The 69,368-nt window shown below is 35.3% G+C and overlaps 9 protein-coding genes across 23 annotated transcripts in view; 7 read left to right on the top strand and 2 right to left on the bottom strand.

Annotated features, from left to right (window-relative positions):
* Nucleotides 1-4,810, top strand: part of LOC110862908 — a 5,257-nt gene extending 447 nt beyond the window's left edge. Inside the window, exons 1-3 of the mRNA XM_022112118.2 lie at nt 1-104; nt 1,628-1,972; nt 2,788-4,810. The exon at nt 1-104 is cut by the window's left edge and continues 447 nt beyond it. Of these exons, the coding sequence (XP_021967810.1) occupies nt 1-104; nt 1,628-1,972; nt 2,788-3,206 (868 nt within the window). The 3' untranslated portion in view covers nt 3,207-4,810. The remainder of the gene's footprint in view (nt 105-1,627; nt 1,973-2,787) is intronic.
* A 3,786-nt stretch (nt 4,811-8,596) lies between these two features.
* On the top strand, nt 8,597-10,701 carry LOC118433718. 2 transcript variants are annotated; one of them, XM_035845939.1, is made up of 5 exons: nt 8,597-8,911; nt 9,206-9,349; nt 9,572-10,185; nt 10,261-10,486; nt 10,572-10,701. In XM_035845939.1, the coding sequence occupies exons 1-5, from the start codon at nt 8,674-8,676 to the stop codon at nt 10,583-10,585; spliced, it is 1,236 nt and encodes a 411-aa protein (XP_035701832.1). In that variant the 5' UTR covers nt 8,597-8,673; the 3' UTR covers nt 10,586-10,701. The 2 variants fall into 2 exon arrangements, with proteins under 2 accessions (XP_035701832.1, XP_035701831.1); XM_035845938.1 differs by having other exon boundaries at nt 10,261-10,687.
* Nucleotides 10,702-22,992: 12,291 nt separating this feature from the next.
* On the bottom strand, nt 22,993-34,749 carry LOC110862904. Of its 3 annotated transcripts, XM_022112115.2 has the most exons (6): nt 33,906-34,749; nt 26,627-26,680; nt 26,443-26,547; nt 25,868-26,243; nt 24,662-25,145; nt 22,993-23,801 (listed from the first exon to the last, which is right to left on the bottom strand). In XM_022112115.2, exons 2-5 carry the CDS (start codon nt 26,660-26,662, stop codon nt 24,691-24,693), a joined length of 972 nt encoding a protein of 323 aa, XP_021967807.1. In that variant the 5' UTR covers nt 26,663-26,680; nt 33,906-34,749; the 3' UTR covers nt 22,993-23,801; nt 24,662-24,690. The 3 variants fall into 3 exon arrangements, with proteins under 3 accessions (XP_021967807.1, XP_035701829.1, XP_021967808.1); XM_035845936.1 differs by having other exon boundaries at nt 22,993-25,145; XM_022112116.2 differs by lacking the exons at nt 22,993-23,801; nt 24,662-25,145 and adding an exon at nt 25,198-25,678.
* On the top strand, nt 27,958-30,086 carry LOC110862896. Of its 2 annotated transcripts, none has more exons than XM_022112104.2 (6): nt 27,958-28,135; nt 28,212-28,417; nt 28,496-28,634; nt 28,702-28,860; nt 28,942-29,372; nt 29,441-30,086. In XM_022112104.2, the coding sequence occupies exons 1-6, from the start codon at nt 28,094-28,096 to the stop codon at nt 29,559-29,561; spliced, it is 1,098 nt and encodes a 365-aa protein (XP_021967796.1). In that variant the 5' UTR covers nt 27,958-28,093; the 3' UTR covers nt 29,562-30,086. The 2 variants fall into 2 exon arrangements, with proteins under 2 accessions (XP_021967796.1, XP_035701828.1); XM_035845935.1 differs by having other exon boundaries at nt 27,978-28,135; nt 28,192-28,417.
* A 157-nt stretch (nt 34,750-34,906) lies between the features above and the next one.
* On the top strand, nt 34,907-35,839 carry LOC110862897. The gene is made up of 3 exons (XM_035845937.1): nt 34,907-35,048; nt 35,149-35,328; nt 35,506-35,839. Exons 1-3 carry the CDS (start codon nt 34,988-34,990, stop codon nt 35,724-35,726), a joined length of 462 nt encoding a protein of 153 aa, XP_035701830.1. The 5' UTR covers nt 34,907-34,987; the 3' UTR covers nt 35,727-35,839.
* An 851-nt stretch (nt 35,840-36,690) lies between these two features.
* Nucleotides 36,691-48,793, top strand: LOC110862907. Of its 9 annotated transcripts, none has more exons than XM_035845930.1 (13): nt 36,691-38,835; nt 38,939-38,956; nt 39,041-39,212; nt 39,306-43,581; nt 43,664-44,352; nt 44,551-44,683; nt 44,758-45,262; nt 45,336-45,353; nt 45,497-45,624; nt 45,747-47,525; nt 47,603-47,680; nt 47,741-47,914; nt 48,254-48,793. In XM_035845930.1, exons 4-10 carry the CDS (start codon nt 43,525-43,527, stop codon nt 45,846-45,848), a joined length of 1,632 nt encoding a protein of 543 aa, XP_035701823.1. In that variant the 5' UTR covers nt 36,691-38,835; nt 38,939-38,956; nt 39,041-39,212; nt 39,306-43,524; the 3' UTR covers nt 45,849-47,525; nt 47,603-47,680; nt 47,741-47,914; nt 48,254-48,793. The 9 variants fall into 9 exon arrangements, with proteins under 9 accessions (XP_035701823.1, XP_035701818.1, XP_035701820.1 ...); XM_035845926.1 differs by lacking the exon at nt 38,939-38,956 and having other exon boundaries at nt 36,694-38,927; nt 48,254-48,335; nt 48,527-48,793; XM_035845929.1 differs by lacking the exon at nt 38,939-38,956 and having other exon boundaries at nt 36,694-38,927; nt 48,254-48,363; nt 48,527-48,793.
* A 668-nt stretch (nt 48,794-49,461) lies between these two features.
* Nucleotides 49,462-53,664, top strand: LOC110862894. Of its 2 annotated transcripts, none has more exons than XM_035845933.1 (5): nt 49,462-49,832; nt 51,723-51,801; nt 52,151-52,394; nt 53,133-53,320; nt 53,412-53,664. In XM_035845933.1, exons 1-5 carry the CDS (start codon nt 49,826-49,828, stop codon nt 53,530-53,532), a joined length of 639 nt encoding a protein of 212 aa, XP_035701826.1. In that variant the 5' UTR covers nt 49,462-49,825; the 3' UTR covers nt 53,533-53,664. The 2 variants fall into 2 exon arrangements, with proteins under 2 accessions (XP_035701826.1, XP_021967795.1); XM_022112103.2 differs by lacking the exon at nt 49,462-49,832 and adding an exon at nt 51,442-51,624.
* A 411-nt stretch (nt 53,665-54,075) lies between these two features.
* LOC110862910 lies at nt 54,076-56,096 on the bottom strand. Of its 2 annotated transcripts, XM_035845934.1 has the most exons (4): nt 55,605-56,096; nt 55,255-55,487; nt 54,796-54,972; nt 54,076-54,720 (listed from the first exon to the last, which is right to left on the bottom strand). In XM_035845934.1, the coding sequence occupies exons 1-4, from the start codon at nt 55,705-55,707 to the stop codon at nt 54,679-54,681; spliced, it is 555 nt and encodes a 184-aa protein (XP_035701827.1). In that variant the 5' UTR covers nt 55,708-56,096; the 3' UTR covers nt 54,076-54,678. The 2 variants fall into 2 exon arrangements, with proteins under 2 accessions (XP_035701827.1, XP_021967812.1); XM_022112120.2 differs by having other exon boundaries at nt 55,255-56,096.
* A 9,579-nt stretch (nt 56,097-65,675) lies between these two features.
* LOC118433720 lies at nt 65,676-68,013 on the top strand. Its single transcript, XM_035845940.1, has 3 exons — nt 65,676-65,909; nt 66,012-66,221; nt 66,901-68,013. Exons 1-3 carry the CDS (start codon nt 65,853-65,855, stop codon nt 67,123-67,125), a joined length of 492 nt encoding a protein of 163 aa, XP_035701833.1. The 5' UTR covers nt 65,676-65,852; the 3' UTR covers nt 67,126-68,013.
* The last annotated feature ends 1,355 nt before the right edge of the window (nt 68,014-69,368 follow it).

Raw genomic sequence — 69,368 nt, 5'->3', positions numbered from 1 at the left:
TGCCTCTGTTGGACCTTGCTTTGATAAATGTGACGCCCGAAATTGGCAGGACGATCGGAGAGAAGCGGTCAAGGTCACGTTATATGATGACTATGGATTCCAAGGTGAGCAGAAAGTGTGTAAAGTTATATTAATAACGAAGCCATTACTAGACGGTTGATTATGTAATAACTGGAGAAAATCATTGCTTCAATTTATATTACCCGGGTTTATAACAATTTCCTTTCAAAATTCGAATAGATCAAAATTGTCCTAATTTAAATATTGATAAATATTTTGATAGTAGTCCTTATTTGGTAGTCCTATAAACAGCCAATTTATGTATGCATCACTCTGTTCCTCGCCAAATCCGGAATCTAACCTCATTTTACGAAATTATGTATTATGGTATATTTTTTTTTAATTACACCTTTTTTAACCTGCTGAAAATTCAAATTACCAGTGCTCCGTCTGTTTTCGAAAGATTTCAAAATTTTTAATGGTTCTGAAAACCATAAACAATGTCCCACATAAGGTTCGGAGGTGTTTAGCATAGTGTAGTGGGTCAATGTGGCGGTATATTTAAAAATGAGATAATTTTTTTGAAAGCCTGTCCAATTCCAGTCAAAATAAGCTCAAGTCAAAAATTGCGAAAAAAATGGTGCCAAAATGCCAGCACGTTTACCAAAGCATGTCAGAAACGAGTTAGTACAGTACTATTTTTTTGATGCAAAAATGACCAAAAGTGCAATGGTTGAATGTTTCAAAAACAAAAAAATTTCTAAAGCTTGCATATATAGACTTTTAGAACATTAGGACGATCATAAAATTTTTGAATTTCATCCAAATTATGGTAAGGTGTTCGCAAAATTTCAAAAAAAGAAAGTATATAAAATCAGAAAAGTTCATGAAGGTTCGTGAGGCTAAACTAATCAAAATTTCAAAATCAAGTGGGTCAAAAATAAAACTTCAATACCTACGGTGAAGATCTTTACGAAGAAGAAAGTCTCCAAATATAGAAACGGTCAAGGTTTCAGGGCTACGAATAACTGCCTCAGAAACTTGGAATTTTGGAATTTTTGGAGTTTTCCCAAAAGAAAGACAATGATCCTAATGTAACACAAGCTCGTGGGATCGGAAAATTTTGGGCTATTATGAAAAGTAGATATTTAAAGATTACTCATCAACCGCAAGATTTGGGTCAATTCAAACGTGGGTATAAAAAATTTTTAAGATCAATTCCAAAAGAAACTGTAGTGGCTCGTTTCTGACATGCTTTGGTAAAGGAACTGGCATTTTGGTGCAAATTTTTTGTCAATTTTTGGCTTAGGATAATTTTTACTGAAATTGGACAGGCTTTCAGAAAATCTTATATTTTTTACATATACCGGCACACTGACGCACTACAGTATGCTAAACAACTCCGAACCTTATGGGTGACATAGTTTACATAGACGACTATGTAGAAAAAGTTTCAGATTTTAAAAATACGACCACACTCCCTAGAAAATATTTAATGAATTCTGACAAAACATTAAAAAAATTATCTAAATTTAAAAAAGTCTACTATACTCGAGCCCTTTGAATAAGACAACTTTTACGAACATATTCATTGAGGTCTGCCCTCCAATAATTCTCACCTTTCCAGGTAACGCCACCAATATCAATGTAGACAGCGACGAGTGTATCTTAATCCCACCACCGAGCGGCCGCTTGCTCTCCATGAAGATAAGTGGAGATCGCAATTGTTGTATCGAACTCCATTCTGCGCCCAACTGTGGCGAAGAGTTCACCCAGTTTCGCCCAGATTATCCGGAACTGCGCACAATGTACTTTTGGAATTTGGGTGCCAAGGATACCTACGCCGCACATGCAAGAGCGGTATCAAGGTGTGGACAATTCTGTGATAAATCTGTTCCTGAAATCAACCCAGAGAGTGGAACGAGTCCTGGAAAAAAAGTTGTAACATTTTATTCTCATCCCGGATATTACGGTATTTTTTAAATAAATGCTATACATGAATGATTCCCACAAATTGAAATTGATTACACTTTAATATGTAATTAGTTCTGTGACACAAAAAGTTTAGGTTTTCAAATTGAACATTTTTTACTCGTCTAAAATGACGGGTAAGATAACCTGTGGTGGAAGACTTACTTCCAAAAATTGTTACTTAGGTATCAGGAGGAAATACGTTCGTAACAGCTTAGGTTAGTGATATCTTTAACTCTTAAGGGGGCAGTTTAAGTAAGATTTCCCCCCGTCTCATTTTATCCCTACGGTCATGTTCTCTTATGGCAAACTTATAATGAATAGGGCGTCCTGAATCTTTAACGAAATTTAAATGTTATTTTTTTTTTAAATTCTATATTTTTAACTCTACAACTCTATGGGACCAGAATTTCGAAAAAAAATTTCTTCTTGTAAAATTTAACGCTCATTTGAGGAAGGATTTTTTTTCGAAATTCTGGTCCCATAGAGTTGTAGAGTTAAAAATATAGAATTAAAAAAAAATAACATTTAAATTTCGTCAAGGATTCAGAGCGAACTATTTATTTTAAGTTTGTCATAAGAGAACATGACAGTAGGGGTAAAATGAGACGGGGGGAATCGTCACGTATGTACTCCCTTGACCCGCAACTCACTCTTGTTAGGACAAGCGAGACATTACATTTACTTGACGTTAGGTACACAATGATTACCGGGAATTTTTTAATCATATTTTTATCCTATAATTTCTTTCTTTTTAGACATAATAATAAACCCTTCGAAAAGACTGCATAAACTAAAACATTTTATTTTTTTCAGGCCACTCCCTAAATCTAGATGTCACCAATGGCTGCGTAACATTTGAAAACGAGAAGACCTACCTGTCAGTCCGAACCTATGGACAGTGCGTCATTCTCTACGAAGAAGAGAATTGTAAAGAAAAACAGGGTTCTTATTCCCTACAATCGGAAGGAAAACCAAGGGAATATTTTATCCAAAAACTTCTCTCTCAGACGGTTCCAATCTATCCGAAATCCATCCAACTATGTCCTGAGGGGACCGGCCTTGGCGACATTTCCTTCACGATACCTATATTGACCTTAATTTTGTTATGTATCGTGGCCTTCTTGCTTCTCGTTTTTACCGCAATCCTGGCAGCGTTTGTTTCTAAACGGTGTCAAAGTAGTGGATATAGAAGAAATGAAGCGCTTAGTGTAGCGTGTAAATCGGAATCTTGAGATTTGCTGTATTTTGACTTAACAATTAATTAATTAAAGCATTTCCCTGCCTAGTATGTACAAATAATTCGTAAATATAAATTTATCCCTCAGGGGTGCAATCCACCCTTGAGATAATTCATTAAGAATGCAATTATTAGTGGAAGATTTGTAGTTCTACCTGGAGTTAGATATGTAAGTTTATTATTCACAGATAGTAAACTAAATTTTCAACTAAAATTAGTACGTAAGTAAAGTTAGTAAATTTTGACTTTCGAAAGGTTACGGAAACAGAACTGAAGCAGATATTTCATTTTACATGTCATTTGCTGGTATGAAACTTGAGTTGAAAAATAACCATTAATGACCTGTCGTGGGCAGAGCAAGGCTACACTGAACTTTTTTTGCATACATTGATCTTCATTATTCACATATTTGTAATACACAATTTATTATGTGCACTCAATTCTGTAAGTATTTATTTATTTATAAGTAATCTCTTACTGCTACATACACCCTCTTTAACTACTCACTTCTCCAAATCTCACTCCCGCTACAAAACTCATCCACGCCGGGTAAACTGCCTCCCAAAAAAGGTGGAAGATTTCAAACATCAAACCTCTCCCGAAATATCGCCATCCATTCTGTAGAATCCGTTCCAAATACAAACATATTTTCCAACGTCTCCTTTTCGCAGAATGCTTTGTACAGCTTCACCAACAATTCATAACTCCTCGAGGCATTAATTACAAAAACTTTTCCTTGTCCAGGATAATTCGCCTCTGTAAGTTTCCCTTGCCTGTTTATGAATCGATGCAGGCTTCGAGATAATAATTATCGGTAGGAATAACTGCAAAAAAATTCATAATGTACACCCTTAAAAATAAAATATTAGTGTCCCATTTCAAGTTTATGGTAAGCAGAAGCAGACAGGGGCGAAGGATAGAAGGGTCCAATAATCAAGAATGTCAAAAAATTTAAACTTCGGCATAATTTAGGAAATATTATTAGAAAATTGTTCTTCCTATAAAATTTTTCGACATCTTACCAAAACATTTTGAAAATTTTGAAATCGAAAAAAATCATAGGAAAAACAATTTTCTAAATTATGCACTCTAAAAAGACCTGTAGAAAACTTACTCAGGGTTGGGTAAAATTGTGATGGAAACAACAGTTGGGCAAAATTTACTCAACATTTAGTAAAATTTAAACAACGTTTCGTATTAATTGGGCAACTTTTGGCAAATTTTAACCAACTGTTGTTTCCATCACCAACTTACCCAACCTTGAGTAAATTTGTAAATTAATAAAGTTTTTCAGAGTGTGCCGAAGTTTCCATTTTTTTACTTTCTTCATAATTCTACACACAAAAAAAGAGTAATAATCATTACTATTTGGAATGACTATGGTGCTCTACAACGTCGGGTAAAGTTTATCACAAAAATTGTAATAATAAATTCTACGAAATTCAAAAAGATTTCAAAATTTTAAACGGCTCTGAAAAGCTTAGACGAGGGTGAAAATTTTATAATTTCCGGATTTTAAAATTTGACCTCACCCCCAACACAATGTGTGGTATGAATAAAGTATACGAAAATGAATTCTGACAAAAACATTAAAAAGAGTCCAATTTTTAAAAGTCTATCATAAATATTCCTCTAGTGAAATGCATTTAAATACATACGGAGATCAGGCGAATTTCCTAAAGTTAAGATGTGGTTACTGAGCTGATTCATAATGCACATGTATGTATCTGTAGAACATGAAGAAGGTGAAAATGAATCTATGTGGTGGGCAATTCTGATTAATGCACCATCCAAACCAGTCCATGCGACGAGTTGCTAACAAAATCAGACACACAATTTCCTTCAGATTGTACACATGTGGAAAAAATTGTGCTATGGGATGGTAGACCTGCAACTAGATGTACCTAATCCAGATAGAATTTAGTTCCTATAAAAATTTGCCAATATTGTTTTTACTGTAAATGTATTGCATAAAATTGACCAAACATTTTCTGCATAACGTATCTTCCCTTGATTTATATTTCTGTACGGATACAAGTGATTTATTTTAGCCCAGATATTAGTAAAATTATAATCTTTAAACAACTTACTTAATTAAATAAACATTATATTAAATATATATTTGTGCTACGCAGGGCCAACCATTTATCAGCGTTACTTCCGCAAACTGGAGTTAATAAAGAATTGCTCTTAAACCACTTCAAAATTATCCTAATTTGTATTTTAACTCCAGTTCGGTAACTGCTATTAATTGTATAGAATCATTTTTATAATTAGTCGTCTTTTGTTTATGTTAATCTCATGACCTAAAAAATTACAAGAGGATCTTCTAAATAATTCCTATCTCCAAATCTCACTGTCATTACAATAAGCGTCACAGCCTTCCAAAATTCCTCCCAAACAGGGAGGAAGTAAGCCATCACGAAACCTATCTTTAAAAACGGGCCTCCATTTTTCACTATTCGTCCCAAATAGTGACACCTTTTCCATCGTCTCGGTTGGAAAGATTGCTCTAAATATTGCAAACAGCCACTCACACCCTCTCGTCGCGTTTATAACGTAAACATGGCATTTCGGGATAGTTGGCCACCAAAATTTTCCCATAGTTGGTAAGACAGCGGTAATAAGTGGGAGAGAGAAGCTGCATGTATTTAAACCTGGAAATAAAAGATACACCATGATCAAATTAACCAACATTTGTGGATCCTAATCTACACCGGGGTTGCAGGAATCTCATCTCATTGAGAAATAATAAGATTGATGAGTAATATGAGAAATAGTGAGATTTATGGGCGCCATCTAGCGGACAACGTAATGCACTACTAATAAAACTTTACCACTAGATGGCGCCACAAATCTCACTATTTCTCATTTATCTCACTAAGGCCCAAATGAGATGATTGATATAAATCATTAAATCTGCTTATATCTCACTTGGTGATATATATCACTGGCAACCCTGAATTACATAAACGCACTCATCCATGTCTGCAATGTATACCGCCATTTTCCTCGAATTTGTGCAATCCTCTCTTATCTTTGATAAGGCACGTTCCACTTGAAACACTAAATATTGTATCATCAATTTCTCCCCGAACTGTTCAACACACTTGGTCACATCTCCTTTTCCAGGGATAGAAAAAAATGTCGGGTATCCATCCTTATCAAGGCCGAGATAAGCTTCGGGACACGTTTCGAAAAATAGATTAGGGAAATCGTCACTCTTAAGGGAACCAGGGTGATATTCTTTTCGCCATTTGAGACAATTTATCAGCATTTGAGATGCTTCGACCGGGTTGAAATTCCTGGCGTGTAGAAATTTTAACAAATACCAATCCTCTTTTTGCCAATCTGACTCGGTAAGCCGACATAAATCTGGGTTCACCAGGGTTCTAAATTCCTGTAATATCTTGGTATGGTTTTCTTTAGAGATTTGGAGCGACATGTTAATTCTACCAGAGATGTGTGAAAATATACGCGTAAGAAAGAGCTAACTCAAATTTTAAGACGATTATAATTTTTTTGCCAGCAATAAGATCATTTACCATGCAAGAGCATACCATGAATTAACTAGGTCTGGGAAGTAATAACGAGTTCAGGAGAATCTAACTTAGGCCTTTCTATTTTTATGTAGCATCATTTTATCTATTCCAGTATCAAGAACTTTACATTCTTTCGAAGGCCAAAATCCATTTCGCATGAACATGATAGTACCTAGACGTCAACAATCTGTACAGCCTTGGAAAATCTGTAAAATAAAATCTAGACATGTCTGGAGAAGTGACACACCATTTCTTAGCATAAACTTAGCGTAAAAACCAACTTTATAATTAAACTACTCTCAGGTACATACTGGTCTACATATTGGCATATCTAATTATTGATTGAATTACTGGCCCCAGTGTGATCGTTAACCTAAACTTAAGCATAAACCGTCGCCCAGCCCTCCGCACCCAATGAGATTGAGATAGTTAAACCCAAAAACGTAATCTAGCGGCAGTTTGGTTTGTATAAAATTTTACTCAACAGTTGTGTCATCCCCTTTTTTGTCCAACCTTTATGAATTTTGTCTTTTCTTTCTCAGAGTGAATTTATTAAAATTAAGGTAATTAAAGTTTAAGTTATACTTATTTTTGTTGCATGCCGGCCGTCCATTAATGGAGGAAACTTTTATCTCGTTGTACGGTAGCAGAAAACAATTTTTTTATAAATTTGCAGAGAAGTTGCAACCTTCACTCTATACATATCTTTCTCCATATCCATACTGTTTCGGTACAATTCACGGAAAAGTCCCAGCAAAACATTTATATTCTTGCACAGTAAGAACTGCTAAGACTAAGATTGCCATAATGTTTGGCAAAAAGTTGATTAAGTAATGATGTGAACATCTTATATTAGATATATTCTAGGATATCAAGGTATTTTACGACTTAGTTATTAAGAGTTCACCATGGAGTTATTGAGACGTAAATTATTGCTTAATAAATCCTGTCCTAGGGATAAGATAATGCCGCAAGCTGAGACAACATATTTTTCGCTAAACTTACTTTCACCTTCTGCTAAATTTCTCAAGCAATTCATATATTTTTAATGCAATGTAAACTTTGCATCCCATTAATGGGGAGATCCATTAATGATGTCGCGCAAAAAATGGGATTTTTACACCCCTCCTCCTCTTGTCACAACCTTGTCACCATATATCCATAAACCCCCACACCCCTCTTGTCACGTCGCGAAATTAAATGTTAAACAATATTAATTAATGAGACCGATGAACAAAAAATCAGCATATTTTTTTCACTTGCAATAAAATTACTGAAAGGATTATGTTATGAATTCGTATCATACAAAATAAAATATTCCTCCCATAGAACCTAACGGCTTCAGGAATTAAGTATAATTCACAATTTGATGAAAGTGACGGACAACAGCAACTCTATCTAGCCTATGACATCATTAATGGACCTCTCCTAAGCAGTAGAATGTGAATGTACTTCCATTAATGTTGCTATTATGAACCACGTTGTTGTATTAGATTGGAGACTAGGACTTTACCGTTCAATTACAACTTAACAAATCGAAACACTTTACCCGCTTGATTATCCTTTTATTCTTTAAAGTTGACAAAAATAGAAACTAAGGTCGCCTAAGAAAACAAGTCGAAAATGTGTTAAAAGACAAATTTTCTGTCTCCCCTGCTTACTCGTATTCATATTAATTTATATACTTCTACACAAAATTTCCTGCTCAAACCCGGGTTTCCAAGTGATAGCTTACTCACCTGGGTATGCGTGGTACGCATTGCGTTAAGTAACCAGTCTGTTTACTTAGGCTTCCCCATAAACCTGAACACATTGATTTCTTACTCATATGAGAAAACCAGATGTTCAATTCTCACCAGGATAGAGAATCTATCAGGATTTTAACTTGTGCAAAAATACATACCCCTAAAACTAATAATAATGGAGTGTGGCGTTACCGACGGAGTTCCTGTTGCTGGCTCATCTAGTGGGACACATAGAAATATCGCAAACTCACCTGATAGCAAGACTACGAATGGGCTGCATTGTATTTTTTCGCACATTTCCTTACCGTACGGTCCAGGAGAAAATGGGATTTGCGGAAAATTACATATCACTCATCAACTTGGGGATTCTGTCCATAAAATTGGACGAAAATCAGATAATTGGCCAGATTACGGTAAACTATTCATTAAATTTGGTACAAGGAGAACTTTTTTGCTTAAAATTTATTAAGATTATAGTCAGAAATCTTGTGTAATTCCTCTATTTCGGTATATTATTCCCATTAAATCTGCTAGGGTAATATGTAGAAATAACTTTTATTCAGGGAATTCAGGAAACTCAAAAATATTATTAATATGTGTTCTGAATTCCGGGGGATAAGCAGTGTCTTGCGTTCTAATGTGTAATAAATTCTCTACGTATCCATCCAATATTTGGGAATTAACTGTGAAAATATTTTCAAATTTAGCACTCATAGTTGAACTTCATGGATACTTGAAAAAAGGATACGGACAAAGTTGTCGCACCTTTTTGAGGGAACTTGTCCCAGATGAAGATTCCGAATTTATTTGTCACTCGAAAATTTTTGTCTTGCTTTCTGGAGAAGAAAAAGGTAAGATTCAGCTGCAATGGGGATCCTTATGGTGGCTCCGTATTGTTGTCATTGAGTGTAGTAAAAAATCATGTGGTAATTATTGTGTTAATTTTTGATTGTAATTTTGATAATTGATTTTTCATTTGGAATATTTTGATTACACGGATAAGTCATTAATACCCCTAATAATACTACTATCCTTACAAAATTTGTTTGATCAACACCAAATTACATTTACAGGAATCAAAAAGGGAGCTAATTTAAAAGAATGTCAATCCTCAGTTCTGCCCCGAAATTCAGTATCATTCAAACTTAAACTTCCGGAAAATCATGACCAGCTACCATCTAGTATTGGCTTTTGGTTTCGGGTGGAATATTTTTTAGTTGCATACCTCCGAACGAATGACGGCTATGTACAAGTCGACACCAAACCATTACCCGGGTATCACGGGCATAATTTGGTATCGATTCAAAATGAGTGCGAGACAATTATTTGGACCTCGGTTACCAAAGAATTTACTCTAGTTTTCACCTCGCCTCGGAAATATTACCTGATTGGTAGTAAACAAGGACTACCTTTCAATGTGACCCTTACATTTGCGCGCCAAGTCGGACCGGAAATCTCCATCCAATGTTGGGTCGCTCTGATCGAAAAAATCTCCATAGGAGAAGCGAAACCAATAGAAAGGGTGCTTGACACGAAAACTCAATCAAAACACGTTCCTGGATTAAGTTTGACATTTCGCGGAAAATTCCTCGACCCCGAGAACAAGGTTGGGTGTGAAGATAAATGGTTGTCGGCTTCGTTCAATCCGTCTGGAGATGGCCAACTGAAAATCCAGCATTACTTAAGAGTATGGATTACAGATATAACTTCCGGTTTAATTATTGCGGAAGTTGAAATATTTTTGTAAATATTTTGTTTACAGTTCAGGATCTTCTTTGGCGAGGGGTGTTTTGACTTAGGAAAAGTTCGAGGAGAAGTGGAAATATTTATCGGGACTGGAAGAGTTGTGGGTGGTCAAGGGAGGGTCATATCACGAGGTTTTCTTTCCAGAATGCGGTCACAGTCCGTGTCATCCCTCCTGTCACTCTTTCCACCGTCATACTCTCGAACTGGGAGTCGCCGAGGTTCCGTAATGTCGCTAGAAACATGTCAGTTGACAAAGAATCTTAATACTTTAGATATACATTATGAAAGCGTTTTGGTGGAGAATTAATACAGATTTTGTTTGTCCAGTGCCTCCACATTAGGAGGATTTGCGTATTAAAGATAAAGTGGGGGATGCGATTTAATTTGGGTGAAGAGTTTAGGTTAAGTTTAGAACCTACCAATCGTAACGACATTTGACCCATCATTTTGTACAAATGTCTGCATTATTAAGTTATAATTTTACTTTCATGTGGTAGTACAAAATTTGTTGTCAGAAAGTCTGAAAAACTGTTTGTACAAATTCTTAATGTATCTTCTACAATTTTTATATAAAAAATAAATCATTCAACCAAATATTTGTTTAAAAGTTGTTGATTTTTTGACATACATATTGAAATTTTTGACAGGACTTGAATGCTTTGCAACATAGAGGATACTCCATGCCGAAAAATTGCTACAATAACATAGAGCCTGCTTCGGAATAAATATACACAAATGAGAATTAAGAATATGGTTGGAAAATATTTTTTATTGAAATATGTAAATAAACCAAAAATATTCGCTTACCGTAAGCCTTTATAGTGTTTAGTGGGTACAGCGTCCAATTATTTGTATTTGGAGGCTCTCCTTTGATAACAGCCTGGCTTAACTTCCTATTATCCTTCCAGTACGGTGGCCAGTAAGAGTAGTTCTTCTCGTTAAAATTTTGAATCCATTCTTTGCTTACTATTGCAACACTCAGATCATGAACAAAGTCAACTGGAACAAATCGTAATAAGTACTCCCCCGAAGAATTCATTTTTCATTAAGTGTTAATAATGTCGCGGCGGGATAAAAACAGTTTTATCACCAACTGGAAAACTCACGCACTTTCTCTTTATTGCATCTACACGCACGCTGATTATTTCCTTGCATTTGGTGGCGAGACTGATTCCCACGCAGTTTCAGTTCTCCAGGATAGAGTAAAAAGGCTGGGTTAATGTGAGAATTTTTCCCTTACACCACATTTCACTTAGTTCAACATAAAATGAGTCTATGATTATAGTTTGACCAGTTTTCAGTTGGCAAACATTATTGGGTAGAGAAAGACAAAATTATCACAAATAAGTCGTTGCCTTTTATCTTCCAATAATTTATATTGCACTGGCTTTGAGTGAAATTTCCATTCACGAATAGAATTTCGCTCTTGAATTCGATTAAAAACTTGTTCTAGGGGTTTATTTCTTCCATGAAGAAGAGATTTTAAATATCCTACACGGTGGGCTTAAAGTTCTTGACACCCATGCAAAACGCTGTTTTTATTTTCGAAAAACATTTTTTTATCGCGAACTATTCATGATAAAACAGTAATTTTTTTTGCGTTGTGTAGCACAATAATATAAGAGCCTGTGGGGAAAAAAAGATTGCAAATCCAAATACTATTTGGTGAGTGGTGGAGCTTCTCCCAAATTTCCTGAAAAGTAGGAGTTGCCTTGAACACGCTCAAGTTGTCGTGTCGCCGAGCGACTGTGAAAGACAAACCAAGGACAGAAAGATCTGGAGTAGTGTCCCCAACAAAAAAATCGCAAATAACAAGAAATTTAAAATCGAATACTGGTGCATCAGTGCGAAAAACAGTTAAACGACTAAATCGAACCAAACGGCATTATCAGAAGGCAAAGGTTTTAAGCACATTGGCGGCTCGGACCTAGGTTAAACAACATTCATGGGGACAAACTGGCTATAGGAGACATGCGAAATCACCTTTCCGCCAAAAGCGTATTGAAAATCGGACGAAATTTGAAGAACTTGTTAAGGAAACAGGGTTTTTGGCGTGCGGGAAACGAGGTCAGCACAAACGGTCCCACATTTTTTCCACTGGCACGACTTGGATGGAGGTCATCCCATCTGATAACAGATAAAATGATACATACTAAACCGAAGACCAGAAGTCGGTCCCTCAAAAACTACGACCAGAATATAGCCTTAAAATTAGGGTACCCGGCGCGTTCGGTGCATGTGGGATCACCAAACTCTACTTTTTGGAAGGATGTGCCGTCAGGGCTAAATATTGCAACGACAAAATACTGTCTATGTGTATTGAGAACTTCAATAGTCAGGGATTATTTCCCAATATAAGAGAGGCAGCATTTCATAAAGATGGTGCCCCACCATACATCGCAAAACTTGTCAGTACCGTTTTGGAGGTGCTAGCTTCCGATGTCCGTGGAAAAGGTATTTGGCCGGGGAATTCACCAGATTTGAATCCAATCGAGAGCACGGGTTCTATTCTAAAGAATTCTGCCTATAAACCTCCCAATCATACAGCAAAAGCAGATTTATTCAAAAAAATTCGATCTGAATGAGAAAACATTTCAGCGACCATCTTGGAAAATTTAGCCCAATATTTTAAAAAACGAGTGGAGGCCATGATTGACATATCAGGTGGATACACTACATATTGGTACATATCTGTACCAAACACGATTAAATTTGAACCACTCAATAAAAAATTATCCACTTTGATATTTTGTCATGAATTTTCTGTCAACAACTTTAAGCCCACCCTGTAAGTAGATAGGTTTTTATGAATCTATACGATGATGTCATAATAATTTATCCAAAAAACACTTTAAACTGTTGAATGAAGATCACTTTATTCACCATTGTGACCGGTTTCGAATAACTTCATCAGGCTCTGGTATAAAATAAATATGTATGTACATATCCTCTTATATGAAATGATCCGTCCATTTAATAACTCCACCTAACCCCACCACTTTGTTACAAGTAATTAAAAATTATTTAAGTTAGCATAGAAAATAATTGCAAGTTTTCCAAAATATTATACAAGTGTGGAAAGGAAGTAGTAATAGTTGTGTATTGTATTATTATTAGTATAGTAGTATTATTAGTATAGTAGTATTATTAGTATAGTATTATTATTCTTCCCGGAAAAATGAGTAAAATTTCCTTTATTTTTTTAGGTCAAACTTTTAAAATCATAAATGTCCACTTTTCATTCAAAAAAACTGAATCAAACGACGCACTGGCCATAATAAGGCGTGAAATCACTACAGCGCCCACGAATGACGCTACCTGGACTGGAATTTTGTAGAGGACTCTCCAAGGGATAGATCTGGTAATAGTGAAAGTAGTAAAATCACCATTAAAAGATTATTCATTTAACGTATCAAAAATTTATCCAGCCAAATAATAATGTTAATTACAAAATTTTTCAAAGTTTTATTGACACCTTGGAGGGTGACATTCGAGGTGAGGGTGTCGGCAGTGACCTTCCCGATAGAAAAGTGATGACCACGCGCGATGGAATCATTGTAGATGAGGCGCTGGATGCGTTGACATCGAGTGAAAAATTAGAAATGGTACGAGATTTTTTTGCAGAAAATTTTTTCCCAACCTCTGCAAGTTTGTCAAATCAAGATAAATTTATGAATGGGATGCCAACAATTAATAACCCAGAAATTTTTGAGCATGATTTATCCTCCGATGAGATTTTAGAAGCAATTAACAAATCTCCAAACAATAAAGCCCCAGGCTTAGACCGATTAAGTTTTGAATTTTATAAGAAATTTTCAGTACAATTGAGCAAAATTTTGAGTAAATTAGTCAAATTTTCATGTGAAGAAGGATTTCTGCTCAAATCGTGCAGGAGTTCTGTCGCCACGTTAATTTTTAAATCCAGTGACCCAAAAATCCTAAAAAATTATCGTACAATTTCACTAACAAATTCTTATTACAAAATCATCTCCCTTTGCATCAAATCCCGTCTTAATTCCGTCCTACCTTCCATCATAGACTTGTGGGGTAAACGGGGGGTCAATTTTTGATAATTTATCCTTTTTGCGCAACGGTGAGATGGATGGCGTGCTTTTCAGTCTCGATCAGGATTAAGCTTATGATCGAGTTGGTCATGAATATTTATTTAAAGTATTAGATAACTTTGGTTTTCCGGAAAAATTTGTAAATTTTGTGAGATTACTTCACACTGACATTTCTCTTGTGATTTCGGTGGGAAGTAGTCTCACCGCCCCTGTTTATTTCGGAACCGGGATCAAACAGGGTGACCCCAGTGTCGCTACTTTATACTGCTTGGGTATCGAATCCTTGCTTTTTAGCCTTCATAAAAAAATGTTACTTTCTGGTCTCAGTGCTTGGCCAAGACATCCTACGAAATATTTATCGGCCTATGCTCTTCTGGGTCATCAGGGTCAAATTGCTATTGTAGAGAAACAATATGCCAAATATTCCCAGTTTTCCTCTACTAAATTAAATGAACAGAAGTCTGTAATATTAATATTAGGTGCTCAAACACCACCCCTCACTAGATTCCCAATAGTTGCAGATAGTTTGAAAATATCATGAATTTATTTTGGAAATAATAAGTATATGTCACAGAATTTTACAGTTTTAATGAATAAATTTAATGCTAAATTAGAATTTTACACTAAAAAGTGCGCTCCCGTGAGTCATTTTTCGAGAAGTAAAATTGCGAATACTTTTCTTCTCTCGATTTTTTGGTATATTTTCAAAATTTTAGACCCACCTTCCGAAATGTTAGATCAAATTTGCAGAAAAGTTGAAAATTACATCTGGTCGGGGTTGAAACGTTGGGTGCCGAGTCCTTTTGTTTACTTACCGCAAGTAAAATATGGAGTGCGAAATCAAGCAGCACAAATCGCAACTTTTCGACTGACATTTTTTAATAAAATTTTATCTTTATGTGGGGACAATTATTTTCTATCTGAATCAATCAAATTGACCATTTAATTAATTATGATACAAATAATTTATTGCCATTTTATAAACAAGTAATAGATTTGACCCAGGTGCTTGATGTGTGGGCTTACTGCATGTAACAGAGATTTTTTAAAGGAGATGTCAATTAAAAGCAAATTTATATTTAGTGATTTAAGTGACAATTACATATATCGTTGTAGAATTTTAAAAATTGAGGATTTATATAGTTTGGAGTATACAAAATTATTACAATTATTATCTGCAGCAAGTAAAAGATATATGCATTTTCGGAACACAAAAAGTATACAGATCTAGTTGCCAACTCACCTGTAGTTAAATTAGATATGTGTTCACTCTTCACTAAGTTTTAGGCGAAAAGCAGTAATATCTTGTTAATCTCAATTAAGTTATGAACTCAGTTTACATGTTATGAAATATGGAGTTTTGGATATTTTCAACTTTAAAGGCACCCACAAAAATGCTCGGAAGTTGAAGCCGGAAGTTTTTGTTTAGGACATACTTATAACAATGAATTTTAACCGCCCTACCGATTTTGACGACAGACCCTTCAAAATGGTCGTAATTTTAGTAGATTAAGAATCTGCAATAATATGAAGCTGACGCTTATTAAATTTTGCAGCTACAGGTAAATATGTGCAAATTTAATGCCAACTTACTAGGGGTACTTGGCATCTGTTACCTGGACCTAGCTAGCTCACTATGTGCATTCGACGCATTTTTTAATTGTAGTCAGACAATGTAACAAAATTTCCGTGTAAAAATGACATTTGGTCACCCTGTGACGATTTTGGTGACGACGAACGGGCACGTTTTCCCATGTTGAGAGAAAGGGAGACGAAAACAAGTGGGGAGAAAATTGAAAGCGGGGCAGGGAGTGATCCCTACGTTCAAATTTGGGATAATATCCCTCTCCAACGTTCACTCGCACTTATGTAGTTCGGTGAATTTTTATCCAAAAAATTTGAAACTTGGCACGAATGTACATCAATGTATGGTGCGTTTGAATATGTAATCAGTTCCCGTTTCACCCACTGAAAATTTTAAATGAAAAACTAAAAACTGCCCATTTATTTATAATTTTGATATTTCCTCACAAATTGGGAGTTTTTAGTTTTTCATTTAAAATTTTCAGTGGGTCTGACTACAATCCAACAAATACACTGATGGTACACAGACATCGTGTGAAAATAAGCACACTGAAATGTATCCAAGAATTTAAAGAATTTGGGTGGATATGTATTAACCAGGATAACCATAAACCGTAGGAACTTATACTTCGGTGCAAACGCCACATTAGAAGCCGGTAAAAATTTGAGCTAAATCATAAAACAACAATTTTTGTAAATTTAGTGTATATTTTGTTAATTAAAATATTCTGGTAGATCAAACTACAACATTCATTTTGAAAAAATAAGTTTATAACCGACCATATTTTCATGTTTTTATAATTCCAGGTAAATATCTTCCTACCGTCAAAAAAACTCTTCCCCTGTGACAGGACAGAAATTACGACCAAACTTGAATAATAAGTAATAGTGACGGGTGTTACTGCTTCTGTTAAAAAAAGGTTTGTCTTGCCACGTCTGGAAAAGGCTGTTAAAAAATAAACCCTAATTTTTATAGATTTACTCTAAATATGCGGTAGAAAAGGTCAGGTATGGATTTAACCATAATTTTCTTACAAAACCGTTTCGCTTGGAAGGCATATTTTCCAAGGGTGAAAAGGCTTACTGAAAAATTCTACAAGTGCACTTCTAGCCACGCGATAGTGAGATTTGAATAGATGGAAATGTAACCAAGTAAAGGATTTGCCAGGAATATAAGCGGCCAAATTATAGGAAATCTAACCAGTAGAAACGAAACTAAGGATTTCCACGTGACTCTGTATATTACAAAAATCACTCACTTTCCCCATCTCACCTTGTTTATATGTGAAAAAGTTAACCTCAAAAAACAAATCCTTACCAAACTTCGAGATTCAATTTTCTACCAGAAAATTAATAATACCATACGACGCTAAAAACTTGCAATGATTACGTCCCATCACATTCTAGTAATTCTTTTAAGATTCCGGTACTCCCTAGGATCTGAAGCAGAATACAAATATATCGGTCGTGTTGATTGTGCTTCGTGGAAAAAAAATTTGGCGAGATTCACCAGATTACGAATAACTACCGGTGGCCAGGTTAAGGGGAATTTATAACGGATCGGCAAGTGAAAATCGTCTCTTTTGGTTAGATTTTAGTGTCCCCTTGGTCAAGATTAATGATTCGTACGGACCCCTCTTTCCCCGAAATTTGCTCAGCAAACCGTGCAAAGATTGCGAAAGGTGTGAACTTCTTGTCGCAGCAACGTATCAATTTCCCTGCATGGGTTCGACTCCCGTACCCGAACCCCCGAGGTGGGGATGGTGGGGGGAGCTTTCCTTCGGAGGGGTGAATGCTTCTGCTGTCCACATATTAGTGAACGATGGGGGACAGGTGGCCACGTTTTTTGAGGTGGGTTATTCATCGAAAAATTTTGATTAAAGTATCAAATGTCATTTACTTTAAATTAAGTTAAGGACTAAATATCCTTATCTTATTAAATTGGGGTGCGAAATAAGTTTAAAATCCGATCTGAAAAATACATAAATCTTGGGTGACACCTTACTACACTCTTAAACCCACGGTATAGATATATGACTCTACCTTCTGGTATTGATATGGTACTAGATCAATACTACATGGTTTAAAAACTAATACCAGGCAGTATGAAAATCAATGCTGTAGAGTATTATTGTAATACCAAATTTATACCAGTATGGTATAACGGGTCAATACCGGGGTGGTAGAGTCATATGTGACTACAACTCGTATTGAATTAATATCCAGTTTCTAAGAGTGTACTAAATTTTCCTAATCTTGCATTTAATTACCGAATTGATCTACTAAATTAGCTTGCTACATCAAAGTAAATTTGTTTTCGTACTAAGGAATTTATTACGACGGTGGTATTAGGTGAACGACAAAGTAAAAAATATTACCAGCCTGGTAATAAATTGGAGTTGTATTTAAATAGTTATAAAAAATTGGGCTATCAAGAATTCAAAATTACTGGTGCGGTTATAAATCCTTCATTATAAAGATCAATTCTAAACATACATAACTTTAATTATTTGCTTACCTCATCTCATTTGAGCCTGGGTGAGATAAATGAGAAATATTGAGATTTGTGGCGCCACCTAGTGGTAATAGTAAAGTACTATTAGTAGTGCATTACGATTTCCGCTAGATGGCGCCCATAAATCTCACTATTTCTCATACTTCTCATTAATCTCATTATTTCTCAGTAATCTCACTATTTGTCACTGAGATGAGATTTGTGAATGTGAGATGAGATTTTTGCAACCTTGATACGAAGCCTTAATTATTTGTGTTTTGTTTACCACAGACTAACATGACTCTCCAGAATAACACTCATCCCTCAACTGCTTCAATTGCCACTTCTATCCCACTTCCGAACACGATTTGCGCAGTGTTCCAGGCCTGGGGTCCCGACTACAGATCTGCCTCACTCCCATTGTGGAAGGTGGACGCGGTCGTGGTAAATTGTGACATAATCAGCGGCTCCGGAACCCCGACCAACTTTTGGGATGGACCGCCACATTTCTGCGCCGAGTTGGAAGTTCGGGACCACGCCTTCCCTCATGGTGTCTTCGATATGGGGATCGACACCACATGTCTAGTTTTTGAGCCACCCTTGGAAATTGAGTGGACGACGAAACCTACTTTTTGATATCGACTAGGTACCCAATGGCCCGTCATTTGTCCCCAACTTACTGGCAATGAGATCGATTCAGAAGTTGGGTATGAATGGGCGGGTAATATAAAATTTCGAAAAATGATTGGAGGCAAACCATTCGTTGTTGTGGCATTTTAGCCCGAGTGGGATTCGTGTAAGTTTAACGATGGCTTTGGAATAATAATACTGAAATATTATAGGATGCAGTGTTATAAATATACATAATAACTTAATAACTTTATTTATGGAAGGATTACCTAGAAAATCTAATCTAGAAAGTTGTAAATCCACACTCTCAATAATTTTTGGAACAGATTGTCTCAGACGGAGGTACTATATGACTCTACCGTGCTGGTGATAATTTATCACCCAGAGGTAGTAAAACTTCAGAGGCTAAATCCTGCCTTATACCTATTGTATACACTATGGAAGTAAAAATGCTACCGACCCAGTAGATAATTTGTTACTCTCCGTTGGTAAATTGTACTATAAATATTACCTGCGGTAGAGTCATATAGTATCTACATGGGAAGTAATATTGTCACCCAGTTGTTAAGAGTGCACTCAATAGGGGCACCGGGATGAATCTGAATCCCATATGGACAGCATTTATGCTACGATTATTACGTTGCCCACAGTGATCACTTATGTATGTACCACTCTTAGAAAATATGTCAACCCTAAAATTTTAATTTTAATTCGCTTGTATTCTCCTGATGAAGAGAACACATTGTTATTGAAAGTTTGAGTAATAAATCTTCGTTACAATGTCATCCTTGAATTCCACCGAAAATCCTAACAATAACTTTATATTCATAATCGGTAATGAAAGGTGATACAGGTTGCGGGATATTTTTAAATAATTTTATACTCTGTCTCAAATGTAAGAGATAATAAATGTACATGCTCTGTAATGCATGTGTGTTGAGTTCTTAAATTTTAGTGTATTATCACTAATTTATTACTATATGTTTGTACAAAGTTTCGTTGAATTCCGGCTTAAACTACCTGTGATTTCATCATTCTCCAAAAATTAGCCAAATCTGCCTATCTCAAGAGTAAAAGAAACGCCTCTGTGAAGAAAAGCGTTAAACACGAAAAATGGTTACATACTATCCTCTCGAATGACCTAAATGGTGTACATAAGTGAATACTACATAAATAAATATGCAAGTCGGTTTATATTTACATAGATATTTACATACTTATTTTTTTGGAAAGGCCGTTGTTTCCTGGTTTCAACCATGCACTTTCCAGTGCTAGCTCTCCTCAGGTAAAAAGTAGGGTGAATTTAACTATATATGTCCCTTATCCTTAAGTTCTCTTAAATTCATCAACATTTAACAAGTCCTAAAAATAGTTTACCTAGTAAACTTCTATTGTTTCACACCCTACATATTTTTAGTAGTTTTTATACAACTTAGAACCAACCACCCAAAGTATCAACCCTCTTCAGTAAATATTCTGTTAAAATAGGTATCGTTTCCCCAAATACCTAAGATTGTGATTGTCTTAAGAAATACGTCTGAAAACATGGAATATTTTTTTAAATAACCACAGTCCCTTAATAACCTTTCCGTCGATACGATCCGAGCACGGAAATATCTCGAGAAAACGTTTATAAATCTGACAAATGATTTTACCCCAGAAATAAGTAAATAATTACAATTTCTTAACATATCTAAAATGTTGGTCACAAATTACTTCCTCTTTTCGATATTTATTCTACCCCAAACTGCGGCCACCGACTACAAATACGTCTCCACCTATGATTGCGCTCCATGGAGAGAAATTTGGCGCTTATCTCCAAATTACGAGTCATTTCCGGTGGCCAGATTAACCGCGAAATATCGTGAGCTGAAAGAGATTCCGGATTATTTTTGGACTTTACACTTTAGTGCGGCCGTCGTCGAGATAAACGACACCTTTGGGGCGATCTTCTTAAACAATATTTTATCCAAGCCTCGCCCTAACTGTGGCGGGTGTGATACAATTCAGCGCGCGAATTATAGGGTTCCTTCCCTGGATAAAATATCCCCGCGTGAATTGTGGCCTTTCGGAGTCGTGAATGTTTCCGCGGTTCACCTCCTGGTTAATGAAGAAGGGCAAGAGGCAACGTTCTTTGAGGTAAGGATTATTTTAAAAGTTCACAAATCGCGCCTTTCCAAAATTTGTGTATTGCCTGTTAAACTAAAAAATCATGGAATTAACCCTTCGGAATCACAATGCGATTCTACCACAAGGGCTATAATTCGACGCAAAGTTGACCATAAATTTGGCCAAATTACAATTTATTGCTTTTTGGCACGCATTCTGTTACAGAATTGTAAAAAAATTTCACAGAATTTATTTTATACTTATTATGGTCGTCAAATTGTAGCAAGTACGGTATAAGTTAACAGTATTATTCCAATTGGTAAGAATTTATGACTACTTTTTTCTCGGGTCTATTAAAATATCTAAAAATATCGAGATACCCGTCAACCTGACCGGAGTTGATACGAAAACACTGCAGACATTTCTTCAGTCTTGGCTAACTTTTTCTATTTTTTTCCCGCCACAGAGTGACACATCGATCCCCGATTTCACCCGCCTTCCTCAAACAGCCACCCTCGCGTCGGCCATCCCCGCACCGAACACTGCGTGCAAAGTCTTCCAGGCCTATGACCTCATGTACAATCCAACCTCCCTTGTACTGTGGGAAGTGGGTGCGGTCGTTGTCAACTGTGACATTCTCATCGGCTCCGGAACCCCGACAAACTTTTCGGATGGACCGCTACATTTCTGCGCCGAGTTGGAGGTTCTGGACCACGTGCAACCTGAAACTGTTTTAGATGCCCAAATCAGCCGGACCTGTGACCTTTACCAGCCTCCACTGGAGGTTGACTAGTTTACCGTACCGACCCATCGTTGGGCTATGGGCGAACAGTGGCCCGTGCTTTGTCCGCAAATTGGTAGTAATGGGATCGGGGAAACGAGAGACTTGTATGGGTGGGCGGGGAATATAAAATTTCGTAAAATGATAGCTGGTAAACCGTTCGTGGTAGTTGAGTATTTCAGTATGCGGGGAATGGCGGTGAATTTAACGGTAGTAATGACATAATGAAGGAATTTTAGATTTTGTTAGTTTACATTGAAAGCAGGGTTCGCCACGGGTTTTTGTGGGTTGGGATTATTGTGGGTTGGGGTTTTTGTGGATATCAAACCTAGGAAAAACCCCTCCATAATGTCCATGTTAAATTGGTGTTTTTGTGGGTTTCTGTGAGTTTTTGTTTGGTTTTTCTATGATTTTCAGACAATAAATAAAAAAAAATACATATTAAAATTACATAGTTTAAAATTCTGAGAATTTTCATGTGTGACATGAAATTTTAAATACCAGTAGCATGTTTGGTCTAGTTTTCTATGTTAAACGTGTTAAAGATGGATTACTGACATGGAAGTTCAAGTCACACAAAAATAATATGGTAGAAATTTTAAAATTAATCGCTTTTTTAAAAAAGTGGTCGATGTTCACAATTACCACTAATCGGTTAGTTTTTGCGCGATTTTAAAAATGAAAACGGCTTTGCAAACCTTGGACCATAGCGTAAATACTAATAAACTATTTAAATATTTTTTTTATTACTCGACCAAAGTATCCTGGGCCAGCCCAGGATTATCTGTAGGATAATATATTGTGAGGCCATTAGCCATCGGCCTCCCAGACAGACAGAGAGACATGACGGGTACATAAGCCCTGGGTCTGCTAAAAAATCAAAATTAATGCAGCTAGACAAACGCGTAGCTGAATTTAATGTGTAATTATGTATACTTGTGTAGTTATCTGATTTACATAATAGTTACCATTATTACTGTTGAGTCCTTACTTACGATGTAACTGTTATAAATTTACCAAATTGCATTGTCTGTCGGCTTTAAATCAATAAATTGATAAATATATTGTAGCTATTTGAAGCATAAATTTGTAAATAATGCATACCAAACTGGCATTGATTTATTAGTATACATTTCGTGCAACATTTATTGTGTCAGATTTACATATGAAGTTTGCACAAGTTTAGTTAATACAATTAGCTGTGTTGGTACAGATTTAGTGCATTATTATACGTACAAATTCTGTATTAGTTATTTATACAAACAATACAATTAAAAGCGATCAAACTTGCATCAAACTTGTACAGATTTTTTGTACTAATCATGTATGTACAACACTTGCCTGACTCTGCTGCTCAAGAGACTTGGGTCTTAATGTGGCTTGTAATAGATTATAATTAATTACTACCATCCAACGCTACCTAATTTCATTAGATATATTAACTATTTGACTTATTGACAAGTAATACATTACTTACAAAACAAAAATTTTGACTGTTTCCTTTATTTCACAATAAATGTTTTTCACTTTTTGGAAAATCTTTCTCTCATGTGGTAGCAACTGTTTTTTCTTAGCTCGCATAATCTTTCTTAAACACTTAAATTTTATTTTATTTTATTTTATTTTATTTATAAATAAAAAAGGTCTCAAAACTGGACGATAAATATCCGTAAGGTTGTTTTTTTTTCAATCTAAAGAAGCCATGCCTACAGAGTTTATTTCGCTCGCCAGTGTATATGTATGTATGCATCTCTCATGAGACTTTTTTAATAATCTTTGCCTGATTTTATTGCATGTGTGTTTCAGCACAATGAATTTGTTAGGGCTGCTGACATAAACAAAGATTTGACGCTTTATACGATCTCCAAACCTTTCTTTTTCCCGATGATGAGCAACTAAGGAGCGAGTCATAAGTTTCGCAACCACTGTTTGTTGATCTTACGGTAAGCAAAAACAAATTGAAAGTTTTTTTTTATTATTTTGTAGAAAAAGCGATTTGTCACGAAAATTCTGTTTCAATTAGGATGGTACACTCTTATAAACTGGGTATTGATTCTATGCCGATGGTATAGATATATGACTCTACCGCGTCGGTATTGATCCGTTATACCATACCGGTATAAACTCGGTATTAAAATAATACTCTACCGTATTAATTTTAATACTACCTGGTATTGATTTATAAACCATGTAGTATTGATCTAATACCATATCAATACCACGCGGTAGAGTCATATATCTATACCGTGGGGAATTGATTTTGTTTAGAGTGTATTCCTAACGCTAAGAAAATGCGATGGGTACAACGACAAGTCCTCGCAAAACGTGTTGTGCACTTTGGCAAAAAAGCGGCCAGATAAGGCATCGTGTAATTATGATCCAATTGTCACGAGCTACCTGAGTGAGAAAAAAAATCGATTTTGTAGCTAAATCGGATAATGTTCCTAATGTCCCACAAACCATAGGTATTGAAAGGTTTTGAGTATTGTGCAAGACAGAGTATGCTAGACGACCAAAAGCACCAAAAAACCTGCGAGGATTTCGACACTTAATTGGTGAAATCCTTATGAACGTGGCGGAAAAGTCGGGAAAAGCAGTTTTGAGACACTCTCGGAAGAACTCATGGGAAATTGGGTACAAAAGGATTGACGATGCAAATTTGGGCTAATTATGTAGATAATCGTATTTGTGATAAAGATTGCCAAATTTTGTGGAATTTGAACTTATGGTTCTATAACAAACTAGATTTTTGTACCTTGCGAAACTTATGACTCAATCCTTAGTTTAAATTGTACGCCTTATCGGCTGGTTTGTAATTGGTACAACGGTGGTATGGTTTGGCTCAAGATTTTCTGGTTGTCGTGAGTCTGTCCATGTTATCCACGCAAGGCACCAACAAAGTTTTTCATCCTTACTCATTGAAGTAAAATTGTGTGTACTAAATGATCCATAATTTTCTGAAGAAGCACTATGAAAATTAATTTCATGCTCATCGTTTTCTTGCTGTTGGGCGAAACAACAACCGTACTCTTCATTATTATTGGACACAGAGTTCCGACATGGGTTGGATGCTTCATTGGTAACAATGCCAGGATCGCAGTAATTAGAATTGACATTTGGATTTGGATTTAAATGCGAATCTTGATGTACACGCTTTTGAGACGATTCGAATCTGCTATTATTTGTATTGTTTAAGCAATTGATGCCCGTTTTGTTCTTGCCTTGTCCTCTTTTAGTTCCTATGAATTAAATAAATTATATAAATCAATCAATATTTGTATTAATCGGCAATTGATGTATATCAAGTTAAATATTTATTAGCACAAAAACTTTGTTAATGTTTACATAATTATAAGGATTTTGATTGACAGAGAAAGTACATCATTGCAATTACGTAATACTATGTATGAAATTTCAAAATCTATTATAAACAAAAAACGAAATATTACTCAAATACAGGAACTAAACGAAAATTAGCCAAGTTAAGTCGAAGGTTGTAAAACTTGAGGTCTAACTGGGAAAATCAGATTTAAAGTCTTGCAAGAAAAACATTTAAAGAATTGCAAAATGATATCCAATCCCAAAGGTATCATAACAATTAAGACCATTAGGAAAGAAGTAACCTTGAATAATGACCATCCTATCAAGTGAAATATCTTTATGGTCGAAATCCTTAATAAATATATAACAGTTGCCGCATATGATTGATAATTCAGACACCAGACAAAACTTAAAAATTTCCACATTATCTCCAAAACTGTATTTTTCCAATCTGCAACGGAATAGAACATAGTTTTTTAAAAGGAATGTTCAAGTACAAAAATATATTCTTTTCTTGGCCTAATTTTTTTAGTAATACGCAAGATTAAAATATATCTTTAATCATTAGTTTGGATTGGTTATGAAAAATTTTAAAGCATAACTATAATACTGCTGAAAGTTAATAAAAAAAATTTAGTACCTTTTCTCCTCAACTTTTTAATTCTTTTATGGCTAATTTCATTTATCGAGGCAATTTCCTGTTTTCCTCTTTCTCTGATTTTCCTAATTTCATCGTCCGTCTGCTCCTGTAAAATTCGCCTCTTCTCATTTTCCTCATTAATTGTTACCACACGTGCGGAGTTAGCGTTTTCTTGTAAGGTTCGGGTTTGTTCTTGATATTGCACAATTGCTCCAGAAATTTTAGCCTGGTTATTTTCCACTGTAATGAGTGCCTGAGCTGCTTCAAGTTTAGCCTTCTTCTCATTCTCATCGGCTAATTTCTGAGTTCGCAATTTTGATCGTGCTGTTGATAAGTTTATAGTTTCGATTTGTGCTGACGACGAGAATTCTATGGCCTACAGAAATTATTCAAAACATTCCTCATTGTTCTTATTCCGGGCATACATTACAAATTCGAATATTTGTATCGTTATTTTTTGGAAATTGTTTTGGCAAAACATTTCACAAAGTTAAGCCATGCTTGGAGAGGAGACGGTTTGCAAACACTTTTACAATACGTATTAAATAGGTGCACGAATTAATTCTTTAACTTACTTGTAATGCGTTTGATGTTTCAGCTTCAATTTTCGCGGTCACAATTTGATATTGACGTTGCTGCCTCTGAATTTCTATCCCGGCCTTTTCACGGACTTCTTCTTGCTGTTAAAAAAAGTTTAAGTTACTTTTATGAATAATAATATGTAATGGTATGGAATATAAAATTTAACATATTATGCACCTCCTTAATGTGGTTATTTAAAAATGTGTCGGCCATTTTTCAAATACTTTGCATCTAAGTTGGAAATTATTTGATAATATTTGTAATAAATATAATTTAATAGAAATTACTAATTAATGTTTCAACCACAACTACCATGTCGAGTCTGGTTTGAGTTACAATAAAAAAATCACTTAATAATTCATTGACCGATAAGAAGCATGATATATGTTTGATATCTTTACTTGATTCGCTCATACGCATGTACAATTTTTATGGTAAAATAAACGTTATTGACTGTTGGTAAACTACACCTCACGGTAAACACAAATAATCTTTCTCACTCTGACGTTTATAGTGGTTTACCTACGGAAATGAGAGTGATGAATAAACAATAATATTATGTGTAAAAGTCGAAAAAATAATAAAAATAAAGGTTAATATATGATAACGCCAAACTTTTATTTAATTTGAGGATTGACGACCGTGTTTGTAATTCTTCACCTGGTTGTGTTCTGATTTGAAATATGTACAGTTTATAATAGGACATAAAAAATTAATAACTTATACTACAGAATAATTCAGATGTCTTAAAATATGCTAATTAACTATGGTTTACTGAATATGTAGATTAAATCATTCCTCTTAATAAACATACATACACATGAATGTGTCTACATATATTTTCAATCCAGCAATAAGAATGTTTGCATTCAGTCGTAAACAACAATAAACCAACGTCTGGTTTGGGTAATAAATAATTTGCTATAGAGTGAAGAGCAAGTTTGATAATGCGGAAGAAATATTGTCCTGGTCAGAGCAAGTGGACCGATGTTTATACATATTTACACTCTGAAGCAACACTACATCCTACATATAACCTATTTGTGTACATAACTTTGCCTTTAGATTTGTATGAGATCACGGACGTAATAGTTTCCGGGAATGTGAGTTATGCATAAAACAGTCAGTACAGATGTAAAGTTATTTTGTACTCGGTTGACACACGGAAATACTTCGAACTCTTCAATGTTCTTCCTTACTTTCTCCCTCGTACTTATTTGTACATTGATTTATTTATAAATATGTATTTCCACATTTATAAATATGTACTGGTTGACTATAAAACGTGGTTAGTGTGGAGAACGTAGACCTGTATTAATGTTTACCTAACTCTCCTCACAATGCAACATACAGGATATTTGCTGAAAGCTTTAATCAATAGTAAATATGTATGTATGTACGCAGTAAATAACAAACAATATAAAGTTTTTCCAGACTATTGTAACTAATTTAACCATTGCTTCCTTACATGTGCTATTATGTAAGTATATAAATACAAGAGGGTAGTACAACGGGCCACACAAGGTTGTCTTGTAGTCGGTGTTTAATCCTTGAACTATTACCAACAAAAATTTTAAAAAAGGAACTAAAAGAATTCCCGTAATATTCTCTGTTTCACCAAATCGAATTAATACAACTTTTAAAATGGTTAGATCGAATGGGTCAGTAGATATTGAAGACGTTACCGTAAGTTGCAGACATTTTGTAGAGTCAACCTTATACATAAAATTTTCTTAATTTAGCTTTGTAAATATGTGTAAAGGACCAGACGGATGATATCCCATCGAATGAAACGTTCGCCATGGAGTCATCTTCAGGGAAACAAGTAGGAGTGGTTCATCCCTTGGCGACCCAAGAAAACGGAAACATGCCTCAGGAACATCACAATGTGAATGCGGACTATTATTTGGGACAGGTGCAATCAAGGGACCTTTACAATGGGGTGAAAGATATTCTAGACCAATCCAAGTGTGTTTAAGACAAAGATTTTTTTTATATAAATTTAGTTAACAAACCTTCTAAATTATTTATTTTCTTTGAAATCAGAGTTTCTGAAGAACAGATGGGTATAGTTGACTCTCCAGAAGCGACATTTCTTGGTTTTATCAAAAGTTTTACTCAAGTTCTTCCCGAGGAGTCACGACCTATTGTTGTGCCATGCCTTGCTATTACATTTTTTTCGTTGGTATGTTTCTTCCAGTATTTTACGGATATTAGTTTAAACTAAGTTAACTTTTTTTTATTTCATCAAGGCTTTAACTCCCAATTTTATATATCTTGTTCTGGCCTCGTCCTTTGTTTCGGTGTTCTGCTACTTAGTGAAGAAAATATGTGTCGATCCCAATGTAGAAAAACGGCTTGCGGCCCACCACGCTGTAAACGAAGTGAACAAAAGATCCGCTGAAGTTATGGTAATATACTTGTAGATTGAACCTATTATTTCTGTCTACTTTACAATAATAATTATTTCCATTCTTCTCTCAAATTTCCAGAATACAACAATTGGAGCAATTGGTAGTCACCGAATAGACCAATTTTTGGAGTTCAACAGACAAACTTTAGAGTGGAAAAGTAATATCATGGAAAGTCAACGTAACGCATTTGTTGACCAGCAGAAAATAGATAAAGATAAAACTGTAGCCTTGGCCAAGATCAATAGCCCCATTGAACAATCACGTCACAATTTACAGCTAAAATTGAAAGAAATAACCCAAGCTCAAAACATGAAATCTATCGAAGAAAATAGCAAAGCTCAAATTAAAAAAATGCAAATTGACGGTTCTGCGAAACTATATGAAGAGAAAACTAAACAGATGGAAATTGAAAAATCTATCCAGAGAGATATCGCATTAGAAAAAGAACTGACAGCCAGAAACAAAATTACGCAGGATACTCAGAAAAACATTGTAGAGGTGCAAGAAAGGTAACTCAAAATTTAATAATTTTATTCGGGTGTAAGTAAGTGATGGAAATTTTGGCCTTATTTTATAGCAATAATACAGCTCGGGCAAAAGTAAATGCGAGTTTGGCAGAATCCGAAGCCTTGTGCAATGTCGCGTTGGAAGGTGCAAAGAATGGGATTAAGTACAATGTCTACCTAAACCGGGAGTAAATAGTATAGTTAACAAATTAATTGTTGGATAAGTGATTTACTATGGAATAAACTATTATTATGAGTACTTTTATAGAAGAAAATTCGCCCACTGAGTGATTCTTGATGTAGTAATTATTTTTAAATTTTGAATATTTTGGGCACACTTAAAATTTTACTTGATGGGAGATAAGTAGGAATTACACTAAATAAATTCAATTGTTAATAACAGAATAAACAAATTTAAAATCAAGGTAACTTCTTTGTGATTTTGCGTTTGTTAAATTATAATAAAAAGAATTAAACATGTTGTCAGATTAAATTCGTACGTACTTGTAAATCTTGCTAAAGGAGTTGCATGTCAAGCCAAGATATGTTGTATGATTTCCTACAGCTTAGTTGGTAATGAATTAATTTAAGTTTATGTATAAGGATCATATGATACCGTCATAATTATAAATTGTCAAAAGTAGAGTGAAATTTAATTATTCGATTAGTAAATATGCTTTGTCGAAATTTAAATAATAAAGAGTTTACAAGACCGTATTCTTTACATATTTATGCATTACACATTAATCAAAATAATTTACTTTTATAAAACAAAACTCCAATAAAAATTCATTAAATGCCACAGGTAAATTATAATGATAAAAAATAATTGATCCAAGACTTGCTAAACGGTTGTACTACTTTTAGTTAAGCAATTTTTACATAAACATAATTACGGAAATATTTGATACTATTTGACGTATAACAGATTTCAGAGAGATTTTACCGCATCAGGCTCAGGCATATACATGACAATGAATTGATTAATGTATAAAAATTTATTAATTAAACACATCTAAATATGTAGAAGAATTTGCATAACATTGTAAATAAAGAAACTTATTACATATTCGTTTTAGGCAGTGGTTCAAAGTTTTATTCAGTTTTATTTGCATTTATTTACATGCAAATAAATATGTCGTTGGCACCTGTCAGTTTTGACTTGCACCTGAATATTTATCTGTCATTGAGAGGAGTGTAAAGATTAAAACTTACAAAAGGTAAACCATATTCATACGTATCGTTATAGTTGTTATGTGACAAAATATTTGTGACTAAACTTATGGATTAATTGCCAATCGTATATCATATTAAGATTTTTGTAAATAAAGCATCATATGCATAAATCAAATCAAAGTGTTTAATCATACAAACGCTGCGTTATCAAGTACGTTATTTGTCAAATAAACCTTTGGAAACTCCACCTGGAATTGGTAAACTTACATAAAAGAGAACACTAATTCATACAAAATATCGTGTTGACTACGTAATATTTATAGTGCGGAAGGAAAAGTAAATATACAACATGCCTGATTGATTTGTATTCAAACAAGGATATTCAAATACAAAATAGTTGCTTTATTTTTACTTCCGGGGTATAGGAATATATAACTATATATAAGACGTGAAGAATACATAAGTTTAGTAAGTATTGAAATTATTTTACAGCGACGGTCTCAATACAAAGCACTTGTTTTGTCAAATTAGCCAAAAGCTGAAATCTATTTGATTTAAGATCTAGCATTTGCCAAGAATCCTACGGGAATGGAGAATCTTAAGATCTACGGTGAATTTGAAGGTCTCAATTTTCCTGAGCCAGGAGGTTATTGGGGGAGAAAATCGCTAGTAATTAAACCAAATGCATCGAGAATCTCAAAAAATATTAACATATTGGATCGTAAAATTTACCATTGGAAATATGTAAATTATTCTTCTCATCACGAGAAATATTATTTCTATCAATCACTCTGGAAAATTAGTTGTCAAAGCGTTATTATTTTGTTTATGGCAAGTCACAGATTACAAACAAGCTTTAATGAAATATTTTCATTTATCTAATGTCAATACATAATTATATTTTACATTTATTCCAGATTCATTGTCTATTCGCCTATGATATGATTTTGCCAATATGTACCATACTCTGCATCGGTTTTGCTATCGGGGCTACCGTACAGATGCATCACAATCAACTGAGGCGTACTGAGAAGAATCGATAATCTGGACAGGATCACATTTTTGGTTACATCCTGAAATGTCCCTAAACCATTTACTCAACTAAACAAATTAGCTCAATATCCGTTTTTTACTGTTGTACGAGGGGATATACCTTAGAATCTACCGTTAAGCATAAAGTTAGAAATTTGAAACTCCACTCATTTAATGCTTGTATCATTTGTACATTGTGCACGAAAATTTATAAGAATCTGACTTTTTTCACAATAAAATCTCAAAATCAAAAGGTGTAAGCAAAAATTTAATTTTCTGAAATTTAGGTGAGATCAGCCATTTTTTGGACTGTATTGGGAATCTGCTACCAAATATTTTGAAAATTTGCAGAAAGTATATGGGTAATGTAACACAGGTTCAAGATGGATTGGTGATTTTAAGAGTGAGAGACAGAGTGTAGAAGATGAAACGCGTGATGATCGCCTATCTTGCATTTTTGATGATTTCATGTGCCCGCTAGTCATTACATTATCGAACTAGAGCTTCGAGCTGCCATTCATCAGATTGCTTAGGAGTATAAAATAGACTAGTCTTACTGTACAGAGTGTGAAAAGACTTGGTTATCACTTTACAAAACTCCCCCAACTACATTGACATTTTTGTTACAATTTGTCTTGTCCAGGGTTCCGGGTGGTAATTACTGCTGGTAATTAAACTTAATTAACGGTAATTACCACCTGAGTTTGTTGCTTTATCAGATCCCATTGGAAACTCAACTGTTTCTAAATATCGCATTTTTAGTGCATACCCATGTTCAGAACATTTCTAAAAATCCTAGTGATTTTCAAAAAGCTCATTTTGGTATTGGATATGATAAAGATAATGTAGTTTTTAAAAAGTAAAATTCGATTATACCTACACGGCAATTATTTTGTCAACCCATGGCAACTCTCTCTAAAGTTTTTTATTGGATACATTCCCACTAAGGGGATGTCCTTAGCCTTTATACATATGCCGAACTTCCATGTTAAGGGAATCAGTTATGCAAAAATTAAATTGTGAATCATTCTGAAAAACCCAACTAGTTTAGGTTACATATATCACCCTTCAATCATATAAACATCTCCATCTGTTCAATTACCAAATTTCGAGATAGATTGAATTTATTAAATTAACCATAAATAAGAAATTCAGATTACATATTTAATACATCACGACTACATTGTACATACATATATTTAGTGCGTGTATCATATCCAGTACAATGCAAAGAAAAATGGTCTGTGCATTTATTAACCAAGATATTGTCGTTCCAATTCTCAAAAGACGTAAGTACAATCGATCATTAATTTTAAATAGACGTATGCGCGTTCAATGTGCCTCTTATGGAACTTAAATTAAGGATCGATTGTACTTGCATCTTTTCAAAATTAAGCAACGACTGCACTTAATTCTTTTTAGAATTAATACGACGATATGTATGTAGGTAGGTAGTGCATTTCATGACAAGTAATCAAAGCAGCGTATGAATCCAAATATTTGACCCAGATACATGTATGTGAGTTTATAAATATATAATAGTCACTGTAAGATAAATGTATACATGCCTAAGCAAACCAAACCTAATCCACAAATACTCCCAATACCCAAGGAAGAATAAAAATTTGGTACATTCATATCTTCCAAGCTTAATAGTCATCAATGCGTTTACATACTGGAAGCCATCACCAAGTACTTGACCTACTTTATGTAACTGTAACTGAATATCTGTCTTGTTTAAGCAGGGTCGGATTATGAATAAGTTGGCTCATACATAATGGTCATTCTTGCCATCAACATGTTTTTGGTATTAAAATCGAGTACAACTTACACCATTTACATACATATAACGGAGGTTTCACTGGGTGAGCATCAGACTGCAAGGTTAATAACGGTTTTTTCTATTTGAGGAAATATTTCGGGTAAGATTGCCCATTGTAAAATCTATTGTGACCCGTTTAATACCCTCAAAATAAATAATTTGTGTAAGTTCAACTATGGTAGGCTTTTAAAAATTAGACCCTGTTTAATGGTTTTCTCAAATTAAACATTTTTGTGAGGATATGGTCGTATTTTTAAAATTCGGAAATTTTAAAATTTTACCCATCGTCTAAGGTTGTCAGAACCGTTTAAAATTTAGAAATCTTTCAAAAACAGAGGGAGCAGGTGTAACCTGAATTTTCCATGCGTTCAAAAAAATGTCTGATTTTTAAAAGTCTATCATAAAGAAATTCCGAATTTTATAGGTGATTAGCCAAATTATTAAGTACAATTGTTAGGACCTTAACTTAGCAATGAGTATAACCTGTTTCAAATAAATATACTTACCAGGTAAACTCGTGACCTGTCGTTTAAGCCATCCCACTGTATACATAAGATGCTAAATTTAACAGTAGTCCCCTAAACTGACGATACTTCCATATAAAACTTTTCTTCACTCTGTGACGATTTTGGTGACACAAATGAAAGAGTGACCCCTGCGTTCAAATAGTCTCGCTTTGACATAATTATCCTTCTCCAACCTTCACTCGGAATTACGTAGTTCGGTGAATTTTTATCCAAAATATTTGAAACCTGGCAGGAACGTACATTAATATACAGTGCATCGGAATATAATTTTGATTCCCATTTCACCTACTGAAAATTTTAAGTGATCCAATAAAACTTGTAATTTGTGAGGAATTATCAAAATTTAAAAAAAATTGGGAGGTTTAATTTTTCATTTAAAACTTTCAGTGTGTGGAACGGAAACTCATTATATATTCAAATGCACCATATATTCATGTACGTACATTCGTTCCAATTTTCACATTTTTAGGATATAAATTAACACAACTACGTATTTAAATGCCCGTGAAAGTTGAAGGGGTGATATTTATCTCAAGGCGAGATAAATATTCATTATTTGAAGGCATAGTCACCACGTCTCCCAACATGGGAAACAGTGCCCGTTCGCCTTCACCTAAATCGTCACAGATGGACGAAAATTAAATTGACATTCTTAATTAACAATGTCACGACGTATGTATTTCAAGTGAAATCGTACTTAAAAACACGCACTCGTTGCAATTAATACCAATTTAAAAATCAAAACATTAAAAATCCTAAAATACTTTGCACTGCCTCCTTTTGACGTGTTTTGTCTAACAAATTTTCTCTCGGTAGCTGATATGACATACTTATGGCTTCATTAACTAATGCCATTTTACACATTTCGGTGAAGTTTGGGGTAATTTGAAACACTCCTGCCATGATTAATGCAAAACGAGCGCATTGCCTATTAATATATTCTGCACTGTATTTATATTGGACAAGTAAGGAGTCAATTGCGAAGATAAGTGAAATCGACCCACTGGTTCGCCAGATACAATAAACAAGTGCAGGGAAAGTGGGTCATATCAAGTGATGAAATGAGTCTCAGTGCTGTGGCTACTTTAATTGTGTTACTGTTCTATTTGGCCAAATGCGACGGTAATAAAAAGAGATAAATAACTATAAATCAATCAATGATATTCTCTCTTTTGACGACTTTAGTTGGATTTATGAATGAATGCGTTCTTTTGTCCCACAGGTCGGTTGTCCACTCGCTGCTATGTATGCCGATCCAGGGGTGAGATGGGAGATTGTAAGGATCCATTCAACTTCAATGACACGTCCATCAAAGAGTTGCCAGGACTACCTGTTTCGGTGACACCATGTCCTTCAGGCTGGTGTCGCAAACAGACGGAGGGGATCCGTGGACCAGCAGATGGTATGTAAAATTAAATTATACAACATCATGTGCATTATTCTCATATTTACACGTACAGAATATATATGCACTGTAGTTTATTCATGTGTCGCGAATCATCACCAAACTGCCTTTCAAATAAAAACACAATAAGTTTGTGCTTCCTGAATTGATACATTTGACTCTGATTTCTTCCAGAATATGGCTCAGCCACGGACCGTTCTTGTCTCAGCCAAGCACCGAATGATGGCGAAGAGCGATGCGCAGAGGTCAACATTCGCAACAAGGTGTCTCGATTGTGTTTATGCAGGGGAGATTTATGCAACAAGGCGTCTCCATCTCAACACTACGGCTCCATCCTCCTTATAGCCTTCCTAACGACGGTCTTCCTCCCCATGTCGAACTATTCTGGCCACTGAATAAAATTAAGATGGTTGTTGAATAATCATTTTTCGTCCTATAATTATTAGCTCTCTGTTATTACCAAATTTCATATTATTACTAAATAATAAATCTTGGCTGTCCAGCAAATCTTGGGATTTCGGTTTATCGATCAGATTATTAAGTAATTCGACATCGTTGTCCCTTCTGCCGTCCAGCAGAATCTTGAGATTCAAAAGTTGTAAAATAGCTTTGTATAGCACACATTCAACTGAATGTAGACAATTGTTTATTCCAATATATTAAACAGCGACCGGTTTCAGAATTTTCATTTTATTTTTGTCGTAATCGCCTTATGACAACTGATTTTACAAGAATGGTAAAATATCCTAATCAGCGTCATTTCTCAAATTTTTGGGTAATTCTGTGACAACAAAGGTTTTATAAAATCCCGAAATAACTCCAATGCAAGGGCCAAAGTATTACACGGTTAATGTCCGGCCTGGACGTTCCTGATACATACATCACCTACTTCTTGTGGAAATTGCACAAATAAGACGAAATAAGTAGTTTCCATCAGGCGAATGTCATGATGAGATGGGCTGGTAGGTGGTGGGTGGGTAGGTAGGATAGAGATGTACGTTTGTAACAAATTACGAGAGTTCAGTAAAATAATTCATGATAATATTATTCAGAGGTATGTACATATATTAATATGTATATTATGCTAAACCCACTACCAACACGACAACGTGTTCTTGTTTATTTATAGGCTGAAGGTTGTTGACCTGTTAATTCACTAATCATGACTATCGCATTGTATAGATTGAGAGAAACCTTTGCTGCTACGTAGAGTAGTCACCAATTTTCCAAGTTAGACATTGTCTTCATGATATGGCATGTAACCTTTTATTGTATAACAGAGGGCATAACATACATTCTCCTTAATATGTATGCGTAAAGGCTGAACTTTTAACTAAGCAACACTTCCATTAAACTTTCTAATTACGAGATGCGTGACATTCTTAGTCTGGAGAGTAGGAAGGTAGGAAAACGAGATAATGGGAAGATATAATAAGAGTTATGTGTACCGCCGTTTCTACACAAGATATGAAAACTTTGCCGTCTAAAATAATGAGAATGGTCAACCTTATGTGTTCTCTACAATTAAGTTTAATCTCAAAGTTTAACATGTGAAGGTATAACTTTCTAACTAAAAAATGTTAGAAGATGATGATGCAATCTGGTAGGAACTTGTTGGTAACGTACACTAAAATCAGGCAACAATTATCCTAATGGGTAGTGAGCAATAATTCATTATGAGTATAGATATTACTTAAGGTTTCCATTTTTGTCTCATGAAACGCAGCTATTTTGAGAATGGAGGAAAGATCATGGACCTAGGAGGATAAAGTGCCCTTCACCAGATTCCATGTGAAAGTGAACGTATCACGAGTTGGACTCAAGGTTCAAGTGTCCGAAATATTTGTATGCACTTTAAGTGTCAATGACCACAGGTACTATGACCACAGGTACCATTGCTGCTACTATAGGCCTAAGGCTGTCTACCTATCTACTCCAGATTTACATTATTTCTTCATATTGATACGACACCCCTAATCCACATAGCACCTGCATACAATAAATCTTTCAACGTGCACTCAGACGTAGCAAGAGCACAAACAATCTAGTGGTGCATATGTAAGGACTGTCCAAAAAATGCAACAATTTGGAGTAGCCTACTTATTTAATACTGCCTCGTGATCAAGTTTTAATACTATGCAAGCAAGGGACCATTAATATTTTCCTTGTAAATGATATTTTGAACTATTCCATTATTTTCCGCAAAAGTCAGAATTAGCCAATTTGGCAAAAATATAATAGTAAGTGGATATTTTCATTTTTCTTTAAGTATTTCAATATATATTCGACTTAACTCAGCAACGACTGATTTTTAAAAGCATGACAGAAATTATGCTTGAACTCTGCGGCCAACTTGAAACACAATCACCTAGATTTATTTCCTTTCTACTATACGCTTCTCATATCTATGTATCTCTACTTAAGCGGAGAGTAGGTTACTATGTTCAGAGTCTTCAGCCTTCAACAGTCATAGGAAGCCTTGTCTGTAAAAAGTCACCACTTTGTTGAAGCATATCTAGGCAACATCATGAGGTGATACAAATGTACAAGGTGACTATTCATAGATACTCCTTCTATGCCAAAAGTTAGCTGTCATTCTTGCCATACGCACGTACTAAGAAAAAACTTTAGTTTTTAAATTTAAATATATTTTTTTTATAATCCTGTGCAATTTTTCTCGAAATTCGTCTATTGGCTGATAATATTTGGCTATATTACTGATATCTATATAATTCTAAATTATATATGGATACATAGTTATTGAGAGTTTGTAATATCGTAACGAGCACAAAAAAGTACGCATGAACAAATTACAAGTTCTTCTATAGGGATCTATTTAATAAACCAGATTTGCCACGAATTTACTATGTGTAACTTATGGATATAGACAGATGCATCCTGCATGCATCTTACTAGTGTGGTGGTGAGATTCTGTGTCAATGAATTGGGCGAAACCAGTTGAGTCTTCACAATGCAACACAGGTAGAGGCCACCGGCAAGACATCCTCATTGTTTCAGGGGTTTAGTGAAAGTTGTGGAGTGTGCAAGCATCTATCTGAGGTGGTTGGACAATCTCCAGCTGTCTTCTTCTTCATGGTGGAACTGAATACATTGTAGACGTGGTAACAATATTTCCGCACAAATTGGCATTTTGTCCTATCAAGTCACACAGGAAATATGTACAGATAGTTGTGTGATGCAGCAAAAATAGTTCAGGCGTGGAAAGAAGAAGATTCAATCTATGGTTTATTGATTCGTGGACTCGTGTGAATACCACCTCCTGTGGTGTGCTAAAGTGCATAATTTGTGATTCTGTAGAAAAGAGATTCGGTACAGGGAGTGTTTGACGGTGATATTAATCAAGGGATTGCTGGCCGTTGGTGAAATGTGGAAACCCTCCTGGGCAGATTGAAGAAAATTAAATTTTTAAACCAAACCAGCCATCTATTCTTAAAAGAAAAATCCGAGCAAAATTCAACCAAGAAACAAGCAAGTGCTGGGAAAGTAAGACATATAACGTAATGGTCAATTGATGAAATGAATCTCAGTGCTGTGACTACTAATTGTGATACTTTTCTCTTTGGCCATATGCGACGGTACTAAATAGAGATATGACGTTAAATAAGTATAAATAAATAAATGATATTCTCTCTTTTGATGACTTTAGTTAGCTTTAGGCTATGAATGAATGTGTTCTTTTGTCCCACAGGTCGGTTGTCCACTCGCAGCTATGTGTGTATGCAGCTATGATCCAGAGAGATTGCAAGGATCCATTCAACTTCAATGACAGGTCATCAACGATCTGCTAACGGTCTCTGTGACACCATGTCCTTCAGGCTTGTGTCGCAAACAGACGGAAGGGATCCTTGAACCAGCAAATGGTAAAATTAAATTATTCCACATCATGTCCATCATTCCCATCTTCACACTTATGTGTTTCCTGAATTGATACATTTGACTCTGGTTTCTTACAGAATAGGGCTCAGCCTCCGACCGTTCTTTTCTCAGCAAGGCACCGAATGACGGCGAAGAGCGATGCGCAGAGGTCAAAATTCGCAACAGGGTGTCTCGATTGTGTTTATGTAAGGGAGATTTGTGCAACAAGGCGTCTCCATCTCTACACCACCGCTCCTTCCTCCGTGTAGCCTTCCTAACGATGGTCAACCTATCCATATCGAACTATTATGGCCACTGAACAAGTAAGCATAGTCGTTGAATAAGTTTATTTTTCGTCCTTTATCTCGCTGAAGATACATATTTATCTAACTACTTTTCTGATAAGTATTCTTAAATGCAATTATTTTTATGGAAAGGTGGAATGTTTATGAAAAATGGTGATGAGAGAATTGACATATTATATTTTTGTTCTTTTTCTATATTACCTTGGTTGAAAATCTTGGTTTTCGTAGGTTAGTTAATGCTATATTATAAATAGGTGAGCGTAATGAGAAATAAAAAGGAAACAATAAGTTAGAAACGAATAATTAAGGCCGTATGACTTTATTGCCAAGATCAGTAAACGGATGAGTATCTACATATATGATTTATTACTTTATTTATTTACTTTATATCTAGCAGTCTAATACTCTAGTATCTAATACTCTTCATGAATATTTTACATGTACAGTTGCTAGGAATAGTGCGAAACCTACACAGTTGTAAAGAAAATAAGAATAAGTTCAAGGATACGTACATATTTATGATAACTTGCAAACATTTTCTGCTTAACTAAATGAAGTTGAAAATGTAGACAAATATTTATGTAAATCTGAAGAAAACATGGTTCACAGTATGGATACAGCTGTCTAATTACAATTAAAATTACTTGTAAATCTTATCAATATTGCTGGCACCGACATAATAACTTGGCTGTGTTGTCAGCTTTTAAACTAGATATGTAAATAAAGCACCAAATTTAAAAATTTGATTGTTTATGTAATTTTATACATACCTAAATCTTTACGTAATTCATACATTTCCGTGTTTAAAATGGAGATAAAACTAAATATTTTACATACGTAGCCGTTAGTATTTGCATTTAGTCGTTACTATCGTTCACATTTTGTAATTCAAAATGCAAATGCAAAATCACCTGGCAAAAAATCTGCACGTCACAATCTCTGCAAATTAATTCTCCCGGATTGTTCATTTTCATTAGTAGTGAATAAAAGTAAATAATTGATCTACGTGATTATTAGATTGATTATTTAAGACAACATTTTAGTTCAAGATGGACCTCATCAACCCCGAATAGGAACAAAAGGCGGTGGAGGTCATCGCGGAAAAGTTACCGGCTTTATTCCAGCAGAATTCACGTGTCTAGTGGAACTATACTCATCTGTCCAGATTAAGTATAGGGAAACTTAACTTAAAATCATACCTACCATAAGAAAGCACTGAGTTGGCTGGAATCAGCCAACAATTCCATCAACCACCACCTTCGCGGTGGTATGACTTTAAGTGAAATTTCCCTATACTCAATCTGGACAGATGTGTATAGTTCCACTAGACAAAGAATTCGCCAAACGACTTAGTGAACTAGACCAAATGACAAGTCTCCAACAGTCGCTTACCTGATTTACAACTCAGATAAGCAGCTTCTACGACAAGGTTATCCAGCTCGAGGGGAAATTGGAGGAATTAAATTTTAAAAAAATAGGAATTGGGGGAGGTGCATATACAAAAGAAATTTCGAGACTTTGCGAATCATTAGTTCCTTGGACGGCAAGGTGGTTCAGCTGGGGAAGAAACATTCCGACTTATCTGAACAATGGGAGGACGGCAAGAATAAGATTTCATCCAGTCGGTCGAAAGATTTGGAGGTAGTGAAGGAATTGATGGAGAAATTGCAGACATTGTTCCAAATTCAAGAGAAAATGTATGACCGCCGGTTTCGAAAGGTTCAAGGGGGAGTCGCTGCTATGGCGAAAATCTTGTCGTTGGATGAGGAAAGTTCGGATTTTTTTATTAGAATGATAATTTATTTAACTATCGAATTACTAAACTTAATAAAACTACGCAGTACCGGAAACCAACCACGGAAGAGAGATGGACGAATTGCTGCAAAATGAAAACCAATCTCGTCCCTGCGAAGGGCATTTACTATCCTCAATTCTAACCGGCACCACAAATCACAATCCGAGATGTGCCATCGTACCATCTGGAATAAATCAGATCCTTCTTGGGGTGGAGTTGCATCCTGGGGGCGAAACTCTAGAAAATTTTGCAGCTTAGAACGGCGAAGAAAATGTGGTCATCTCCACTCCGTCTACAAGTTCATCACAACCTACGAGTAACGACGGTATGGATAATTTATGGTAATTCATGGTATGGAGTCCAAATACGGCTCCAATTTCAGCCCCAGGTTAACACCAACATTTATCAATTACGTATTTCATTATATTTATTGACTGAAAAAGGGGACCGTGCTGATGATAAGGTCCACGATATCACTGACCCCTCTGCAATTCTTCACCCACTTAAGGAGGAACCTCGGCGTTCCCAGGGCAAAAAGAAGGCGCCGTCCTCCTACGTGGGTTCGACGATCGGTGAAAAAACCAAGACCAACTGCACCAGCAAGAGGGCCCAGAACCGGAAACAAAAGTGGACACCCATCAGCATCAGAAGAAGACCTATGTCATCGATCCTTGGATTTAGTAAATCGTTACACATGTGTTTTCATTTATTCGAAATGATTTACGGCTCTAAATTTATTACTAAATATATAGCATTTAAATATGTAATATAGAAACTGAGGAACCAGAAACTGACATGTATGTGGACATTGACCATGATTTTGGTGAGGACAACAAGAAAAAGGACGCGACTTACAATTTTTCAAAACATAGCGAGGGGAAGACGGACGAGAACAATTTTTCCCAGACTTTCAGTTCCACCCTACGTAGGGCTAAAACTAGTTCTGTGGCAAATGTAGCTTAGTGGCGCCATCTAGTGGTAATAGTAAAGTACTATTAGTAGTGAATTATGTTATCCGCTAGGTGGCGACCACTAATCTCACTATTTCTCGTATTTCTCATTAATCTCACTATTTCTCACTGAGATGAGATTTGTGAAGGTGAGATGAGATTTCTGCAACCCTTGGTTTAACCACATACTTAACAGACGCTCTGTATTGGAAGGATGTTTTGATAATATTAAAAACGAAACATACCGGTTCCTGTATGTAGGCATTCCACACCTGCCAATAATCAAATATCAAGCAATACAATTTTAAATTGGGCTAAGTAAAAATAAAGGAATACAACCAGACTACCGTTGTCACATTAATACGTAAATCAAGGAACTGGGAGTTTATATTCCCGAGTTCCTACGACGAACTCCTTATGGATAATTTGTGAATAATCTTGTGTCGCTTCAAGAACACATTAAGCTTTTTAAAAATCACATCCTTTGTAGATTTGGTAAACATTATTTTCGTTTTATTTACTTGCGGTTTGTTTTTATATTTAGACCTTTTTCCTAGGAAAAATGCCTACAAGAAGCCACGTACATACATACAAAACTGGGTCTAACTACAAAATGTGGACAATGTTATCATCATCCAATGACTGAGACCATAACGATGCAATGCTGCATGTGGATTACTATGTATAATTTGTGTTTTATAAGTAACTCTTTTTCGTATGCAAATACATACACTATTATCTTCTATAGAAAAAGGGTCTAATTATAAAAATAGACCACGGACCAAAACCCTTATACCGTATGACTCCTAAATTAAGGCTTAATCCCAAAGCCGGAGAATTTTTGACTTAAACTTAGTAAAGTTGACCATCAACTTAACAACTCACAATACTTTGACTCGAAATAACAATCGTGGCTAACCGAACTTGCTCTGCGGGATTTCAACCTGAATATTTTCCTGTTTAAGCATTTTCTCCTGTACCATATAAGTATATTTTTATCCGACACATACTACAAATGTATTTTGATGCAAGGCATGGACAAGAAATTAAGGGCTTATATATTGTATTCTTTACTGATAAATTCCTAAGAGCCTAGTACTCATATTTTAATGGTTATTCTTAGAAAGGTACTAAATACAATGTTGGGAGACCTTACCAACAATCAGTTCGAAGAAAGTGCTGTGCCTGAATCAGTCTACAATTGAAAGTCATTGGGATTTTACAGTTACTCAAAGTTTAAGTATTTGACACTCCATAAAATTCTATCATGTCGCTACTTACTGAAAGTACAAATTCTGTCTCAAAGGCTCTGGAAAATACGGTGGTAAGTTATACGGCATAACAACATATCAGGATTTGAGTAATTCGTATTTCTGAATGTGCTAAATCTCATCAAAAATTTTTAGATTCTGCGCGAAATAATCACGCTTTTGCCAGCCAACCAGGTTAAGGAGGTCAGAAAAGTATCATCCGTTTGGGAACCCGTAGCTAATCTAATTCTCGGAAAACGGACGGTTTTCTCATTCCAAAACCACAATCCAGTCTACGCCCCGGGAAATTCAAATCTTTCCCTAGCAGTTCAGCTTTTACGACGAGTTTACTTGCAATCTCTTTACCACCCGGATGAGAATGACACAGATATTCAAGAAATTACATGTCCTTTTCGTTTCGTCCATTTCGTTTTGAAATATCAATCTCACATAAAAGAGTTTTACTTTCATATCAATTACAATTTCGGGCCTGCGATGAAGGCATTATTTGAGTCGGTGCGCTTCACAAGTATTGCCAAGATCCATATAAAAGTCCAAGATACAACCCAATACCCTGGCGGAACATTTAAAAACGTAGAATTCCAAATTTCCAATGATTTCTCAACCCTGAAAGAATTCATGATTCGAAGCAGTATCCGGCAATCGGACGGGATTGGGTCAATTTATCGAGATATGACAACACAAATTTTGAAAGTAGCGCGGAACTTGGAAAAATTAATCATTCATGACAACTTTACCCCGGACTTGTCCAGCTGTAGGATATTGAAATGCTTGGAATGGCTTTATTATCCGTATAAAGAGAAGATGTCGCCATTTGATCAAGTGTAAGTCGGTGGTACTTTTAAGAATTAGGTTACACTATGCATAACACTTGATTCTTCCGACAGGTATCAAATTTATTAGCAACTGGTCCTTATAAATATCTGTAATTATCAGAATGTGACAAATTATATTCTTGAAGTTTGCTTTATAAGTTACATTCTCGTATGTAAGATACCCTTAATTTAGTCTGTTTTTTCTAGAACTATATGCGAAAAGTTTGACATACAAAACTTTGTGTGTATGCTTACTAAAATTTCCACCACATTGGAGGATCTCACCGTCGGGATACTTGCTCGGTACGATGCCGAAGAATACCCCATACCAAGAATTCTGGTTAGTTCGTTACAAATATACATTAATCCCTGGGCTCATAAAACTAATGGATAAGTATACTGGCATTTTATCAGATCGATCCTTCCACTCTACCCGTATTGAGTAAACTCACAAGCTTATCCTTGCCATCGGCGGAGGCGCTTGATTTCGCCTTACCAAACCTAACCTTGGCCCAACTACCTGGTTTGAAACGTCTCAAGCTTAATGCAACCAGTAAAGATATTTACGACGAGGTATCCAGTTTCAACTTTTTTTTACCATGCCTCCCAACTCGTCAAATTTGGACAGTCCAGGAAATCGAGGTCCTCCAACTCCGAGCCACCGACGATTCATCAAGTCCAAGTTTGACAAAAATATGGCAAGCTTTCCCGAACTTGAGGCATTTGAAACTTACAAAGTTAGGAGGGTTGGATAGGAGCAATAATGCAGTGGAGTGGGACCATGTGAAACAGTTCTTCAGGAATTTGCACTATTGTCCTTCACACGTGTCGCGATTGACGATCGATTTGAATTTGAGGACTTCCTTTTCTGACTTAATGGACGTTATGGATATTACGGATGGATGTCACCTTGTGGAGAGTGAGTGTAAGAAAAAAACGTTGTAACAATTAATGAAATAAGTATTAAAGTAGTGAATATTCGAAAATTACAGAACATTTTAGAATCCAAGGTCCAAGTCTAAAATCTAGAATCTAAGTCTAAAACATTGACAATAGAAATTTGTCCCAGAAATCTTGTATTTCATGTCCTGATCCTTTGACGATTTTTCCTACAAGTTTCCTAAATAAAAAAACTTTTTATTTTTTTACTCAGGGCATACCAGCGTGACCGTAATAAACCGAGCTCATTATAATTCCGCCTTCCGTAGTGATCCAGCATGCATCAAATACCGGAATGCTTTCAAAACCTGGCAACCCAATTTAACCTTTGATGGGTTTGAGGTATGTAGCTTTGCCTTCAATTTTATTTTTTGTCTATTGCAATACTCTTCTCTAAAACTGAAACCTTGTAAAGTTCTGAAAAAATTAAAATTGCGTTGGGTTTGACCCTTTATTTGTTACAGACCAGACTAACCTCAGCTGTTCAAATGTCGGATTTTATTAAGGAAAATAAATTGGATGTAAAGTTTGTAGATAATATTTATGCTTTAGAAAAAAATTGGTAAATGTCGACTTAAATTTAAAACTGGTTTGAAAACCATTTCACGATGAAAATAAGTGATCAATTACGAAGCTTGAAACAGTAACTATTTGTATTCAACCTGTTAAAGAAATTCATATTTATACATAATATTTATGATATTTGTTTATTTTTAACTAAAAACAATATTTTATTATTTAATTACTTAAATGTTAGGTTTCTATTGAATATTGTATTGTAATGTATAAATAACTCTAAAAATCTTGAAAATTTATTTCACAATCAAGAGTGAATTGCAAGTTGTCTTCCTAATTTTAAAAAGTCCTAGGTGAAACCGATGCGTAATTTAAAAAGTTCTAAGTTACAATGGTGTGGAAATGGTGTGGAATTTATCATTCTCCTACATGTCACATGTATATTCATCTTATTCAGATGCATGCACCCATTATCTTATCTTACCTTACGTCACCGACAACTTAAAGATCAAGTTAAAGCTTGTGTTTTGCCCGAAAATCTTCACTTTTCTATTATAATTTTCATTAAAATCGTATTTTTTACACACCAGAAGCAAGTAAAACAACTAAGGTCATCCAATTTGAAATAAAACAAATAGTTGAGTCAAAAAAACCTTATCCAGACGTTCTCATCTGAAGTTAAAGTTAATTTGGTTTAATCAAAATCATAGTAAAATACCTATTGGTATCCACATATCTATATAAGTCTTGCATATATGGCATATATATGACTCACAATCAGTATTTTGCAGAAATAACATGAAACCCATTCAGCCTTATACTGACAAGTATGTATGCTGTTTGTATGTTTATTTACTTAACTCTTGCGGACCAGGGCCCAAGGAGTTACATAACGTCATCAATATAGTAAGATTTTTGTACTTGCAAGTACATACTGCTCAATGATGAACATCATGTCAACCGATATCTCCAACCATGAATGTAATTGGTAAGTGCTACGATGCATGACCGATTCATACCGTAACACTAAATCCACTGGACAACGTCAAACATTTGTTGATTGGACCCTGATCCTCAGCATCTTGACTCACAAACCAGTTCAACCAAGTTGGCAACGATAAAAGGCTGAAGACAGATATTCGCTTTAAACAACATCATGTATTTTCACTGTCATTCTAATGGGGAACATCATTCATGGGGACGATATATACATATCATGACGATAATATTAGTCACGCGTGATAATTTGGATATAGTGAATATGTCGAAATATATTTCCATGCTGATTCAGGTTGGTAATTTCCTGGGATGGATGAGTAATGCCTGCCATTTTTAACCTACCCTGTTAATAAGACAATTTCCCAGTATGAATGTTTTACTTAATCGCTAACCAGTTTTACACAGAGAGCTAAATCACCGCTTTGCCGAAACTATTCATCATGACAGGAGCACAAATTATGGTTTATGGGATTTGGTGGTGAAACGACCGATCAAACACATTTGGTTCAATTCATTAAATGGGATTTATTTGCCAGCCATATCTGTCGTGAATCATATCAATGACTCAAAAGCCGGACCCGTATAATTAATCGCTTGGCTAAATTGCAATTTAACTGGTCAGTTTCCTCTCTTCTCATCTCAGTCGTATTTCTTCCCAGGTCTGGCGCATACTAAATTTTCTTCATTTCTTACTTCAAATAACTGCACTTCCACTAAATAAATCATAAGTATGGAATTAATTTTAAGCTCCCTTTGAAAAAATTACTCAAACGATAAATAACTAATTTAATAATGTAATTCTCAGTTCGCAGCAATAATGGCAGAAAACTTGACAGAGATTAGTAATCTGTCGGAGAGTAGCGAAGTAATGGATTTATTATGGGTGAGGAAATATTTACACGCAATTTATTACCCGGAAATCGCTAATATTTAATTAACTCAGAACTTACTCCCTGACGCGAGGGATATGCTTTCCGATATTTTAAAATCAAGCCGACCAACACTTATGGAGTGCTTAGGTAAGGCTATGAAATTTGATACGGTCCGAGCTAGCATGGAGGAACTGCGAGTTATGTTAAACTCGGAAGTGGATTCCTGGTCTAAGGGGATTCGATGGGTGAGAACAATTTTACCACAATAAATAGAACGACTAGATTATTTAATTAATTTGTAGTACGCAACTTCCTTGAGGGGGAAATAATTTATATTTTAACAGTAAATTACCTAGATTCCTTGTAATTAGATAGAAAGCGAAACTGAATTGGTACTTCTGATTACAGTTTAAGAGGTCATGCATGCCTTATCGCTTGATTAGTTCATCATGCCCTGTATTCTTTTAGCTGAAATGTAAACAACTATTGTGTCTCGGCTTAGTAGGTTTTCCATTTGATACGTGATATGGTATATAAATCTTTAAAAATCCCTATTTCCACTAATGATTTATATTCTGGAACAGTTCTGGCAAGGAAAACCAAACCCCTCCTCGGCCGCTCATATTTGGGAACACTGCGGGAAACACGACCTTTCCCAATTTTTTGGTATTTTTCACAATTCAAACCCAATGTGGTATGTCCTTTAATTGTTAATTTCTTCAACACACTATCCGCAATTTGTTTTTCACATTGTCATCAGCTGCCCTTGAAACCTTGATACTTAAAAAAAATTATGGACGTGCCTTAAAATTATTTCAGCTTTTTTACCTATGTCCAAACGTGTTTATTTCTGTTAGATAACGAAACACAGGAAAAAATCAAGAAACACGTGCATTCTGAGGCCGCCACAATTAAACTTGTTCACGAAAAACTTGAACAAGCAGAAACCAATATGGCAAATTCATTCTTGACCGCGTGTACTATATCTTCTGCATTGGCAGGAATTGTGCAAGGCCTCAAAATTTATACGATATGGGACCATATCAAGGACGCGAGAAACTGTCTTATAGAGGAAAAAGTGAGAGCCAAGATTTCCAAAAATATGGCTGAAATTCTGAAAATGGTATCGGAGGAGGCCAACATGATGAAAAAATTTGACAGCGGTAGCACCAAAACAAATTCTAAAGAAAAGCAGACAATTCTTTATAATTTGGAACTACATTCCCTCGACTTAATTGAATTAATCGACATCACGAAGGATGAAATTGGCAAGTTTTTTCTATTATTTTAAACAACATTCAATATTTAAACGTTTAGCCAAGCAGTCATTGACAAAATACGATTAATTTTTGACAACTATTTTCTTCAAGAGTGTAACCTTAAAAACTATTTTCAACAGTTATATTTTAAACTATTATTGCGTAGTTTGTCGACAAACACCAGTGTCCACAAATTTTTATAATAAATTAGGAACTTAAAATTGCCACCAGAACACATCAAAAATTTCAAATAAGCCACGTCTTTTTAAAACATCTGGTATTTTTATGATCTTTTATGATTAATCTTTTACAATATTGTTTGGCATTATTGTATGCTTATTTTTTTCGCATCATGTTGAAGATACGTCTTCAGAAACTAAAACCGACCTAACTCAGGTTACCCTAGTTGAACAAGTAGTTAACTAATCGTGATCCGAATGCCACAAATTTAAACGTCTAGATTATATGACTTTGCTGAATTCGCTCAGCAAACAAATTAATGAGCTGCCCTGAATCTATATTTTTTTATTTAGGAAAACTTGAGGTTGATATTAACGGCAAGCGCCAGGTTTTATTAACCGACTCGGCCGCAATGACAGTGGATATAATCGAAAATTTCGCGAAACTCGTAATAAACTCGTACCAATTTTACACCGGGGTTGGATTGGCCTCCACGGATGTTCAAATAATGACTGGTGCTGCAATTGGGCTTCATTCCGTCACCACGATTGGAACCGTTCTTATTAAAGTCATGTCCGAAGAGGAAATTAAACTCTGCAGAGAGCAGTTGAATGAAATTGCCAAGATGGGAGGACAAATTACAGGCTATAAAAAACAACGTGTTCATATCAATAGGTGGCTGATTAGAGCCCGAAACGATTTGAATTCCCGAGATTGATGCAAGGTACATAAAAATAAAGGTTTTTAAAAATATGTGATCCTGGCGGAAACATTTATTTAAACGAAGAGTCATTTAGAGTACATTCATTAGCGTAAAATGCACTTTGATAGACACATTTGTCTGTTTCTTTTTTTATATTTTTGCACGAGAATTGTTTTAGATTAGAAACATGGCGAAAAACGTGGCATTTGGAACATTGTTTTTGGGCACCTAAGTTTGGACGTTGAATAGTTTTATGTTTTTTACATTAAGTTTCTGAAAATTTTTACAAAACGTTACCAGATACTTTGTTTGATGGGCGCAACCCTTGTAGAGTGTTACTCCTTGTCGGAGTTTATCGTGGGAAAAAATCAATCCAGCAAATCATGTAGACAATCGACTCATAAAATATTCATAGGTGCATATATACGATTCTTAGGTACATATAAGTTGTTTGTGCTAGTCGGACAGCAGGAGGTAAGCGGTTATTACACGAAGGCATACGATAAGACCAGGGTTGCAAGTGATATATATCAGCAAGTGAGATTTAATGGGATTTAATGATATATATCAATCATCTCATTTGGGCCTGAGTGAGATAAATGAGAAATAGTGAGATTAGTGGCGCCATCCAGTGGTAATAGTAAACTACTATTAGTAGTGCATTACGTTATCCACTAGATGGCTCCCATAAATCTCACTATTTCTCATATTTCTCAGTAATCTCACTATTTCTCAATGAGATGAGATTTCTGCAACCCTGGATAAGACCCACGCCAAGTATACTTTTTGGTGCCCTTATGGTAATCTGTGAAATAAGAACAGAAAACATACATATTAATGAATATACTGTATTGGGTGATAAAAACCCATACCGATTCTTTTAAATCGTCCAATCGAGCTGAAATTCAGTATGGTAGTTCCGACGACTGTAAAAACTAGTAATATGAAGTCAAATTATAAAATTTATATTCCAAACCCTGAATCGGGCTCCGCGAAGCTGAACTGATAGGATTTTAATAATCAAATTAATTGAGGGACTTGACGGATGATTGCCTTAATTTCACTTGCGCGCTGATAAAACCTCATAAAAATTCTTTCCAGGTGTATATTGCCCTCCTGCTGTGTTAAATCAACTTTTATTGCGACACATATTCACTATTGTCCTACACACTCATTTCGGAAAGCCATTTATATTAGGGTGTGACCTAATTGAAGCAAATTATCCCGATTAGTACTAGGCCTCGAGTCAAGGTCCAGTTATGCACGTCGAAGTAAAGGATTAACGGCTCTACCAATTCAAGTCAATCCCAAAATTACATCAATTATCCCTATTAAATAATACCAAGCAATAAAATCTTTCGCTTCGACCTAGTTTTAAATATTTAAGTGTCAGCAATACTTGGAAACCATAAAAATTAAACCGACCATCCCAAACCTATTCAACACGAATTACGAGATCAAACCCTAAAAAAATTATGCCAAAATTATCATAAAACATTGCAAATCTTTTACCGAGAATTGTCCCCACTTATTATCAAGTTATTCAATTTACAACCTAATCCAAGAATTTATTTATTGATGGACTTAAACCAAATTTGATGCCACAATCTACCGCCCAATACAGAATGACGTGGGTTTAATATTCCTAAAGCACAGTATAAATATGTTTCCCCCTCGAAAATGTGTTACACTTAATAATTACTCGCCTCCAATAAACCTCAGCAGAACAAAAAGTCACAAACACTTATAATGAGGGTATTAATTTCCATTGGAATTATTATTTTTTATCTATCGGGAATCAGTGGGCAAAGGAGTAAGTAAATGAATCTAGGATAAAATGAGATAATTTCTATTTGTGATTAATTACTAACATCTTAGAACTAATTGATGAATAATATTTATTTTTTTAAGATTACACCATTGTTCCTGGACCGATAAAAATATTTGTTGCCCAAGTGCCAGAAATCCAACCCACTGGAGCTATTTTGGGGTATGTATAGAGCCGTAACAGGGTTGCAGAAATCTCATCTTACCTTCACAAATCTCATCTCAGTGAGAAATAGTGAGATTACAGAGAAATAATGAGATTAATGAGAAATATGAGAAATAGTGAGATTTATGGGCGCCACCTAGCGGATAACGTGATGCACTACTAATAGTACTTTACTATTACCACTCGATGGCGCCACTTATCTCACTATTTCTCATTTATCTCACTCAGGCCCAATAGAGATGATTGATATATATCATTAAATCTTATTAAATCTCACTTGGTTATATATATCACGTGCAACCCTGGTTCAAAATATTCAATTTAATAATTATATTTTGATTTACAGCACAGTCACTGTGGATGGGATGCAAGAAGGTTCAGACAAATTGGTTCCTGGTCCGCACGATGCCTACCTGGAAACTGCGTCATCCCCCGGTCGACTTAATTTCTTTTCGACTTCGCTTTTCAACACTTTTATTGCAACGGAAAGAACTGATTGGTTAGAGAGAAAGATGAACATTACATTCACAAACGGAACCGTTAAGACTTTCGTCTTCAGTTTTGGTATAACTGATGAAAATAATCACAAAGTAAGTGGTCATAATTTCCAATTCTTTACAAATTTATCGCAACATACTTATCTGTATTCGTAGCTATAAAGTTACTTTGACAATGTTTAATTAAACTTTGTTGACAAGTTTAACACCAATTACCTCAAAAACTAAATTAAAAAAAGAGGATACTTTTCAATTATAATGGTGGTGAAATTTGTTAAGTTATAAGTAATTAATTAAAATTATTTATCCCTTAAACAGTTTACAAGTTGGTAAAAGATACCTGGAAATATTATAAACTTTGTAATTGTCGAGAGTAGGACGAATTGGAAAATTTGAGTGTTAAAGGCAGTCTGAGTGTCATTTTTATTAGTTTGAGGCAAGTTTGCCTCAAGTAATTAGATATAATTTCTCTCATAGGATTATCATCCCTTAGTTTCAACTACCTGGAAACATGGTTGCTGAAATCTCATCTCACCTGCACAAATCTCATCTCAGTGAGAAATAGTGAGATTACTGAGAAATAATGAGATTAATGTGAAATATGAGATATAGTGAGATTTATGGACGCCACCTGGCTGATAACGTAATGCACTACTAATAGTACTTTACTATTTCCACTAGATGGCGCCACTAATCTCGTTATTTCTCATTTATCTCACTCAGGCCCAACTGAGATGATTGATATATATCATTAAATCTCACTTGGTGATATATATCACTTGCAACCCTGCCTGGAAACTTCTATCTCTAACAAGTTTATCTATTTCTTAGCCAACATTTATCAGAGATAACAGCTTCCCATACAAGCAGACAATTGACGGGCAATTCCTCGAGATTCAGACCGGAATATCTGTCACGGATGGCGACATTGACGACAACTGTGTACAAGATGTCACAATAAGCAGTTCCCTTCCCATCGGTCTATACACATCTCCTATTTGGGGAGTTGGATTTATGGGGTAATTTGAAATATTTATATATCTGAATAAAACGAGGCAAACATAAATTTGAAATATTATTGAATTTTATTATGAAATATATATTGTACAGATTTCAGCTTACGCTTCGAACAAATAGAACGAAGCAAGAGTTGTACAATCACAAAATCCAACTTACCGCTTTCGACTCGACCAGATCAACTACAATTACAGTCACACTTCAACCATACTAGACAAAAGCATTGGCAAGGATATATCATTTTTTAATCAAGGATGCACTTAAAAAATATCAAAATTATACGAGACCATTAAATAAACTATCTTTCAAAATTCTATAACCGTGGTCAATAAATACTGATGGAAAGTACAAGATTTGGAATTTACATCATTACAAATAACTCTGGGCGCTTACTTCAAAATCAAAAATATGCAATCAAAATATGCTATCAAAATTGCTTGAGGTATGGTAAAGTTATTGGCTATCGTCAATTTTTTGAACCCTACTGAGTGCATACATCGGTGTCTTTTTCGTAACCACAGACTAACCTAAGGAAAAGTGTTGAAACAATTTACTCGACTTGAAATTATTAGTGAATAAATCGAATTGCCCAATTTTTATGTAGTTTTGTTGTCGTTGGTTAGGATATATCTCATATTTCTCATAATTCTCAAATGAGATGAGATTTCTGCAACCCTGGTAAAAACTAGTGAAATATAAAACAACGACAACCAATAATGTCTCCAATACGAAATAAGAGTCAACACAGTAATAGCCGTACCATTATTAAATGTACTTACATTCACCAAACAAAATATAATGGGGTATTTCACGGCGTCGTTGGTAACAACGCAAACACTGTGAATTCTGTAGCTTATAAACTTTTACAAAATTTTAAATCATTTCTAACGAATATTTGGTTACAAACTTCTGTAAACTATACTCCGATCAAGAGCGTCTTTTTAGCTTGCAAAAATATTGGTTACTAACGAAACCGTGAAAACCCTCAATACATATAACACCATATCTAGATTCCGTTATTTCATCAAGATTTTATCCCTTTAGTTATAAAACTTTCTAAATGTACGCACAACTCGCCAACATTGTTAAAATAGTTTAAACTATTTTATTTTAGTTTAAACTATCGTACAAGAGTGCTATAGCACTCTTGTACGATATTTATCAGATACAAAATATCCTATTTAAATTTTAAAGTTCGAATTTGATCTTTCTGGTTAAAGTAATTTGCACTTTTAGCTAACACCTATGTACAATTATTTATATAGAGTAGGGAACTGTCGGAGAATAATATACCAAGTTAGATTTTGCAAGTCACAGTATCAACTTTGTGATTAATTCGTTTCCCAACTAGTGCTACCATTTAGGTTTTGTTTTCAACAGCACACTGTTCCTTTCCTCTAGCCTACAGGTAGGAAACACTATTAAAATTGAGTATAACTTGCCATATCAAATTCAATTTGGTTGATATTATGTATACCCGTAAAATAAGAAGTTGAAATTTTTCCGTGGCCAAACTAACATCCCATTTAATCCAGTCTGACAGGTTAACCTCCACTTCATAAAAACACACCCCTTTCTCTGGAGAAAATTGCCCCAAGACTGCCTTAGACTTGCCAATATCGTGTCCCGTTCCGTTCAAGAATTTCCGGCAAACCTTAAAAATTAGTGATTTAAATTATCAATTAAATTAAATTTAAATAAATTAAAATTCAATTCAATTTCCTATATTGTTAGACATTGCCCTAGTAGCTCAGTGGTCAGAGCACTCGACGTGCAATCGAGAGAGCCTAGGTTCAATTCCCGGCTGGATAACAATTTTTGGCAATATTTTGAATTTACGTATTTGTTTCATTCATAAATTTTCATTAATCCTCACGGATAGAAGTAGTAGTAAAAAAATTAAATTGATAATTTTCATAAAATCCTATAAACCTACCAAGATTGGCTCATAGTGCGACCCAATCCCCCCGATAATCGCGCCATTAGCCACAGTGCCTTCTTTCCCGTCAAAATCGGTCCATTCATACACTTCGTCCTCCGTCTTGAGAAGGACTTCATACTCTTTAAAGGCCCTCACGCCTAGTACTGAGGCCCCAGATGGATTTCCCGACACGTAGCAGGTCTCGTTCAACAACTCTCCCGGCATTATACTCACGTCGTTCGAAACGTCTATTTTGGCACGACAGATATAAGTCAGTTGCAAATTATCGGACGCAGTCCACACCCATCCTCCCTCAAAGAGGGAGTGAGGAGGTTCAATTCTGTCTTTATTAGAAACCCAGAGACCTTTGGCAAGCGTTGAGTCGAGGAAAGGGCCCGGCTTGACAAAAGTGGGACAGGAAAGATCACTTAGAACCAAGACCAACAAAATTAGCAGATTTTTGTTCATTGTGTTTTTAAAATTTAACGGTTTTAAGAAACTTTGACTTCAATCGACCCTGGGCTAGTTGTGTGAATGAAATCGGGACTGACAGGATTTTATATCCGTTATAGAAATGTACCTTACGTGAACGGTATCCATCTCACGTAAGTAGTTTATTTCAAACCGGTTCATCGCCATAAAATCAAGAGTTAGTGACGGCAACCTGTGGCAGAAAGTAAACACAGGTACTGGTAGTGTTTTATTTGTTTGGGTAGGAAGAACCAGCCCCAAGTAAGAGAACAAGGGGACGAATTAATATGTAGATGATGGGGATGCAGTCAATAAACAGGTCTGAAGCTTGAGTAACTTAAAATCAGAGGTTATGTGATATGTAGTTGATCAAGTGCTGTATGAGTAGTAGTAGTAGTGAGCTTATACTAAGCGATCAACTTACCGTTCTCTTCATCACGAGAATTTAAGAGAAAATCCATACATATAAGATACATATACCATACATATCTGTGTGTGTGTATCTTAGCATCACAAATTATGAGAATCCGCACATGTTTATGCAAACTAAAACGTGGCTGACTTCTCAGTTATCAAGCGTTACACGATTGCTGCCAGTGTATGTCTGGTTTATAATATACATAGGTACATTATTCTGAAAATATACATGAGGCGAAATGAATGTAGTATATAAATCCTTGTCGCATCGATCTCACCGAATTTGATAAAAATAATATCAAATGAAATTCCGAGTTCAATGATTAAGATGGTGTAGTTATTTTTTAATTATTTTCAACCACCCCCCCCCACCAAAAATTGGAGAAGGAAATTTGAAAATTTGAAAACTTCAATGCACACTTGTTAAAACAAGAATTAGACCCCAATTTGTATTTGCTAATCGAATCCCCCCGTGAAGACGAACATTTTGATGCATTGAAAGTTTCAAAATTCGAAAGTTTAAGGGTGTGGCCCATACATACAAATCATAAAAAATCTCATGGATACGTGACTTTGCCGTATGACAAACTGATGCCAGATTTTTCTACTTGCAAAGAGCTACATTTTGACCTTTTGTTTACCGACGACAAAGTCACGTATCCATGAGATTTTTGAGGTCAAAGTTTCTGGGGGTGGGGCCTTATTTAGCGAGAGCCGTAGCAAATCTATTGCTAGTAATAAAATATTTAGATATATTGTACACGGTTTGTTCGTTAGTAAAACCACAAAAAATTTCGAAAACGTTGGCCTAAATTAAAAACAAAAGCTTATCTTAATTTATAATGCTGATGTGCACTTGAAAATTAGAGCTAACGGGGTTATCAGCCGACTTATCAATTTTTCAGATAAGCGCACAGCTTATCCAAATCGTCCCAAATTCAAAACTTAAGCTTTCTAAAATTTATAATGACGGTTGCAACTCGAAAAATCACGCTATGAAGCTTATCAGCCGACTTATCAATTTTTCAGATAAGCGCACAGCTTATCCAAATCGTCCCAAATTCAGAACTTAAGCTTTGCACAATTTACAACGACGGTTTCAACTCGGAAGATCACGCTATGAAGCTTATCAGCCGACTTATCAATTTCTCAGATAAGCACATTGACATATGTAAGGGGCTTATCAACAAGTTTGAAATTTTTTAGATAAGCGAATTTTTTAATCGAATTGCCCCAAGATTGATATTTGAAGTTATCTTAATTTAAGATGACGATTTCTAACTGAAAAGAAGCGCTAAAGTGCTTATCAACATGCTTATCATTTCTTAAGATAAGCGATTTTTTATAATCAAGTCACCCTAAAATTAAAATTTAAGCTTATCAAAATTTATAAAAATGATTTTGTGGTGGTATGCAACAGGGTGACACAGATACGGCTCTTTCATACAGTGGTGGTGGACGCGTATGAAAGTTGGGTTTTTCTCTCGGCGTCTAGCATTTCTCTCTTACGATGGAGATTTTTTATATACTTCGTTCATTTCGCCTCACATATATCTCAGAAGTTATGAAGTGGTGATAAGCTGTCGTTGGCAGGTGATTGATAAAGTATCGTTCGGGTTGATTTGTCGCCTGATATCGCAAAACAAATAATGTGCAAATACCTCTGCACATTTGTGCCCCTGGAATTGGAGAACCTGTACCTCACCTGGAGTAATATTAACGCATTGGAGGGTCATCTAGAATCAAAATTAGCCAGTACACTCTTAGCAAAGTGGTGTTAATCGTCCCCGAATGTAGTGTATACTTGACGCCCTCAAATTGTGATAATGTATAACACCGAATAGAGTTTTTTTTGCACAAGCTAGTGACAACTTGTCACAATGTGGGGAAAGATAGTCTCCGTACGGGGAAAATATTATCACAATTTGGTGGAGTCAAGTATACACTACATCTTTACACAACTTTGTTAAGAGTGTAATAAGAGATCTCACTGACGGTAACTACTAATATATAAGTCACTATAGGTGACTAATATATATGGTATATATTCATAGGTGACTCTACTTCCATGGTAGTAATTTTGTATCGCCACGAACAAATTTGTTACCCTGTATTGTATACTCGTCCGCCGCAATTATTATCATGCCGTCAATAAATTTTATACTGACGATAATAAACATATCACTACAGTATTAGAATTACGTATAATTACCCTCGGTAACAGCGCCTATTAAAAAATAGATAAGTGTATTGTCACACGTGCAAGCTGCCATTTTAACCTTTACCAAAGAATGTCAGTCTTTGATTTTTCAGGTAATCCAAAAAGGCTGTCTAAATAGTTTTATGTACGCGAATTTAATGAAGATTCATTCAAATAATGTAACTTTTCTGTATTTTTAAGAGATACAATTTACGTACGATTTTTGGGATTCAGAACCTGAGGAAAGTAGTGTTGAAGAGGCAGCTTACAATGAAATTATGGATTCCGTCAATTCAATTCAATTCAGTGTTTATTCAAGTGACAGAAGTACATAATATGTTGTGATACACATTGTTTCCAGTACTAGGTCACACTAACTAGTTGATAAAATATATGAAAATATCTATTTCTATTCAAATTCATATTATTGCATGTATTGTTACATTCTTTGTCATTAGATAGTATTTAGTAAAATATATAATTGTCACGACGTTGTAAAATTAAGTACTGTCTGAGTGCTGTGTCAAATTCTGGAGTGCTTTTTAGCGTTTGAATTTCTTGTGGAAGTTTGTTCCATTGCTTGATTACCGTATAAAAGAACGCTTTTTGTCCAAATACGGTTTTTAGTCGTGGCAATATGAGATTGTTGGAGGTTCTTGTCGTTCGCACTTGGTTGTCAATTTCTTTCTTCTCTATTTGATGATGAAGTGTCTTGGTACTACTTATTACATGTTTGTATACGTACTCTAAACTATACAGGATATATCTCTCTTCAGAGGCTAACCAATTCGTTTTCTCAAATATATCATTCTTTTCATTTAACAAACCTTTCTTTTTAGGGATGACTAATTTTGCTAATTTTAACATTATTTTGTCGAGCTTATCATATTTAATTTGAGTTAAGTTTCCCCAGACTGGTATACAGTAATCTAATAATGATAAAATTAGTGACGTAGTGAATATTCTTAGCCACTTGGTATTAAATGAATGCTTATTTCTATTTATCATGTACATTCTAGCATTCATTTCGGAACAAACTTTGTTAAAATGCATTTCATATGTTAAATTCTCTTGTAAAATAACTCCTAAATATTTGAAGCTACTTACTAACTCAATGTCACATTCATCAATCTTGATGGATAAATTTTGATTTGGTTTGATATTTGTTGGGCGGAATAGCATGGCCTTTGTCTTCGGGATGTTTATTTTCATTCCATTTTCATGGCACCAAATTAAGAGTAAATTGAGGTCTTCATTTAATTTATCTTGGATCTCTTGGACGTTGTTTCCTGAGTAGTAGAGACAGGCGTCATCTGCATATAGGACGCATTTGCAGTGTTTGAATATTTTTGGGAAGTCGTTAATATAACAGGAGAATATCAGTCCGGATAGAGACGATCCAGTTGGCGTTCCTCGCAAGAGTCGAATTGGAGCCGATTTGTGTTTTCCTCTCTGCACTGTAATGGTCCGTTCTTCGAAATATGATTTGAACCATTGGAACACCTTGCCTGTTATCCCAAGTTGTTGTAATTTGTTTAGTAATATTGGATACGCCAAGGATTCAAAGGCCTTCTCAAAATCAATTAGGGCGACTCCCGTCATTTGTCGTCGTTCTCCAGCCTCACGGATGGCATCAGTCAGGACCAGGGTTGCTGACAGCGTTGATCTCTTTGATCTGTATCCGTGTTGTTCGTTGCATAATTTATCGTACTTATCTGTGTACATATGTATCCGGTCATATATGATTTTTTCTAATATTTTAGAGGTGGCAGGTAAGATTGAGATTGGTCGGTAGTTTTTTACACAGTTTTTGGCACCCTTCTTTTTGTATAATGGATATATAATTGTTTCCTTCATTACGCTAGGAATCATTTCTGCTTCCATCAATTCATTATATAGCATGGAAAGGGGTAGGGAGATCGACTCAGCACATATCCTAAAGAATTTGGGTGGAATTCCGTCACATCCGCTCGGCTTATTTGCTTTGATTTTTATTATGGCTCTTTTTACTTCCTCCGCTGAGATCCTAATATTTGTTAGTAATTCGCCTTCTGGGATGTCGGGATGGTGTGGCGGTGTGTTTGGTTGCTGGGGTTGAGGTAGATCAGGATTGGCGAAATGCTGGCAAAGTATGTCGAGTTTGTGTCGTTCATTTTTAATAAACTCTCCATTGTGGAACAAATCAGGTAACTTTTGATAAGTTTTAATACGACCAATCTCCGTATTGAGCATTTTCCAGCAAAATTTGGAAGAATTATCACTCTCACTTGCTTGTTGTTTAATTTTTAATGCTTTAAGTTTAAATTTTTGGCTGGTTGCTTTGTTGCGTATTTCTTTAAATTTTTTAAAGTCATCTTCGCATCCAGAATTATGTGCGTCTTTTTTGGCTCTTTCTACATTTTTATTAATTTGTTCGTATTCTGCAGTCATCCAGGGCTTTTTATTCACGCGCACTCGAAATGTTTTAAATGGTGCATGTATATTCAAAATTAGGGTCACGAGTTTGTTAAATAATTCACATTTTAAATTCATATCTGATTGAAAGTCTAATATCCACCAGGGAGCGGTTTTGACCATGTCGTTCAATTTTTCTTCGTTTGTGTCTTTAAATGATCTTATTGTTACTGTTTTTTTGGGCATCTTTTGTGTTTCTGTGTTTTCCGTATTGTGTATATGATTTCATGGTCGGCAATTACATCGTGTATTATTCCTCGGTTTTTGTTTAGGTCAACTCGATTGGTCACAATTAAGTCTATTAATGATTTGCTGTCGGTAGTTACTCTGGTTGGCTGAGTTATGAGTTGTTTGCAACTTTGCCGTCGAATTGCAGACTTAAATTCACTTGATTCTGATTTGAGTTGGTCAATATTAAAGTCCCCTATCATATAAAACTCAGACTGACTATTGTTTGCAATTTCGTCTTCCATTTGGACAAGGAAGGATTTAGGAGTGGTTGTTACACGATAAGTAAGGATGAGGATAAGGTCAGGTAGGTGTTGTTTTTTAAGAACGACTTTTATGGATTCAACTGGGGGAGGAAATGGAGAAGGGAGCAAAGTGACCTCGTAGTCTTCTCTGGTGTATAGTAGTAATCCTCCTCCGCGTTGTTTATGGGACTTAATTCCTGGTCGATCTTGACGTGTCATTTCATATCCAGGTAATTGTAGTTCTTCGTTATTAATCTCTTTCGTCAACCAGGTTTCCGTAACTCCGAAGATGTGAAAATTGTTGTTGACAATTAGTTGTTGTATGTCGTCTTTTTTCGTTTTTGAAAGAAAATCTCTGGTGTTAACGTGTCCAATTTTAACACCTCGTGGTAGTTTTTTCGTTGTCGTCGAAGATATCGCAGGTAGTGATTGTTGTGGGGGAGATGTACATTCGGAACAACTCCATTCTTGGTCATCGGAATAGGGTTGGGTTTTTCGTACACATAAAGTGTGGAAATATTTGTTGCATGAATGACATTGCACCATGTGTCGGTTTGTAGTTAGGTTGCAAATTGTACATTCTTTTAATGGTGATGTATCGGTGCATTGTTGGCATTTCCAGGAGTCTGATTGTTTGATTTCTCTGAACTGGGTTAAGCTGGTTATCTCTAGGCAAGTTCGATGGTAGGAATTTTTGCATAGCATGCATTGAAGTGAAAGTTGGTTTACTTTTCTTTTGTCTTGGCATAAAATGCATATTTTCGATGGGCCGGGGTTTATGCAATTTACTCCGCAACAAAGTAGGTGTCATGATAAATCCTTACGTAAGTCAACGAAGCTTATCCTCGAAATTAAGTATCCACCTATAGTAAAATATTAGAGAACTTGATGGTTGACTTGTTTATTCCATTGCAACATTAGTCCGGTAAAGTCTATCATTTAGTTTACTAGAGCAAGACCCGGCACCGTGTCAGAGTGGTTAGAGGCCCTGCCAGGAGGTAGACGCATTCATCTCTCTCCTCTCAAGGTGCTGGGTCGAAACAGAGTGGAGGTAGGAGTTTTTGGGACCAGCCGTCAACGTATTGGTTGGCTTGGGGGTAGCAAGTGCCTGTATAAGGCTATAGCTGGCTTCCATCTGGATGGACTCCGGTACGATACATGTTGAACGGTCTGGTTCGTGTTTTCTCCGGTCCAGGGATTTTCACTTACGCTACGCTATATAATAGTATTGTGCACTGTACCTGTCCGAATGGAGTCCACTCATACCTAGTTAAACTCACCCTATCCTACCTGTCCTGACTCCTCACAGTCTGCTAGAGCCGGAGTGCTATACAGCGACTTTAAACCTCACCTTTTTTTAGTTTATTAGAGCAGAATTATACATTATAATTCACATCTCATTACTTGATTCTTATCTGTATAAACATTTAAATCTCGATTTGTGACACTCGCGAAGCCTACAAATTGGTGACTTTCATGATGGGAATGCAATATACGTAAATTTGTTGCTTAAAATACTGTTTAAACTTAGAGTTTGGAATCAAGCTAAAAAAACTGATCATGGAAATTGCCATGAATAACGTAATACTTCCACGCATGTTTTAAATATTCCAGATAGTATCAAAAATACTCAGCTTCCTCTGCGTATCATCACTCATATCGTGTCGTCTCGTGAATAAATTCTGGTCTCAGGAAGCAATCCCATTACTGAAAATTAAAGGAGCCACCTCTGTGGATTTAATGAGCGATAAACATCTTGGAGTTAACAACCTTTTCAGCCAGTATAGAAGGAGGAAAGTCCCTGATTTTTCCTCCTATCCATTTGTTTGCCAAAACATCCGTTCCAATTTTGACGTTGATTCGGAATCTCCAGATTTATTAACTTTTCTAGCTAAGTTTGGACCTCAAATCAAGACGCTGACCATCTCATCAGGAATAAATTGACAAGTCTGGCTAGCTCACGCGCCAAATTTGTCATGTATTCAAATAATCAGTTTGGATTCTGATATAAAAAGAGTCTTCCCACAAGATGGCTTCCCATTCACTCAAGTTAAGGAATTAGTTTTCTACAGTAACAGAAGACAAAGCCTTGACTGGAAATCTGGTTCTATTTCTGACCAATTGATCCACTATTTTCCTAACCTGCTGTCTCTAACCTTGAAAGTGCACGATTGGACACATCACAACAAATTTTTAAAGGAAACGCTTAAACGGATTTCCCAAACAGGAGAGGATTGGTCCCCAAACCTGCATAGTCTTGAGATATGGCCAGGACAGGTGCGATCCACTAGAATTAGCTCGGTCCGCAATTTGGGTAGGAAATTGAAAAAGCTAAGAATGGGTCCTATCCAGCTGACAAGTTGTAATGACGTCAAGAGATTCCAAGATTTTTTAAATTTCAATTCCTTTAACGAAACACTGCAAGAATTTGAGTTTCAGATTGAGTTGGTTCATTGGTCGCCGGAAAGATTGGTGCTCCCACACATACCGCGATTGAGAAAGTTGGAATTACTATTTCGAAACAAAGCGCCAAAAATTGAGCCTTTTCTTTACATCATACATTTCCCAGTTTTAGAGCATTTCCGCTACGAACACTGGACTCAATTCTGCCAGCCTTGGTTGGACATATTTTTTCCAGCAGAGGGTCAAGTCTGCAATTCTGTCAAGACAGTTTCCCTTAAATTATACGGACTTGATGTAAGGGAAGAATTACCCAATTTGGAAAAGTTATTTCCGATGGCTGCCATTGTTGACTCTTAATCAATAACTGGACCAATACAATCATCAATTTGCTGGATCATTAAGAGGTGCGGCTAATTATATGCGCTACATAATGTTTATCACTATCGACCATAGACATGGAATAAATTTACTTATCCTTTTAACCAAAACTTAATATTTTGGGATATACTGTTCAGAAACATATTTATCTAAATTCAAATATGATATTATGTAATCCAATTTTTTTACGATTACAAATAACTATGGACGCGTGCGAATTTAATTTCATCGTGGTTTTGACATTGATATAACTCTCGATATCATAAATATGTAGCAAACATTGCAGAGCAAAAAGATTAGCTTGAGTTCATAAATGCTTGCGACCTTATCAACATTTTCGATTCAACTTAAATTTTAATGTAAGATAAATTTTTGCAAACTTTGCGAAAAAAGGCCATTTCTAAAAAACAAAGTTTGCAGATATTTGGATTCGCACATGCAAATGCATATGTATAACTAGTTGTTCACTCATCCTCAGTTCCTCAATATTAATGTTCGTATGTAATATGTACGCATGTAGGTATAAACCTTGTAATAATATATATCGTATATAATAAATACAGAAGCTACATATATACTCACATCATGATATCTAATGAAAATATCTGGATCCACATTGAATTTCTCTTCCAAAAGACCTGTATATATCCATTAGATAATCGTTAGGAATTCATATTGAAGGAGCTAATTACCAGATACATAGTTGAATATATTGTAGCATTCTTTTATTTTTAAGTGGTTACTCGTTAATGCACAACTCTCAAAGCGTATTTGAGAGTCAATTGTTTCTAGATTCCAACATTTTTTACGATCCTAACCATATTCAAGAAACTATTTTCCCATCAAGCATACACTCACTAAAATGTTATACGCTGAAGTTCACTAATGCCAGCATTTCTGAGAATTTGTATCACTCTTAATTAACATGATCACAAAGTTGGTAATTATGGTCGACGTGCTTGTACGGAGGAGATGGAATATTATCAAGATGATTTAGAGATGATTTGACGGAGCGCATGGAAAACTTGTAAACTTTATTGGATATTACAAGCTTGCAGTGAAGGATTGTATGTGAGCCCGACAAGCTTTAAAACCTTCGACCTCATTACGAAAAAAGATTAGGACTAACTTTTTCGTGGAAAATTTTTGAATGATTTTCTCCGTATTCGCTTGTAAAAAAGCCGTGGCCCAGTATGGTTAGGTTCATAGTGTAATATACAAAATTTATTCCAAGAGTCAATGGACAAGTCACCCCGCATATTCATCTACTTATTTATGCATATTCCTCACCCAACTTAATTAGGTTAAAAAAATTATATTTTTCCTGAAAATTGTAAATGTTATCACACTCACATTCTTTGTAACCATCCCACCAAACGTTTGTATGATCGATCCAGCAACCAAACCCCGTCCATCATTAGTTTAGTGTGGCAAGAAGAAGATATTCTTGAATTAATCCTTTATCGCTCAGCCAAGACTTGTTTACTGCGAAAACTTTGATTGACGGGTTAATGAGTTTTTTTCCACACTACATTAAGGCTGATAGTGGCCTCAATTATATTTAACACATGTTCTAACTCATTAATTTAATACATATAAGAATAAAATGTAAAGTACTTCCTGGCGGCTGGAAGCAGTATATATACATGCGAATTATTCGCAGTCGAACATTATAAATTCGAGTACTGAACGCTTTTCATGTTTTGCAAGCGCATCCAATTTTTTACTTTATTCTTAACCAGCAAAGTGCAAGTCAAGCGTAACTATTTAAATTTAAAATTTAAAACATACATCCCTTAGCAAGAGTTCGCACAAAGATGGCGAGAATGGTTTTTAGGAAAATTATTTTTACCCTGGTCTTGCGCCTTAGTTGTGTAAGTACTTTTTATATTTTATTAAAACACCTAACCTAAAACCTAACTAACCCAAAACCTAAAACAGGCAACCAAATTAATGTATCTTAATATATTCGATAGTTATCTTGTGCTCCACTCGTATTGGAAAAAGATGGAGGATTTGTAAACTTTGATAAATTCAATCGGAGTGAATTTCCAACAGTTCAAACCTTAGACCCTGTGGGGGTGGACATCTTTTCAAGAGGGCGTCACGTGGTGTCCAAGCAGACAAACACGACCGTCTATGGGGATTACGATTCAAAGGAGGTGCCAACTTTGGATTACGTAGAGGTAAATAGATATGAAATAAGAAAAAATACCCATTTATTAGTTAGCTAACACGGGATTGTATTTAGGTAGGTGAAAAGTTAAGACAGTTTAATACTTGTAGAAGCTCCGTAATTCATTTGGTTGAAAGAATGTGCAAAAATTTCAGTGGCAAAAACCACTTTTGGCTAATTTATGGCGAATCTAATAGCGCACATTGAGAGATTTCTTCCAATGCTTTGCAAAAGTAGAATAATTCTAAACTGACTCTAAATTATGACCAAGAATTGAAAATTGCTCAGATTTCCTTAATTTTGCATATTCTTGACCCGAAAGATATGTTATCTTAAATGTAAAGACTTATTTAAATTTTGGTTTTTGGATGTGATAAAATAATTATTTGGGATTATAAATTTTGGAGATACTGTTAGAGGGCCAAGTTGTGATAGAAATATTGGCTGCTTTACAAAGCTATGTGAAAAGTACCTGGCTAGTCTTATTAAAGTCGCCAAATATGTGCCAAAAGCAGTTTTGCACATTTATGCATTTTTTTCATGCGGTGAGAAATGTGAACTTCCAAACTGCCTAAATATGTAGTATCCCTTGTAAGTAGATTACAATAGTATAACATGATGTATGTATTTAACGGAATAACAAATATACCTCATAATTTGAATTATAACGCCTAAATTACATTTTGCAGAAAACTGCCAATCCTGGTTTGCACCCCAACGATCAAATTTACACAACTCTTCTAAATTATATTACTCAACGTGGCGAGAATTATGGCATTTCCCGGGATTCTGGCAAACAAGGTGGCATGCCAATCATCAACGATGGGCCAGAGGAAAAAAAGGTATTCCCAAGAGTCCTTGGCAAAACCACTGACGTAAACCTAACGGGTTTACGTCAGTGGTTACCATCTTAGCCGGGGTTGGAAATCCGGCTAAGATGGAACCACTGAGGTCGCGGATTGCGAATTCTGTCTCAAACCCACTAGACTGTCGTCCAGTCGAGTCATCCTCGTCGATAATAGACAAAGCTTTGCATCATATTCTTACCTTGGGTTTACCGCCGACTGTTGTGGAAAGTTATGTCAACCCAAAGATGAAAAACATTATCATTGGATTCGTTGAACGTGCCTTTATAGTCGACGGAACTCATTGGGCAGCAGCAGCAACTGTATCGGACTTAATGGAATCAATGTATGGAGGGATCTGGGGCTGTGTAATTGGCATAAATCCGTTAACTATGCGACTAATGGGTGGGAGAGATTATATTGAGCTGGCCTTCGGGGAGGTCGTCGTAATTGTCTTTAAGAGAAATTGAGTGAATGATAGCGGGATATTCGGATTTGGCAGGTAGTAAGAAAGCAGAAAATTATGGCGATGATTACTTTTAGATGAGTTGATTAATTTTATATACCCTTTATTTATATCTATGCACATATGTACTTGAAGATGGCGCGGAGATTTTATAAATAATTATATTTCTTTTTTTGTGCAGCGTTGGCATTGTAGGTTTCTAAAAATTATATGACATCTGTTTGCATAAATCTTTACACCAGCATGATTGCTAGGCATAAGGCATAATTACGTAAAAGAAGATTTACAAGCAATATTAATTGCAAGCATATCTACCCCGTGAACTCATTTTTCGGCAACATGAGTATTTTTATAGATTGTTTTGGAGCACACGTAAATAATGATGAATCTGTGTAAATGTTTAAGAGCTTTGTTCGCAGTTTGCTTGATGTTTGTAGAACGCAATGAATTTATTTCTTTTACGAAAGTTATTTACAATAAAATTTAAATAAATACTGTATATATGTACAAACAGATAAGTGCTAATAATTTACATAAACTTACATTTTAATTAAAATTTACGAGCATATTAACAGGTATTTGTAAGGTCCTAGATCATGAGCAAATGTCTTTTCTTACGTGAAGCAAATTAATCTCTAGGCGATAACCATAAAAGAATCCACTTATGCAAGTATTCATTCACTCAGTATTTCAGAACAAACTTCTTTGGATAACTCTGTCATTTCTCAAACTATTTATCTCAACTTTTGCACACTTTTGGGTTTAGGGATTTGGAATGGTTTTGTTGAGTGGCCTTTTAAAATATTATATGCCGAGTTATATGCCGAGTTATGGGTCAAAAACATGTCTCCAGAACAGCTCCATTTGAGAAATGGAACTTGCACGTGAACTGAGATCATGCACTAAAAATAAAATCGTAAAGAAATCATTTAATTTAAGCCACTTTGTAGGCGTATTACCGAAGCTTGGAACAAGGAATATAAATCCCATAATTTTTAGTCAATCGACGTCCTTAGTCATGAGGAGCTATCACTTTTTTCTCAGAAATTGGCAAATTTACATAAATCCGATGTGCAGACAGACGAACTAGAGAGACATTTAAAAGAAACCCCCATCTCAACTGATTTAATGGATGCAGGTTCACTTAGTTGGTGGAAGGTGAATATTTAACCAATTTTTTGTCTCAATGTTAAGCATAATATGGAATTATTTATCCTTGTTCAGGACAATGGAGTTTATTTTCGATATTTATGTAAATTGGCATGGGACTATTTAGCTTTTGGCGGTACTGAGGTTCCGGAAGAACTCTTTTGCTACTATTTTCCCCATTATCCTATAATCTGATAAAATGTTAAAATGTTGCAGATAATGTATTAACTTTTGTATTAAAATTAATTTACCTGATCAAAAGGCTGTTTTCTCTAAGAAATAATGCACTGAGTGAACTTGGTCCAATAATTTATTCGCGCTCTTTTCGACGGAGCCGCCGTTATTTCAAATTATCCCTTTAAATACGTTATGTGTTAACTAATTCTTGGTGCTAACTTAAAGCCCATTAAATTGTCTACAATATATGCAAAAATGGAACCCGTATTATTATTAATGGTTTCAAAATGTTGAAATTGGAAGGAAACCTTGCCCCAATAATTCTTTCTCTAACTGTATGTGCCTACAGGTCAGGATCGGTGCTAACAATTTGGTTTAGTAAATATGTAAAGGCTTTGAAAATATTAGTTGATTTAAGAAATATTAAACGCATCATGTAGTTAAATATTTTACGGCATACCTAATTAACGTGTATATTTGTTTAAATTAACATACGTATCCTTGTACGTATGTCACAAAG

Source organism: Folsomia candida, unplaced genomic scaffold (assembly GCF_002217175.1).
Source record: "Folsomia candida strain VU population unplaced genomic scaffold, ASM221717v1 Fcan01_Sc077, whole genome shotgun sequence".
NCBI classification, from domain to species: Eukaryota; Metazoa; Arthropoda; class Collembola; order Entomobryomorpha; family Isotomidae; genus Folsomia; species Folsomia candida.
The sequence above is the reverse complement of the archived record's forward strand: the minus strand, read 5'-3'. Positions and strand labels throughout refer to the sequence as shown.

Bases quoted from the DNA above. Each gene is read 5' to 3' on its own strand.
- LOC118433718 (XM_035845938.1), top strand. From the start codon at position 8,674: ATGGAGTGTGGCGTTACCGACGGAGTTCCTGTTGCTGGCTCATCTAGT. The intron at 9,350-9,571 runs GTAAGATTCAGC...TTACATTTACAG, and splicing joins GCTTTCTGGAGAAGAAAAAG to GAATCAAAAAGGGAGCTAAT. The intron at 10,186-10,260 runs GTATGGATTACA...TTTTGTTTACAG, and splicing joins AAATCCAGCATTACTTAAGA to TTCAGGATCTTCTTTGGCGA.
- LOC110862904 (XM_035845936.1), bottom strand. From the start codon at position 26,662: ATGGCCGACACATTTTTAAATAACCACATTAAGGAG. The intron at 26,548-26,626 runs GTGCATAATATG...TTTTTTTAACAG, and splicing joins TAAATAACCACATTAAGGAG to CAAGAAGAAGTCCGTGAAAA. The intron at 26,244-26,442 runs GTAAGTTAAAGA...TAATTTCTGTAG, and splicing joins AAACATCAAACGCATTACAA to GCCATAGAATTCTCGTCGTC.
- LOC110862896 (XM_022112104.2), top strand. From the start codon at position 28,094: ATGGTTAGATCGAATGGGTCAGTAGATATTGAAGACGTTACC. The intron at 28,861-28,941 runs GTAATATACTTG...TCAAATTTCCAG, and splicing joins AAAGATCCGCTGAAGTTATG to AATACAACAATTGGAGCAAT. The intron at 29,373-29,440 runs GTAACTCAAAAT...CTTATTTTATAG, and splicing joins ATTGTAGAGGTGCAAGAAAG to CAATAATACAGCTCGGGCAA.
- LOC110862897 (XM_035845937.1), top strand. From the start codon at position 34,988: ATGAGTCTCAGTGCTGTGGCTACTTTAATTGTGTTACTGTTCTATTTG. The intron at 35,049-35,148 runs GTAATAAAAAGA...TTTGTCCCACAG, and splicing joins CTATTTGGCCAAATGCGACG to GTCGGTTGTCCACTCGCTGC. The intron at 35,329-35,505 runs GTATGTAAAATT...GATTTCTTCCAG, and splicing joins GATCCGTGGACCAGCAGATG to AATATGGCTCAGCCACGGAC.
- LOC110862907 (XM_035845930.1), top strand. From the start codon at position 43,525: ATGTCGCTACTTACTGAAAGTACAAATTCTGTCTCAAAGGCTCTGGAA. The intron at 43,582-43,663 runs GTAAGTTATACG...AAAAATTTTTAG, and splicing joins AGGCTCTGGAAAATACGGTG to ATTCTGCGCGAAATAATCAC. The intron at 45,625-45,746 runs GTATGTAGCTTT...TATTTGTTACAG, and splicing joins TAACCTTTGATGGGTTTGAG to ACCAGACTAACCTCAGCTGT.
- LOC110862894 (XM_022112103.2), top strand. From the start codon at position 51,561: ATGAGGGTATTAATTTCCATTGGAATTATTATTTTTTATCTATCGGGA. The intron at 51,625-51,722 runs GTAAGTAAATGA...TATTTTTTTAAG, and splicing joins GGGAATCAGTGGGCAAAGGA to ATTACACCATTGTTCCTGGA. The intron at 53,321-53,411 runs GTAATTTGAAAT...TATATTGTACAG, and splicing joins TGGGGAGTTGGATTTATGGG to ATTTCAGCTTACGCTTCGAA.
- LOC110862910 (XM_022112120.2), bottom strand. From the start codon at position 55,707: ATGAACAAAAATCTGCTAATTTTGTTGGTCTTGGTTCTAAGTGATCTT. The intron at 54,973-55,254 runs GTAGGTTTATAG...CTAATTTTTAAG, and splicing joins CGCACTATGAGCCAATCTTG to GTTTGCCGGAAATTCTTGAA. The intron at 54,721-54,795 runs GTATACATAATA...TCCTACCTGTAG, and splicing joins TTCAACTTCTTATTTTACGG to GCTAGAGGAAAGGAACAGTG.
- LOC118433720 (XM_035845940.1), top strand. From the start codon at position 65,853: ATGGCGAGAATGGTTTTTAGGAAAATTATTTTTACCCTGGTCTTGCGC. The intron at 65,910-66,011 runs GTAAGTACTTTT...TATATTCGATAG, and splicing joins TGGTCTTGCGCCTTAGTTGT to TTATCTTGTGCTCCACTCGT. The intron at 66,222-66,900 runs GTAAATAGATAT...TACATTTTGCAG, and splicing joins CAACTTTGGATTACGTAGAG to AAAACTGCCAATCCTGGTTT.